Consider the following 60,084-nt stretch of genomic DNA (forward strand, 5'->3'; position numbering starts at 1 on the left):
TCTGAACTGAAACAGTGAAGCCAGTGCATACAAAGGTGTTTTTTATGCTCATGTTTCGTTTGATTAAACATAAATCTGTTGAAGTCTTTGATCAGCACATAATGTTCATTTTCATTTTCAGTTATCAATAATGAATTCAAATTATCATTAAACTTTTCCTTTGAAACATAAATTGGGAAAGCTTGTTTGTTTTCATAACCGAAGACATTTATTCGGATACTATTCTGTTTTTCAATTTTATTGAAATCATTGATTTAACAGGAAATTCAACATTAGAATAATCTAACTTATGATTTCTCTTGAGGATTAATATGCCTGATATGACACCAGCGAAAGTATTCATTCATTATCCTTATTTGTCATATTGATGAGGCCTTTCGATGAGTTTCTCAACCCTTTTGGAAGCTGGATATATGATTTCCCCTTCATCGGTCTATATTTGATAATATTCAAATAATGGTTATCAATTTTATCGATTATCCATCCAGATCCTTCAGATAGCCATTGTGCGATCTTTTTCAAAATCTCTTCCTGGGTAATTTTCAGTTGCTGATTTGAATCGATGGTGTTAGTAACAGTCTTGGCTTTACTATTGAAGTGAGCAGCTTTATGCTTCAAATAATGCTCACCACCGGCAGCATCAATTTCAACTTCAACATCATCATCATTTTGTTCATTATCAGGTACTTCTTTGATGAAAGTCATTTTCATGGACTCATAAAATTTAATTTTTTTTTATTTTTTACCAAGTGAGATTTAATGAAATGATGATTAATTGCTTGTCTAGTATTTTGCAGCTGAACCAGCGGATCACTTTTATTTTTCAAACCAATCTCATATGTTTCAACAGCATCTTTCAAAGCCAGCTTAATGGGCGTTATTTTAGTTCTCGGTGCTGGTATTGGTCTTTTAGATTTAACACGAGGTTTAGCTACTGGTTTTTCTATCTTAAACATAGCACCAATAGGTAATTCCACTATTCTTGTTCTTGGTTCTGGAACAGGTTTAATTGTTCGAGGTTTTGGAACTGGTTTATCGCTAAACTCAAGAGGTGGCGCAATTATATTTTCCTGGTAATCATGTACCATCTGCTTCACGCTTTTTCGTGGTACTGGAATAGGTTTTTTCGATCTTTGTTGATCTTTTAACAATAGATCAACTAATTGTTCTTTTGTCAATTTATTCAATTCGGATTTATTCATCTCCATTATAATATGGCTAGATAATTTTTTATTCTTATAATTTATATTTTTCATATTATTCTCATTATACTTATTCATACTATTACAGTTATATATATAGTTTTCTCTTTAAGTAATTTTTGTTTTTTGTGAAACGTGTTTTTGCTCTCAGGAGAAGCCGTTGGGTGAGGAAAAATAGATTGGAAACAGTGAATGGTGACTCCAGGATGAGCAGATGGAGAAGCATTTTTGATTCTCAGGGGGGCTGGGAGACATAAAATGAGCTCAGGAGAGGGCTTTCCATGAAGTTGCTCAGAGAGGCCTGAAAATGCACTTTTCGAAATAGGGCCTGCGTGAGCATTTTTTGGTCAGGAGAGGCCGTTGGTGGCCGTTTTTTGGTAAAGTGCGCTCGTACCGCCATCTGTTATACTACCCAGAAGAGTTATTTGCTGTTATTTGCGCTACGATAAGCCCTGTGGAAAGCTAGCTCTAGAGCACAATTGTATCAAGATTATCAGTGACAAGTCAAATTCTGTGGCTATGTTTTTGCGAGTCCAGGCAAAATTATTGAAATTAAATGTCACGTAAAGGCTACTTTTTCGCTGAAATATAGAGGTAAATAACCGATTCCACTTCTTATCATGCTCTTGTTACCATGATTGGCTAATTTAAGCCTCAGTAAAGACATAGTGAGGTCATTTAGGTGGAATCTCAGAGGTTAAGCCTGCCTAAATTAGTGCCGCGAGTCAAATGATCAATTTAAGCTGTAATTTAGCTTTGTTTGGCCCGTTGGACTCATTTGCAGCGACTTCAAAAGCTTGTATAGGCATGGTATGGATTCTATTAAGAGTACACGAGGTAGATAGCACTCTCAGTACGACATGGCCATATTTATGTACACTTTCTGACCGATTTTCCAAAAACATGCCCGCTATTTTGGTGCAAAGTCTTTAACACGGTTTTCATAAATCCAGACATATATATATATATACCTGATGTTTTGAAAACCAGGTCCGAACAGCCCAATAACAACTGGTGCCTAATAGAGTCATGTAAGCAGTGCTTACCAAGTTCCGCACTCCACACTTCATCTAGTGCAAAAAGGAAATGACACTAGAATCTCTGGGCCACCTGTGGATGAATTCAGGCTTAACTGTCATCATATCAGATAAAAGCTCCTTGCAAGCATAACTTAATGACAGCAAACTAAAGTGCCTTGAAATCTCCCCCTCCCCCCGGGGGTCAGGTACCACTCCGCACATATCAGCCCCCCCCCCTCATTACAATAGTGGAACCTTCTGCCAAGGCAATAAACCCACTCAGCTTTGGGAAATTCCGGGCACTTTAAGGGTTGTGTCACGTCGGACAGCTTAGTACATACCCAGCGCTCAGACTGACTTGAGACTATGGACACAAGTTCAAACCGACCCCACCCCCTTGGATTAAGGGCCAGGGACCCCAAAGAGGTATCCACAATTAGCCACACTCCTGTAGATGTCTCCAGACTTTCCGGTAACGGAGTCCTCCCTGGAAAATAATGTGCTACGCTAAGCTGAAATCGATACCTGCGGCATCGATTTCAGTACAGCTCGCGGAGTAAAATTAGGTATGCGTTTTTCAAAACTTCAAGGAAAAGTGCAATTGTAATGGCTCTATGTTTCCATGTCATGCATTTCCTGTAAAACAACATGTCCTTTTGCACTCAGATTAAGTCACTGTCTGAGCCCATGTAGGGTTGACCCGCCCGTCGGCTTGGAGAGGTAAGATCAGTACATTATAGTAACCCCGTTGTGCTTACAAAATTTACCTTTGGCTTCAACTTTATAACAAACCAGTTTGATTTTGACAGTGTGGCATGTTTATGATCTACAGCCCCTACCTTCATCTAGAAAAACCAGACTCAAATTGAAAATGAAAACAAGAAAATCCAAAAGACTATTAATCAAGTCAAACTGGTTGGAAAAGTTTACCAACAAAAATAACTTCACAGCACAATTGACAGACCCCTTTTTCAAAACTGCTGGTAGATATCTCTTGTGAAAATTCACTAACTCTTTTCAGTGTGAAAGTCATGCCTCTGCAACCTATTATCATTCTGGCTTTGCCTCTTTTTCCACTAAAAGGTCATATTTTGCCCTGCAAAACAGCATCTCGGTAATCGATCAAGAGCTTATTACCAGCAGTTTCTGCTCTATCTTGTCAAAATTCACCGATTCTTTTCAGTGTAAAACTCATGCCTCTGCAACCTATCATCACTCTGGTTTTTCCTCTTTTTTCATTAAAAGGTCATATTTTAGCATGCGAAACAGCCTCTCGGTAATCGATCAAGAGCTTATTACAAGCAATTTCTGCTCTAGCCACTGATATATGACGATATATACCTGATGTTTTGAAAACCAGGTCCGAACAGCCCAATAACAGCTGGTGCCTAATAGAGTCATGTAAGCAGTGCTTATCAAGTTCCGCACTCCACACTTCATCTAGTGCAAAAAGGAAATGATACTAGAATCTCTGGGCCACCTGTGGATGAATTCAGGCTTAACTGTCATCATATTAAATAAAAGCTCTTTGCCAGCATAACTTAATGACGGCAAACTAAAGTGCCTTGAAATCTCCCCCTCCCCCCGGGGGTCAGGTACCACTCCGCACATATCAGTACAAATTGATATAACAAAAAAATGTTGAAAAAAATATCGAGTGTTTAGAGTTCGAGAGTGATCGTCATCACTATAAATTTTTCTGGAATAACAGAGATGAGAAACTTTTATTAATTTACCTTGTTAAAGTGAACTCTCGACTAAGTAAAACATATTACGGAATTTCTTTCCCTTGAGTAAGTTGCACTGTAACAGTATTTACTTATTAAAATTACGTAAATCGATACAGCAGGGAATCACCCAGACCACAAGACTGAATAAAAACAATCTCGCTTCAGAACCTCTCAAAAGTTAAAGACGGCAAATAAATAGCATAATGGGCGCCCTTCTGGATATGAATATTTAATGACAGACTTATGGATAAATACTTACCACTATAAACGTTTTTGTAGACTTCTGACCTTTCTCCATCTTTTGCTTACTGCTTACTTGTACGTTCGGCTATTCTGCGAAAAACTTGTTTTGTTCTTACTATCGAGTCTCTCAAGAGGTTCCTGTTTGGTGTTTTCTGGGAGATGGAACGATAAAACTAAAAAATCCGAACAAATTTATCTCCGGCCCACCCGGACTGACGTAAAGTTACTCGCACTAGAAACCTCTATGCACTCAACAACCGCCATATTTTAGACCGCAGTGCGACTCGCGCCAGTCTACAAGTGTTAAGATTGGCTAATACGCTCGACTCATTTGCCCTAGTGGGTACTTCCCGGCAAATTTTTTCCATCGATGTTGACACTTCGTAAAACATAATTCCTATTTTTCTTCTCCTTAAATATGGAAAAATCTAATAATTCTTCCGGAGACGAGAAATATTATTCCTGTGAGCTACCAAATTTCGAGCTTAAGTTTTTTGCCGGGCCTCGAATTTAAGCGAGCAGGAGTTGAATCAGCTGGTTGAACAAAGACACTCGGTACTCGGAAACGGACCCAAAAAACAACAAACTGGTCTGTATCAAAAATGAATGCGTTCCCAGAGAGACTGCATAGCAACGAAAAAGAGTTTCTCTTGGAGTTACTCCACCCCGACCAAATGGAACACGAAACCCGTGTTAGCCACAAATTCCCGTGCTTTTGAATAAATTTAAGGCCCATGTGAAGTTTCTGTGGGAAAATATTCATTGGCACTTGTATGTAACCTATCTTGCCATTAAGGAGCAGAGAGGTCCTTCGTAAAAGTCCGCAGGGTAATGCTTAAGCACAAAAGAGGGGTTAAATGTCCACTTCTAGTTAAATTTTTGTCTTCTTGCGTGGAGCAAAGCCCGGGTAACTTTGTGTCCACGGCCGAGATTTTCGAGGCCTGCGAAAGCGCGGTTAGAGTGTGGACGGACAACGACAGTGTTAGCGGCCAAACAAAGTTTTTAACGAAGAGAAACAGTTTTAACAGAGTAAGTATTTTGCTGCGATCATTGCTTTAAAATTTGCTTCGTTTATAGGTCTGTGATTCTATGTTTCAAACAAGAGTGAAGAGAATGAAATAGATATTTTTTTGAATGAATGAATCACGTCAAAGATCAGAGTATTTAGCTATAGAAAGAAACTAATTGGGGACACTATTTGCACATTTAACGCGTTTTTTTTTTTTTTTTTTTTTACAGCAACTGAAAAACGCCATTTCGACTCACAGTCAACTTAAGGGATGGCAAGTGAGGACAGAGATGAGCAACCACGTTCGCGGATACCGAGGACTTAAACTCCGCCGCGCTCGTCGGACTCGCCCAGGATATGAATTTGGTGGGCGTGACACCCAACAACGGGTTCAAAAATACATAGCCGCAAATCCTCCACCATTACCCCCGATAGAGGTGAGTTTTATTTTACCAACCAAAGCAAAAGATTTTTCAAGGGTTTTTTTTTTTTTTTTTAACAGCGATAGCTATTTATTACATGTACCATACAAACCAAGGAGGCAATACCATATATAATTTACTTGCGAATGATATGAGATCACTTTTCCAACATAATCCGAAGTATTCCGAAGATGAATAACAACCACTGGAAGGCTTCCGAATATCACGGGAGGCCATCCGATTTTTTTCAACAAAGATTGGCCAAGTTTGCCTAAACGCAACCGAAAATTTAGAATATTTCCCAAGGTTACAGAGAAACATCCAAAGAATATCGAAAGTCATGAAAGCTATTCCGAAGATTTCTAAACGAAGCTAAGGCTGTATACGAAGTTTCCCGAGTCAAACAAGGTTTTTTTAATGTTTTTACTAACATGTTTTGTCATCTTCCTGAATATTTATCCCATTCTTTCATTTTACAGATCCATGATGTTCCCAGTGACCCCAGAGGGGCAGGTCGCTGTGCGTTTGCAAACCGCGACATCGAAAGGGGCGAAATAGTGGTAGAATATCAAGGGGAGCATGTTTCATTGGTAGAAGCGGCCACGCGCGAGGAGAAATACGCCAGGGAGGGCAAAATTTGCACTCTGATGGTCATTGAAAATGGAGGCCGCCAAATTGCGTAAGTACCTTGTTTGACGTAAGATCTTCAAAAGGCGTTTCATTAACAGAGCTATCTCAACAACCATCGCGACCCTTAGTATAATTAATGGTAACTTGAAAAATGAAACGAGTTTGATCAATTTGTCTATATGAGTCAAGACTAATTAAACCTATAGCCACGGCTGAAATACAAGTATACACGATTTAATAATGCGCATTATTTGTTTTATATTTTGTTTTTAGGATCGATCCCTACCAAGGAAACGAAGAAACCGGGCCGACTTGGGGGGCACTGATCAACCACTCTCGAAACCACGCAAATTTGAGACCCTTCGTAGCGTTAAAAAAATTCAGGAAGACCGAGAGTGTTTTTGGTTACCTTGCATGATATTCCCGAAACCGTAGAGTTCCTTTGGAACTACAACGATACGGATTGGGAATGTCATGCAGACAGTCAAACTATTCCCTCTCAAGCCCTTTAAGGCCTGGATCAAGAATTTAACGGAAAACAGCAGAACCTGAGTAGTCACGCGGGTTATGGTTATCCTGAATTGTTTTACTAAGCTGACATGTATATTTTCTTCTGCTAAAAACTAAATTGGACTCCTTTTTTACATGTCGGTGAAATCGAATTGGCATAGACTTCCACTCTTGTTGGTCAATAACGCAGGCTTTTTTTAATTACGTTTAGAATGGAGTGTACTTGATTTCGTATTAAAGAGTGGTGTAGGTTTTTGGGGGAAATTAGTGACCTTCGACCATCGCAAAACGAGGGATACGCTAATTCCAAACATTACAGGACCGAAATGGTTGACCTGCTTCTTTGTCAACCACCACCAATTCCTCAAATGTTGGGTACACTTGAAAATGTTGACGAGGTTAAGTAGGCAGAACTGCTAAATTTTGTTCCACTGACATTTTCATGAATCAACTATTTGCTATGATCCAGACCTTAATGTGCTTGAACTCTAATTAACAATTACATTATGGGCTCGAGATTTCTACGAGTTGATAGCTGATGAGGCCGTAGGCCGAATCAAATATCGCCTCTTAGTATAAATCTACTAGCGTTCTATCACGAATACCGTTCTCTGATTGGCTACGCTTCTCACTAGCTACTTTGTGATCGATAGATAATGAGTAGCGTAGTAGTGTGCCCGTGTTAACAAATTGACGGCCACTTCTTTCGAAGTGTCTGCGAGGAGGATTTCAATAAGAGATTTTTTGAAATCTCGAGCTCGTAATCTAATTGTTAAATAGAAATCGAGGGCGAGTAATCTAATTATTTTAGTAGAATTCTAACTGAAATTTCTTTCAAGTAACGGTTCTAATTATTTCTGGTCTTAGTGTTAAACTTCTCGCTTTAGGGAATTCGCGCGGACTGAATTAATTGTCAGTTTGACATTTGCAGTTGTATACGCGCGCTTATCAGTATCTTTCAAACATTTCGACCTTTTTTAATTCAAGAAACCGCACGTAAATACCCTCCTTTTAGTCTTCTCAGGAATTTTGTTTATCCATTTGTTTCTGAATGCTCTTTGAAAACTTCGTAGAATCGAGGAAACGTTGCAATGTTGTCGACCAACCAAGCTACTGCACACTAATGCATGATAGTGTGCAGTGGCTCAGCCAATCAGATTACAGCATTTTCATTAGTATAGTAGTAGAATTCTACTAAAGAATCTTAGGGTATGACTTGAACCAGAGTATTGGACTAATTTGTGACCCTTCTCTAGACCGTAATTTATAGGCCTGGTTCATGCCTTAATTTTCGTGAGTAAAAATTGTCCCCACCCCCTTCAAACAAAGTGTAACTTTATACACGTTTATATGGAAACGTTTCATTGCGTCTAACTAATTAGCAAGTGTACAAACGCATTTTCCGGATTCTGATGTAATGCCTCTCATCCTGAACTGCATCCCTTTCAATTTCTTACGAATTATTTAAATACTTAGCCACCTACTAATAGCAAAAACGAAGTTACTGTTATATAGTTGTATACTGTTATATATACTGTTTCATATAGATAATGGTGAACAGAGCGCAGTCAGGAAAAGAGTTAAACTAATTAGTAGATTTTTTTTTTATTAAAATACACGTGATAATAAACCTTGCATTTGGCTTGACTGATTTTTTTCTGACTGATCATGGCCTGCAGTGGGCCAGCTAAAACCACTAACCCAACATGAGTTATTCGTGAGCAAGAGTTATGTTTCTCTTGTCTCAAAACTTTTGACACAGAGGCAATCTCGTTCCCAAAGTCTTCGTTCCCCTCGACCAGCGGTCGGAAAACGAGAGCTCTGGAAGCAACCATTTTGAAATAACCGAATTCTGCCCATCCTTTTTTACTGCGCAGTCTGCATCTATGGCGCAGGCCTGAAATGGTTGCTCCCAGGGCTCTCATTTCCGATCGCTGGTCAAGGGGATGACCAAGACTCTGGGAACGAGATTGACACAGAGGCTAAATACCTATTATTGTTACTTATTTCGCCGGGTCCTATTTACTCGAAAGTGGAATCGAGTGGGTAAATTTCGCGAGTCTGAAATATTATCCATTTGTTATAAAAAAAGTCGTCATTGTTTATAGCTAACTAGATATTTTAGAAAATTTCAACAAATGGCAGTCCTTATTAACAAACGGGTACTCAGAATCGTAGGCAATCGCGAAAACCGCTCAAATTTAACCCAACGAAAGGAAGAAACAGTACTGAAGGTGTCAACATTATAGATAAATAATAAATCCTTCTAAAAAAATGGAATTCAATTGGAAATCATCTTCAATAAGCAATAACCAAAAACGCAATTTTTTACCCGCCATTACCGTGAAAGCTTTTGTCACTTTAAGTGTGATATGCAATCCAATTGTGTTTGGTTTCGCTGGTAGTGTGGTAAAAGTTGAATTTAAAACTCACAAGTTGGAATGATACTTCTTTTCTTTGGATCTGAATTTCTAAGTTAGCACCCTACGGACATTATACGACCAAGAAAATTACTTCATTGTGATTGGCTAAGAGCTATGGGGCGCCGTTTGTAAAAAAATTATTTAGCTTAATTTTATCATTCGTTTTCGTTATTTACTAAATAAAGTTTTGTGATATGAAAACATGTATTTATGATTTGATATAATAAATTACTATTTTAAATCATGGGTTTATGATTTGATATAATAAATCCTGATTTCAAATCATGTGTTCATGGTTTGATATAATAAATCCTGGTTTCATATCATGCGTCTATGATTTGAAATCACGACTTCATGATTTAAATTAAACTTTCACATTTGATATCAGTGAAATCATGATTTAACTTAATAAGTATGATTTAACTTAATACATAATCCGCGCGAGCGAGGACATGTGACAAGTCACATGATCATCTATTGCGCGGGAAAACACAAACATGTCGGATGAACTTTCAAGGTCAATAGCTTCTGCCGTATCCCAGGCAGTTCAAAGGGCCGTCGATGAGGCTCTATCGCGTCTTCCAAGTCAGGCAGTCACTTCAACAAGTTCAAGCTCCACCTCAAGCTCGACCTCGATCTCCACATCGAGCTCAAATTCAAATTCTCAAGAGGTACGTACATGTGCTGGCCGGCAAACAGTCATTGTGTTCCTCTGAAATCTAGTGTGTTATTTAATACTGAATATTTAGCCATTTTCAATTTTCCTGACTTACTGTATTTTTTGATGCTGGTTCCTGTGATTTGCATGTTGTTCCAGCAGCTCTATAAAAGTTGCGTTTTGAACAGAAATCCCCCGTCTTTTACACATTGTATTTTCTCACCGTTGCGTGACTTTGTTGATAGTCGCTTCAACCACCTGAAACGAAACCTTAGCTTGTCATATCGAACTTCCGGTTTCACTTTATTTAGTGTTTATTTATATGGGGAAAGCTTACAAGGTAGATCAGTAACAATTGTTTACCACCGTTTCAGGACATGGTACCTTGTTCTGTGTCAACGGCTAGTCATGGAGAGCAACCTCATTCGTTAAATGAAGGCACCAGGTGAAATATCTTTCATTAATAACACTGTTTAATGTACATGTATACGATATAAAAATGTAAGTATGAAATTGGACACTGCTGGACTCCACTTTGAAGAAATTACGTAACAAGAGGTATCTACTGAGTAACTATGGATACCGATTTCGGTTCTCACCCAGTGAACGCTTTCAGCGCTCTAAGTGTGCTTTTTGTAATCTTTTATTACAGCCATCAGAGAAGAGCTGGTAGGCCACAAAAGACAATATCCAAGGAACTCTTGGAGACTCTTCTGATGTTGAAAGTCCCCATTTCGGGAGTGGCAAGTTTTTTTGAGGTATCGCGGCCATTCGTTTACAAAGCAATTCGGGATTACGGCATAGAGTATAGAAAATTTACCGATTTATCGGATTCTCGACTGGAGGAGATAGTGGCGTCCGTTAAAGAGAATCCACGCGCTGGTGAAGTGATGCTACAGGGTCATTTACGAGCGCAGGGTTTGCATGTACAGCTATACATCAGAGTGATCCCATGGGTGCAGAGGCAAGACGAAGACCACCCATTCGTCGACGTGTCTATTCGGTTCCATGCCCAAATTATTTATGGCACATAGACGGTAATCATAAGCTAATTAGGTGGCGAATGGTTCTCCATCATGCCGTCGACGGCTTCAGTCGCCTCATTGTTTTTTCCCGCTGTTCAGCAAATAACAGGGCTGCAACCGTGCTATCTCTATACCAAGATGCAATACGACAATACGGACGTCCGTTCAGAGTCAGAACGGATCATGGGGGGGGAGGGGGGGAAATGTCGCTGTCTGGAACGACATGGTAAATGCCTGGGGCGAAGAAGCCAGACCCCTTGTCGTCGGCAGCTCCGTACATAACCAGCGCATCGAGCGCCACAATCGAGCTGTTAACGAGCAAGTGTTTAATGGATTCAAACAAGAATTTTATGACCTAGAGAGGGAGGGAATTTTGGATCCTTTAAACGAGACAGACATGTTTTGTCTACAGTACATATACCTGCCAAGAATAAACAGGAGACTGACAGAATTCACTGATGCTCATAACAATCATGCCGTGTCAACAGAGAGGAACAATTCTCCGGCTCAGTTGTTTTGGTTAAATCTCCATCTTACTGCCTTCAGAGGAGGCAGGTCTTCTGACGATGCTTGGCGTGGTATGGACGTCCGAGATTTGATGTCAAGTCAAACTCTTCCACACGTGCAAGTTCCTGATACAAGTAATCCTCTTAGCAACGGTTCTTACCTTCGACTGCAGCGTAATGTGGACCCTCTCTCCTCGGCCAGCGGCAAAGAACTATACCGCTGTGCTGTGCAAATGGTGGGAGAAATGATGCAACAACAAGACAGCAATGACTAAACGTGATTTAGATAACAATTTATTTTACTGTGCATTTTTATTCTGGGTTGTGACAGAGCAAACCCGAGGTGACCATTAGTCAAAGCTCGTAACATTAACTTCACTATAACTGAAGCTTTAAAACCAACTGCAAACCGAACGCCATCAAGGGCAAGTGTTTCTGAGACTTAGCAGGGGGTGGGAGAGGGGAAAAAGTGTCCCCTATTAATGGTTATGTCTAATGTCCCTAGTTAAAGAATTCGCGTCCCTCCCTCCCTCCCCCTCACAGCCCTCTGGGCTCAATAGCATTAAAAAGCGGCAATTTTCTATAATAAAGCTTAATTTCAGGTGCCGTAAAAACAGCTCCGCAAAACTGACACTTGTCACAAGAATGAACTCAACATAGTAAATTCATAACAGTGATACAACAATTAACTGCAATTATTACGTATATCAAAATATTATTTCAAATTTAAACGCGCACATTTCTTGTTGATTAATAAAAATAATATAACCAAAGTGTACTGTTCAAGCGTATCCAAAGCATGGGGAATTTTTAATCGCAAAATCCATCTTTCGTTTGAATTCTTCATACTCTGAATAGCAGACAGGAATCCTAATAGTATTGGCGCACGTATTGGCCATTGCAAAGGGCTCATCATCTAAGAACGTTATGGTGGTGGGTTGATCAAATCCCAGTGGTGGTGGTCTGCTTGCCCCAGTCACGAATACCAGCACTTCTTCGATGGAAGCTTCCGCGTCGTTAGCTGCAGGAAAGTGATTCATTAGAAGGGATTGTATATTGTTCGTTAATAACAGAATGGGGAAATTGTCAAGGAAACAACTTTTCCGGGGCTGGGTATTCCCCTGTGTAAGTCTTTTAGGTATGTGTCGCCCCAAAGGGTATGGGCTTTTGAACCGTTTTGGTCTGAAGACGGATATAAATTTAGACCATTATGGTCTCAACGTTCAACGGAACGAGAGCGAACTAGTGCTCACTAGTGTAACTGCAAACATATCTCTTTACTTAGGCTAAGTAAGGAGAAAGAATGCATAATTTGTAGTAATAATTTAATTTAGGTGCATTGCAACGTTGCAAGCAATTTACTATATTGTATGGTAACTTACCTTCACAGTCTTGGAGATAATCTCTCCAGTACACAATTGCCCTCTGCTGGGCTACGTAACGGTTTGACCTTGGTTCGGCATATTCGATGTGGAACAAGGCGTCCACCATAGCCGCCGTTAGGAGTTTGTCGGAGCGACACAGGCACTTTGCGAATTCTTTGGGATTTTCTTTTATTTTTTCGTATACCCCCAATGCGCACAAACCATTTATCAGTTCTTCCAAAAGGTATCGCGAACTATCCAAAAGGACGTGGCGAGAAATTATTTTTACGAAGTGGTCCTTTTCACCGGTGTTTGTTGCTTGTGTCTTGGACCCTAGCGCAAGCAAAATTTCCTGAACATGGACATCCTGTAAAACTGCGTTGAGCTCTTCTATGTCGTTTGCGGTTGCTATCTAAAAAGTGAATAGAACCAAAGCTGTTACTTAATCATAATTTCAAGAGTAATAGTGATCCTTTGCTTCAAAGAGTGCCGATTAAGTGTCACAAGTGGTGCTTTGCGGAGACAGTTCGATATTGTAGTTGTACAGCATTAGTTTACCTTTGACAGGGAGTCCGACAACCGATCGTCATGGATGTCGTTGACGTCTGCCTTAGTGAAGTCGACACCGTGTGCTATGGCGTGGTACAGAGTTGGGCTCAGGAAGCTGCCACCGGGGCCTCCGTGTACAAGTGACCAGGCCAAAATTACACCCACAAGGCGATAGTGTCCCTTTTCCCTTGCTAGAAAAATGGGTTAATTAGTTACCTTCACGCAATACATGCATATAAAGCCAAAGTAGTAGAACTACTTGTACGTTGTGATTTACCGTTTGAGTTGGGCACGAGAACGCGTCTATCTGCTGGTCCACCAAAAATCCCTGAATGTTCATTCGCGGCCTTTACCAGCAAACGATGAAATTCCCTGCGAGGTCCACTGATGTCAACGGCACCTTCGCTGTTCCCAAAATCGTCCGCGAAACAGACGGAAATGATTGCGCCTGGACTGAAACGTTTCCTCTGCAAACATCGGCAGGAATCTTCCCAGATGTGACCGTGCCTAACATTGACTATGGTTCTCCCCTCATTATTGACTCGAGCTGTTCTTAACTCCTGCAGTATTTCCTCCAGGTCTCGTCCAGGACTGCTGTCTCTGTGACGTATTGAAAGACCAGCCGTGATAATTATCACATTAATCACGAAAATAATCAACATGAAAAAAATCACCAGGCATACATAATAGCCATTTGTAGTCAAAATATCAAATGTAATATAATCACGGACCTCAGTCTCCATAATAACGACATGGTCCGTATGTTAAGAGAATTACCTTGCGCTGAGCTCCAGTGCAAGCAGTACGTCCCGTTGGTACTCCTCTTCCTCGTCACTGAGGTTTGGAAAAGGGTCGTCGTTCAGTAGTGTGACATAAGAGCTGCGTTAACACAAGCAACATTTACCAAAGTAAATCGATAGGCGCACAAAAAACTACCTCGTTTTATCGTCGCTTAACTACCTAGGAGTGTCGAAAATAGATCGATGCCCAATTGTGAGTGGCGGCAAAGAACTTCGATGATACCCATTCGCTAATTGTACAGAGATCGAACGCTGTTTCAATTTTGTAATGTTTGAATGAAGAACCACTTTCCGTGCCAGTCAGAAAAGGTTGAACAATAGAATTATTTCGGTGTATTTTTCCTTGAAAAAAAAAAACATTCAAACAGAGGAAGGGGGAGAAGCGTTGCGTGACGACCGTAATAACGGCTGTGGAGGAGACTAATTAATCTCAGGTTTGATTGGTTTTCTCTCATGGGCAAATACGAAACCCAGAAATAATTGTGCAATAATCCTACGCATTTGCGCGTGTTTGAAAATGATATATTTACCTGTAAGAACCCGGCTCACTTTGACTTGTTGTAGTGCTTGTAGTGCTTCCGCCTCCTGTGGTACTTGTTTTGTCTAAAGTACTTTCAGTACGTGCATCACTTATCGTGCTCATAGAACTTGAAGTGCTCGCAGGGCTTGCTGTGCTTGTGGTACCGGAAGTGTCCCGTGTACTTGTGGTATCTGAAATTTCCAACTGAGATGGCAAATCAGGCATACTGTCGTATATGGTAAGCTGGTATGGGTCATCCTAAAGTTGAGAAAAGGAGAAACGTGGTAAGAAACCATAGTGTTTGATATGGACATTCCAGGTATACTACTTAGTACAAGAGAGTGTTTACTGCCTTCTTTTCTATTTATTTTTGGGTTTTGTGTCAAGTATGACAGGAACATTACTGAAACTCTTTTACCTAAAATCGCCATGCTCAAAAACACAATACAATTTGTTTCCGGGTGGAGTCAAAGAAGAAAGAAGTAAGAATAGTAACCTACATTTTCACCTGGCCACATCAATGGAAGTCTCTTTGCCATTATGTATAGAGATCTCTGTGAGCACAGAGAGACAACCTCGGGAGCGTTCCATTGAAAAGAACTCGACGTTTGTGGGACTGTTAACTTTTTGGTTCCTGCCATAGTACTGAGGGAAAAGAAAAACGGTGAACAAAGCCATCAGTCAATTAGACACACATCTGACAGTTGTTAACAACACCAAACCTAGTCTGCGAACGCAGACGGATTCCCGGTCGTTGTTTCACACAACCACAGTAAATCCGTCTACTTTCGCAGGCTACACAAAACCCAGTGAGTGTGGTACCTCAAATAGATATAAGGCAATACTTCGCCCTGAGACAGGCCAAACGCAGAGGCGAAAACGCTGCTGACTTCTGCCTCTACTTGTGCAGCTTGCCATACAGAGTGTAATGCTATTTTCTCAATAAGGCCCATTTCCGCTAGTTTCGACCTTTTCTCTCCGCGAGGAATCGGAATGAGGACATTGTCGCCCAGTTCATGAGGAAGGCAGATGATGTCCTTGTTATAAATTTTCACTGGCCTCGGTGTATTACTCTTTTTTTTCGTTTAGTTGGCGGCGGCAGACATCCTGGCGCGCCACAAAAAACGGTCGGTAGTGGAGGTCGCCTCTCCAATGCTGTAGTCCTCCCATTCTACAGTAGTCTCCTCCGCGGCCGTTTTTTGGGATGTCACGCAACGCTCCCCCCAAAGAAACGGCTGCTCACATCCGAGCCACATTCTTTTCCTTTTGTGTTTGTGGTTTGTTTGCGCTCCGTTGAACAGACCAATCACATAATAGCAAAGTGTGAATGACGTAAGCTTTCGCGCGGAAGGTCTACGGTGCGAACACGCGAGGAATTTCTGGCTTTTGTTTCACGCCGCACGTCGCCAAAAATAGGCGGTGTTCGCAGGTTACGATCATGACGGACGAAAAAAATTGTAAATGAAAGTCCTAAGTACAAGTGCTTCATGTGCTCATCGCTACGTTCAGCTATGAATGAGACGATATATATTTTCTCGAAATGTCAAATTGTAAGCGTCAATCAAGGGCCAAACGCTTCCTACAGATTGTAATCAGGCCGGAAAGAGCGGCATTCAGAACTCGATGTCAACAAATCGAGCGAAGCTACTTGATTTCCTGGTTCCTTTATTAAGTTAAAATAGATATCTTCCTTCTCGACAGTAATTTTTTGAGTTGAAAGTTTCTAATAATTAACTTGAACTTTGAAGAGTCTTCAGCTTCATAGAAAGCTCGTTCAAGCGTCGCCGGTATTTTTCGGCGTCCCTAAACAAAAGCCGGAAATCTGTATGTTTATTTGTGACATCTCCCACGACGGGATACAACGATAAAAAACATTCCCTGATTGGACAAGTTTCAAAGGGCGAATTTGGCGCGAAAACGTTCTTGAAAATGTAACGGAAGCGGTGATTGGTTAATTTCGTGAAAGGAATGTTGTTCGGATGTGAGCAGCCGTTTCTTTGGGGGGAGCGTTGCGTGACATCCCAAAAAACGGCTGCGGAGGAGACTAATTCTACAGATGAACAACCAAAATGTCATTCGCCTTTTTAAACATGCAATAAAACCTTTGTTCACTTATGTGTGACGTAATTCAAAACAGCAAGAGACAGTTTCTTTAAGAGTAACCTAATATCATCGATGGTTGCTGTGAGGTTTCGTTTCAACTCGTCGAAGAGCGATAACCTGGCGACTATCAACAAAGTCACGCAACAGTGAGAAAATACAATGTGTAAAAGACGGGGGATTTCCGTTCAAAACGCAGCTTTTATAGAGCTGCTGGAACAACATGCAAATCACAGGAACCAGCATCAAAAAATACAGTAAGTCAGGAAAATTGAAAATGGCTAAATATTCAGTATTAAATAACACACTAGATTTCAGAGGAACACAATGACTGTTTGCCGGCCAGCACATGTACGTACCTCTTGAGAATTTGAATTTGAGCTCGATGTGGAGATCGAGGTCGAGCTTGAGGTGGAGCTTGAACTTGTTGAAGTGACTGCCTGACTTGGAAGACGCGATAGAGCCTCATCGACGGCCCTTTGAACTGCCTGGGATACGGCAGAAGCTATTGACCTTGAAAGTTCATCCGACATGTTTGTGTTTTCCCGCGCAATAGATGATCATGTGACTTGTCACATGTCCTCGCTCGCGCGGATTATGTATTAAGTTAAATCATACTTATTAAGTTAAATCATGATTTCACTGATATCAAATGTGAAAGTTTAATTTAAATCATGAAGTCGTGATTTCAAATCATAGACGCATGATATGAAACCAGGATTTATTATATCAAACCATGAACACATGATTTGAAATCAGGATTTATTATATCAAATCATAAACCCATGATTTAAAATAGTAATTTATTATATCAAATCATAAATACATGATTTCATATCACAAAACTTTATTTAGTAAATAACGAAAACAAATGATAAAATTAAACTAAATAATTTTTTTACAAACGGCGCCCCATAAAGAGCAGGCTAATTTGTCGTTAATTCTTAATTTGCACTGCAGTACAAATCAACGCGCGGGCGTTCGCAATTTTCTCAGTCATATAATAAATAAGTAATTGTATGAGAGCTTAAGCAATTAAGGACTTACACTACTCCTGATATTGGAAAATTCTTTCAAATCGCACTCGCCTAAAGGCTTGTGCAATTTTGAGAGAATTTTCAAATATAAGGAGTAGTGTAAATCGTATGAATGCACTCCCATTCATACGATTATCTATACTAACACTAACTTCATTCTTCTGGGGTAAATGTTTCAGTCGTCATCGTCATCCATGTCTTGATCAGAGCTTGCTGGTAATGAGGCGTAGAAACGTTTTGCAGTTTCAGATAAATATTTCTGAGCTAGCTTTATACAGTCTTACTTAACATCATCGCGAATGGGTTTCTTTTCTAGTCTCACTGGAACCAAATGTTCAGCCGCATTCAATTCCACGCCTTGCGTTTTCCTCAGAAACGAGACAATTCTCGGCTTTTCTTTCGTATCCATTGTAAACCTTATAAATGGGGTTTCCGGGTGCCAGCTTAGTTGTAAGTTCTCATCCTGATCGGTTATTTCTCCAGAACCAAAATTGATAAACGCGATCTTCCTTACTTCGAATTTCTCGCGTTCAATGTCCTCGCTTCTAGCAACGTACTTCATTATTAGAAAGCTTTTATAGTTCATAATCCAATCCAAATTCACCCAGTAACTTTTAACGTTATTTAAGCGGCTGTTTCGTAGTGTCGTTTCCCACTCCTGTGGAGTTTCAATTTTTTCTTTGGTGTTAAAGAATTGCTGAATACAGCCAAACCGTCTGTCACAAATTGAAAATGAGTGTCTCTCCAGTAGGAATTTAAGGTCTACTCTTAGAAACTCTCCCTTTCTAACAATACGGTCTAGGTAAAAAAATAAGTAGGATTCTTTAAACTGAGCCGGCGAGTTATCTGCCCACAGTATAAGGTGATGGAATTTACCGTATTTTTCCTGAAGGCTTTTCAGAAGATAGTTCAGCAGAGATATTACCTCGTTTGGACCGCTTCCTCCAATAGATTCATCACAGAAGAAACAATGAATGATGTCCTCGTTGGCACAATAGATCCCGAAAAGGTTAGTCCGTAGCTTCCTCGCGTAAAAGCCATCCTGAGAAGAAACTTTTGGTGTCCGTAAGCACTTATGGTAATCCATTTGGAGAGTTAACACCCTCGGTAACATATTTCAGGCAGGATTTATTATTTATCTTGTTGGCTTGTTGTTTATCTTGTTGGCCCGCACGCGACGTTGCGCACGTAATAACTTCGAGCATAAACTTTAGTAGCTTTTGTCGACGGTAAGTCCGCTCGGTCGGATATAGAGATTAGCTCAACCATATACCCGACTTGTGTGCTTAGAGGACAAAGGGCAAAGCTATTTAGCAACGCTGGTTACGCCGCAAAATTGCAGAAAAATGCTTTGAAATCTTACTTTCATGTACTTTTACATCAGACCAAATAAAGGAAGAGAGCAACAAAATTTTCTTTTTGATTTCTTTGGAGCAACTTTGAGAAACATTTATAGAAATTGCGGGAAACTTTTTGGGAAATCTTGAACAACTTGTGGAAAGCCCTAGCTACGCCATAGAAAACGCATATCTGTAAGAGCGCGCGCGCGACAGTGCGCGCGTAATAACTTCGGGCGTAAACGTAACTTCAGTAGCTTTTGTCGACGTAAAGTCCGTTCGGTCGGGTATAGAGATTAACTCAATCATATACCTGACTTGTGTGCTTAGACAGACCTTAGAGTGCCTATAGATTGATTTGTAACATGTTGCGTCCTACTCATCAAGTAAATGCAGAGCGCAGAGGCACAGATGATATTGATTTCCACCTACTTGTGTACAAATTTGATGCGGCAAAACCATGGCAACATTTTAAGGAAGGTCATCCCGTTGCAAGTTCAGTGGAAAGAGGGAGAAGAAAATTGAACTCTAACAAGTTAAGAAGGGTCTACCTGCCAAAGAAAAAAGCGTGGACAAGACGTAAAAATGGAGCTTTTAAAGACTTGTACCAGTTGGAATTCACATGCTGCGACAGTGGTTGTCTCTTAAAAGAAGGCTTATACAATATTAGAAGCATTGCACGACAGCAAAGAAACTTGCTATACCAGAAATGTTATAATGAACAGAACTACCTTTTGTCAAAGCTCATGGAATTGAAACTGACATTCAGTGGCGTACGGAAAATTTCGTATCATGTACCATCGCTCGGAAAAGTTTGCAAGACTGCGTTCCGGAAAGTATACGAAATTTCTAAGAGCAAAATTGAAGTTTTGCTTAAAAAGATCGACCAAGACGGGTTGTTCATAGAACCAGACAAAAGGGGACAGAAGACTCCTCGGAAACTTCTACCCGAGGCGAGAGATGCTGTCATGGACTTCATATTATCTTACGAGGCTACAGAATCACACTTTCGGAGAGCAAGAAGTGGGTGCAAGAAATATTTTGATTCTAACATTTCGATGCGCCAGATGTGGTCTGAATTCGTCCGTGAACACCCTAATTTAACGACAACCAGCTTAAAAAACAAAACTAGTGGACCTGTAATTATTTTTTCAACTTTTAGAAATATATTTAACAGGGAACTGAAAGACGTTCTAAGTTTTAGAAAGTTTAGGGTTGATACTTGTCAAGAGTGTGACAAATGTAAGAACAGGCTTGACAACCTACGATCGTTGACCAATCGATCTAGCAAGCAAGACGACGAAATTCGTGACCTGATAACTCGTCGGAGCCTACACCTTCGAGAAAGTGAGGTCAGATTTGGGTCCTTGAGATATGAAGTCACAGTTCTAGCTGAAAAAGTGTATTGAATGTAGTGAGATAGCTCGGATGAGGACGGTTTATCGGAGCTCACAAAATAAACAGGAACAAAAAAAAAACGTAGATTGTTGTATTGTTAAGTTTTTTCCCAAACATAACCAGAAACTGAAAATGTTTGAAATTTATTACAAAACCGATCGGATCTCGGTGAAAAACGGGTAAGGGCTCTTTTTATGACTGGATATGTCGTATACGAGCACACTGACAAGACTCAACATCTGAGACGTTATCAGATGTGATACTGTCAAACAAACCGCAACTCTTTAAACAATGTGTGGCCATAAATTTACTTTGACTTTTATCCAGAATGCCCAGGGGGTAATGGCCGGACGTCCATAAATTACTTACGAGTAATTAGTCAACAAGAATTGCAAGCTTGGTTAAGAGGGGATTTATTACGCAACTGAAAATGTTCAGAAAAATGCCACGATCACAAACTGGGGAGACATTGCAAACTTCAAACGCGCAATTCTGACCGGAAGCCGACTAGTCGCATACTCGCGCCTGATGTTAAACAAAACAGAAGGGAAAGAGAGTTGGAAACAAAATAAAAGGAGTGTCTCGTGTGATCAAAGCAAGTTCTTTCAGAAACGCCATTAACACTAACAAAAATCTTTAACAGTGATCGTGCGGGATCATCCTGGACACTGCCCGGTCCAATATTTAAAGAATATTGTGCCAGCAATAAAGCAATCTGATTGGCTGATTTGACTTCCTAGCCCTCTAAATTAACTTGGGGGTGAAATATAAACTAGCTATGTAACGCTTTCTCTTGGTATACATTGGAATATCCCACTTGTATTCACTTGGTATATATACCAAGAAAATACAAGTGACAATAGAGAAAGCGCTGCATAAGCGTTGCGTGGGAAAGGATACCCCTTATTCCCTCCCCGTTTACACCTGGTATGCAGGATATGAATGAATGAATGAATGAATGAATGAATGAATGAATGGTTTATTTAACGTGGATATACGCTTAGCTTGAGAGCTAGTTTACAGGTGTTCCATCTAATAACTAATGAGAACCTAACAACTAAACAACGATAATATCACAATTCATCAGGTGAAAATCACAAATTAAATACTGATTAAAACTATTCAAAACTATTATTACAATATTACCGCCGCAGTCAAAATACTATTAAAACTAATGTCACAAATTTACTAATCCCCGAAATTTAGCGATCTAATTCTGTTCACTATTTCATTGGTGCCTACTTTAATTCTAATGTCATTTGATAGTTCATTCCATATCTTGGCTCCAAAATATCTCAATGACTTGAGTCCATATATGGTAGTGTTAACTTTAGGTAAAGATAAAACATATTCTTGGCGCCTGAGATTGTACTTAAATGAGCGTAAATTAATAAGGTTCCTAATTGCCCGTGGTGCTTTGTTCGATATGCTATTATGTATTGTCAATAACATGTCTTGAATTCTTCGAGATTCCATGGAGGGTAGTCTTATCCTGTCCAAGAGATGCTGATAGGATGCATGTTTATCATTATAGACATATCTCAACGCCCTTCCGTTGACTTTTTCGATTTTTGTAGTGTTTCTTTTCCCGCAATGGTGCCAAACTTGGTGGCAGTAATAAAAATTTGGTAGTATGAACGAACGATATAACGATTCCTTGGTTTTAAGTGGTAAAATGTTTTTCAGTCTATTAAGGGCGTTTATTTGAGCACTCACTTAAGTAAGGCAAATACTCGACACAAGATCGTCAAATTTTAGCTTACTGTCAATTACAACCCCCAAGAGGTTAGTCGTTTCTGTGGTCCTAACATCAATATTACCCGATTTAAGGAGTAGCTGTTCCTCTGTTCTATTTAACAATTAGACCCGTAGCCCGCAAGCTTCGCCTCATGGGCTATTGACCCGTGGCCCTTGAGGGCGAAGGGTCTAATTGTTTTAGTATCACCCAACTAGTCGGACAGAAAAGGTAATAATAAAGTTAGCAAATGCAAGTTGAAGAAATATTTATTTGGGAATAAAACGAAAGAAAACGTCACGCTCGATGGCGCCAATTTCGCTACTCGAGGACTATTACTAATAGTCCCCTAGTAGCGTAGCCAATCAAAATGCAGGATTTGCATTAGCCCACTAGTTGGGTGATACTAAATATATATATACATGGCTTATCGTTATAAGAATATTAAAAATACTATTACAGCAGAAAAATAATGTTTTCAGTGACACTGCAGCAAAAGCAACAAAAAAGAAATACCACAATGTACAGAAAACAAAAATTAATTTTCATACCTAAAACATTCCAAAGCAAACAAAGTATGGCATTATTATCCAAAAAACTCTGGAAACACATCCATGTCTACAATAAGGGACAGAACAGAAGCAATGTCAATAATAACGACTAATAAATGGCTTATAGCACTAGCTAGCACAACGAAAAGGCCAAAAATACTCCAATATTTCTCATAAACACTACTATTAATCTACACTTAGCCAAGTCTTGCCATAATCTTAAATATTCCTCTTTTTTATTGAAATCTCATATTTTACCATGCAAAACAACCTTTCGGTTATCGATCAAGAGCTTATTACAAGCAATTTCTGCTCTAGCCACTGATACATTGACGATAATTATCTCTTGTGGAAATTCACCAACTCTTTTCAGTGTGAAAGTCATGCCTGTGCAACCTATTTTCATCCTGGCTTTGCCTCTTTTTTCACTAAAAGGTCATATTTTGCCCTGCAAAACAGCATCTCGGTAATCAATTAAGAGCTCATTACCAGCAGTTTCTGCTCTATCTTGTCAAAATTCACCGATTCTTTTCAGTGTAAAACTCATGCCTCTGCAACCTATCATCACTCTGGTTTTTCCTCTTTTTTCATTAAAAGGTCATATTTTAGCATGCGAAACAGCCTCTCGGTAATCGATCAAGAGCTTATTACAAGCAATTTCTGCTCTAGCCACTGATACATTGACGATATATACCTGATGTTTTGAAAACCAGGTCCGAACAGCCCAATAACAGCTGGTGCCTAATAGAGTCATGTAAGCAGTGCTTACCAAGTTCCGCACTCCACACTTCACCTAGTGCAAAAAGGAAATGACACTAGAATCTCTGGGCCACCTGTGGATGAATTCAGGCTTAACTGTCATCATATCAGATAAAAGCTCTTTGCCAGCATAACTTAATGACAGCAAACTAAAGTGCCTTGAAATCTCCCCCTCCCCCCGGGGGTCAGTTACCACTCCGCACATATCAGCTCCCCCCCCCCTCACGACAACAATGGAACCTTCTGCCAAGGCAATAAACCCACTCAGCTTTGGGAAATTCCGTGCACTTTAAGGATTGTGTCACGTCGGACAGCTAAGTACATACCCAGCGCTCAGACTGACTTGAGACTATGGACACAAGTTCAAACCGACCCCACCCCCCTGGATTAAGGGCCAGGGACCCCAAAGAGGTATCCACAATTAGCCACACTCCTGTAGATGTCTCCAGACTTTCCGGTAACGGAGCCCTCCCCCGGAAAATAATGTGCTACGCTAAGCTGAAATCGATACCTGCGGCATCGATTTCAGTACAGCTCGCGGAGTAAAATTAGGTATGCGTTTTTCAAAACTTCAAGGAAAAGTGCAATTGTAATGGCTCTATGTTTCAAGGTCATGCATTTTCTGTAAAACAACATGTCCTTTTGCACTCAGATTAAGTCACTGTCTGAGCCCATGTAGGGTTGACCCGCCCGTCGACTTGGAGAGGTAAGATCAGTACATTATAACAGCCCCGTTCTGCTAACAAAATTTACCTTTGGCTTCAACTTTATAACAAACCAGTTTGATTTTGACAGTGTGGCATGTTTATGATCTACAGCCCCTACCTTCATCTAGAAAAACCAAACTCAAATTGAAAATGAAAACAAGAAAATCCAAAAGACTATTAATCAAGTCAAACTGGTTTGAAAAGTTTACCAACAAAAATAACTTCACAGCACAATTGACAGACCCCTTTTTCAAAACTGCAGGTATATATATATATATGTATATATATAGTCAAACATAAACTCACAATGAAGCATCAAACGAACAAGATTTAGGTTTGGGTTTCAGACCTCTCAGCGTGACTGCGTGACATTTCTCAGAAAGACCAGATGTCATTCTCACTAAGACGGGAAGCATATCCGCGGGACTTTCCCAAGGAAATGAGTCATCATTGACCAATCATATTTTGACAAAATTACAAATATAAACTTTTCTACAAGAATTTATTATAAAGTTTACTCTAAATTTTTACTTGAAAGTTTATAAAAATGCCGGAGTCTTGGACCACAATCAAAGATCAACTCACAACATGTGAAAGGAATATGCAGACGTGTGTTGGGAAGGCCGTTTTTTTGAAAAATGGTCCAAATATATATTTTCAAATAGTGAGCGATTTTTTGATTTCTGGAGGGTTGGGAAGGTTATTTTTTTGCTTACGAGCGGACATGCTCTAAGTGCTTGAAAATAGGGTTTTCACGATTTGCAAATGGCGGGCCATTTTTTGATTTCTGGAATGGTGGGAAGGCTGTTGTTTTGTATAATGTGCTCGTAACCCCATTTCCCATACTACTTCCGACAATATATATATATATATAAACGGTTATAAAATGCCTCAAGCCAACAAAGAATGCCACTGCGTCAGGAGGATCAATGAAGATTGACAGTCCAAGCCTCACCGCAAAAATGAATTTAAAAACGTTTGATAAAGCAAGGACGGACAACTTCTGACGGTAAAAAAAGTTAAAAAGTTAAAAATTTAATAGAAAAACGTTTCGGTCTTAGACCTTCATCAGTTACAAGAGAAAAAGGACGAAAACTAAGTTTAAATACGGTTACAGTGTGGGAGATTACGTAACGAAATGAAAAATACAATATTGTGCTATTAATACATCGTGACAGCAGCCATAATCGGGGACGGAGACCGTTAGTCTTGGGATCCGCGCGCACCTATGATATGGGACAATTTTTCTATTTTTAGAACAAATTGCGCCATCCTGACGTCATATATCCGCGCGGATCCACGCACATGTCGGGGGTTCTCGTGTGGATGTTGTCACGTTGCATGATCAAATGGTGAGAGTTGAGAGATTCTCTTGCGTATCTTTCACAGCGGTGGCAGGGAATAAGACAGGGACTAAGAACCAGGGCGCTTATATGTAGTTTTATGCTCTGAGCCAACGGAAAAGGTGGGTTTTTCGGGGTCGAAAACAAGACTTCAATCTCGCGCTGGGAATGAATAATAAGATCTGCTCGCGCTAGTTGTAAGCTTACGCATATGTTTTTGTGTTTGTTCTGACTTAAGAATATAGCAAGAAAACTCTCTACTCTGGTATCGAGTTAATTTGTGAGTTTCTCGGACAATGGTTAATCATAACCAAAACCTGTTTTGATGGTTTCTTATTGTTTCTGCTTGTTTGGTGAGTTTGCAAAAGTTTTTGAAAGGAAAGTCTGACGCGTACAATTAGCTCATTTGCATAGTGCGGCTCGTGCACTTTCAAGTCCGAGTCGTTGTTTTCAATTGTCAACAAATCTTGACAAAGATTTCTTTCGTTATCTTTTCTGCTGAGATGCTGCAACAAATTTCACGAACGCAAAAAAGGCTACTAACATCATGTATGTTTCTTCAACATAAGCATAGTGAAGTTTTACACTGCGAAAATGGAAATAGACAAGGAGTTTGATAACTCGATCAACAAAATCGAAATGGTTATTCGAAGTTGATTAAAGAAAGCGTCATCGTAACTTTGCTGATTATTTCTGCTTTATTCGCATATTTTCAGCTTAGCTTTTAATATGTTCTCAAACATTTATCAAGCTTAAACATATTTAAAAACTATAGAGTTATTGTTTGAGTTCGATGTACGCTTTCAGAAAGTGCGGCGGAAGTACAATTTGTCATGTTTATTGACTGTACAAAACACGCATCGGCGGGCGCTCTCATTCATCGACAACAGAGAATTTACTGGATTTTTACACGAATAAAACTGAGCGGTATCTACGGACGTAAAGTTATTGGGCCTTAATGAAACATCAAGCGTTGCTTACAATTCAGGCGAAACTCAAACTAGCAATTATTTTGTTTTACTTTTCGGTCGCGATAGACTGGCAAATTCCTCGGAAGCGTGTGGCAAGAGGAGCTAGGAAACTATGAGGTCCTGAAGCTCTGCTATATCTAAATATATCGAGCTAGTTTTTTGTTGTGTAATGGAAAAGCTGTTAATCTTTAACATATGTGAAATTTAAAGTGGAGTAATGTGCAGCTCATGTAAAAGAAGCATCCGTCAGAACACAACTTGGTCAGCGATATATATCTAAGCTTAAAGCGGAACATACCCAAATTCGACACTGTCTTACTTCACTCAAACTGGAGCAGCTTACGACGAAAATACTTAGGCAAAATTCCAACAGACGTAAACGCGTTGAGCTGTGGGCCAAAAACATAAAAAATATCGGGAATTTCGGACGCCATTTCCCCCGCGCGACATCCGCAAAAATCCTCGCAGCATGTACGCGCGTGTGCCGCAGGCGATGGCGCAATTTGTTCTAAAAATAGAATTATTGTCCCATATCATGGGGACAACCCCAATACTAGAAATGGCGCGCGCTTACGGTCTCCGTCCCCGATTATGGCTCCTGATCGTGATTAATACAATACAGGAAGAAAATGCAAAACGAGAAATACAATGCTGTACTATAAATTGCGTCATACAGGGTGATAATTAATAGACCAAACGAAAAGAATACAATACTGTGCATAAATTACATTATAGAGCGTGATAATTGCAGAACTAGGTTAAATTCAACCTAAAAACTAAAAGAGTTAAAATAGATAAAACGGACTCTTGCAATGCGGTAAATATAACGGGAAAAATAGTTTGCAAAGATAAGCAGAAGAAACCTACGTTTACGCTGGACAAGGTTAATAACAAAATCCCAAATCGAGGCCTTTGGAGCATTAAAGGGTTGACAAACAACAAAATCCCTGGAGGGGCCCTTAAACAATAAGCTGTAATAAGATCCCAGGCAGGGCCTTTGAGCATACCTAACACCCAAAAAGCTGACAAAATCCAAGGAAGGGCCTTTGAACTGCCTTATGGCGCGAACGCATATTTACACAAGAGAAAGTTAATTATAACAAATTCTGTTTTTGGAGTGAAATTCTTTTCTTTTATTTAAGCCATGGGGAGCCAAAGAGAACAGTTGAGCACTCCAATAAGCCTCTTTCGTAATGAAAAACCTATCGATCTCGTCTGAGTCATTAGGGGCCTGCACCTGATCAATGCATTGGAATTCAAAATCATCCAAGGAGTGTGGGATTTTATTGGAATGTACTGCTACCTCACAAGTGGTTTTGTTTGTGAGCATAGCAGACTTGTGGTTACGAAACCTAACCCGAAAATCGGTGGTAGTTGATCCTATGTACTGTAAACGACATTTCTTGCAGGAAACTAAATAGATCACGTTTTTAGAATCACAAGAAAGCCTTGAATGAATGGTATATTTTCTGCCCGTTTTAAAACTTAGAAATGATTTAGATTCAACAAAGAAATTTCGACAGAGATCGCATCTATTTCTTTCACATTTAAAGCAGCCATTGTTTGGCTGAACTGTTTGTCCCTCATCGGCGGTTTTAAAACGAGATGGTGCTAATCTCGTTTTAAAACCGCCGATGAGGGACAAACAATTCAGCCAAACAATGGCTGCTTTAAATGTGAAAGAAATAGATGCGATCTCTGTCGAAATTTCTTTGTTGAATCTAAATCATTTCTAAGTTTTAAAACGGGCAGAAAATATACCATTCATTCAAGGCTTTCTTGTGATTCTAAAAACGTGATCTATTTAGTTTCCTGCAAGAAATGTCGTTTACAGTACATAGGATCAACTACCACCGATTTTCGGGTTAGGTTTCGTAACCACAAGTCTGCTATGCTCACAAACAAAACCACTTGTGAGGTAGCAGTACATTTCAATAAAATCCCACACTCCTTGGATGATTTTGAATTCCAATGCATTGATCAGGTGCAGGCCCCTAATGACTCAGACGAGATCGATAGGTTTTTCATTACGAAAGAGGCTTATTGGAGTGCTCAACTGTTCTCTTTGGCTCCCCATGGCTTAAATAAAAGAAAAGAATTTCACTCCAAAAACAGAATTTGTTATAATTAACTTTCTCTTGTGTAAATATGCGTTCGCGCCATAAGGCAGTTCAAAGGCCCTTCCTTGGATTTTGTCAGCTTTTTGGGTGTTAGGTATGCTCAAAGGCCCTGCCTGGGATCTTATTACAGCTTATTGTTTAAGGGCCCCTCCAGGGATTTTGTTGTTTGTCAACCCTTTAATGCTCCAAAGGCCTCGATTTGGGATTTTGTTATTAACCTTGTCCAGCGTAAACGTAGGTTTCTTCTGCTTATCTTTGCAAACTATTTTTCCCGTTATATTTACCGCATTGCAAGAGTCCGTTTTATCTATTTTAACTCTTTTAGTTTTTAGGTTGAATTTAACCTAGTTCTGCAATTATCACGCTCTATAATGTAATTTATGCACAGTATTGTATTCTTTTCGTTTGGTCTATTAATTATCACCCTGTATGACGCAATTTATAGTACAGCATTGTATTTCTCGTTTTGCATTTTCTTCCTGTATTGTATTAATCACGATGTATTAATAGCACAATATTGTATTTTTCATTTCGTTACGTAATCTCCCACACTGTAACCGTATTTAAACTTAGTTTTCGTCCTTTTTCTCTTGTAACTGATGAAGGTCTAAGACCGAAACGTTTTTCTATTAAATTTTTAACTTTTTAACTTTTTTTACCGTCAGAAGTTGTCCGTCCTTGCTTTATCAAACGTTTATATATATAATATATATATATATATATATATTAAATTAATTAATATTAAATATATGAGACCGCTACAGAAGACGTTTTGATGGAACCTTCCCCACCTATCTTGAACTTCAATTAAACTTCTCCCAAGGGTTGGCTAAATAGTAAATTTGTCATGACAGCACTAAGCATTTTTTCTGCCAGGTTACCGATCATTGTCTTCGACGTGTTTCCTTCACGCCCATTGACTGGAAATGCACGTGTGATAAGGCACTAAGTTTATACATTTATCATGTTTCACTTCCCATCATTTCCTCAGTGAAAAATATTGTATGTAAAGAATTTTCAACACACAGACCATCAACGCAACAATATTTAGGGCATGTTATTTTGATATCATGACACTCCATGTATACTTCATACTATTTCCTGTCCACGACTATAAGTTTACTTCTTAATTGGCTAGGACCCAGAATACAGTATCCAATTTTTGAATCACAAAACTGAAGGAAGGTGTTCTTTTTTATTGTCCAGGATGTAAATGGGTGTCTCAAAACACAGTTTAACGTGACTGATGCAGATGGCTCGTCTTGCAAAAACTGTCCAAAATGTCCTCCAGGGGAAGAACTTTCACGTGTGGAACAAGCATACCACCAAATGCTATGTTAATATGCGTCCGCAGCAAACCAGGAGTCTCGTTTTCGAGCAGTTGTGATACCTCTACCTGTACTCCTTGTTCGCCAAGCTGCTTAGAGGACCAAGTAGTACTTGAGTGCTGTGCACCTACTGGAAATATCAGATGGAGCAAACAGTGTAACAGTAAACGCAAGTATATTTCCTCTTTTTCTGGCAATGCCATCACTCTTTTGCTTTTTTGAAGTGTTGATGTGTTTGATCGTAATATTTTCATCAGCACTGATAATGCTTTATTCAAATCTGCACAGTTTGGACCATCCCTACTGTAATGACCATTTTCGGTTTATGTCCATTTCTGGTCATGTCACGTGTCGCGCGCTACTGTAGCGATTTGCATCATACACGTAAAATGGTATGTTTTTGGTGTTTCGAGTCGACATTACAGGTTGTTTTAACGCACCTTTTGGCTAGTTTATTAACTCAACACCTACCAATCTTTATACCTTACATTACGTGGTATCAAACAAATGGCTAATCATTGGTGAATAAGTTATGCAAATATTTTCCACTCCATTAGGTTTCCAAAGCAACACTACAACCCATAATAACCAACCCTAATTCAAGCTTAGAGCTTATTTGAAAAGGAAAACCCTGCAGTCGGTAAAACTGAACCCATCATTCCTCTTGGCATACATAACAACAAACCACAGCAGTGGTCCCTCAACACATTATACTGAAAAAAGGGAAAAGGACCGCAAAACAAAACTGAAACTATCTGTTGGTAGAATGTGTCATAAACCTCATGAAGACAATTTTAATTTCAAAATTGTTGAAAGTGGTAAAAGAATTCAATTACCATAGGGGGTTGGGCTGTACCTCAACAAGCCCAGGCCAGTTATCTTTTGCTGTGTTTAACAGTAGGAGGGGTGGTTACAAATGCTATTGCAAGTTTAAAGAAGTAGTATTTTTGAATGTGCTAATAATTACACTAGTTGTATTGTTTGAAGTACTAGTGTAGGTGGGAAGTGTTAGATGGAAGCTCCCTGCAGGTTACACGTATTTATATAATTATTTGTAGGGCTTTATGGATGATCAATATATTTAATACGTCTTGATAGGTATTACGACCACACATCACGATCTGTGGATTGCCTAGCCTGTTCAACTGTTGAGGCGATGACAGGGATGTGGTAGTGCATGAATGCAAAAAGAAATTGGGAGCAGCCTCCAACACGATCTGTTCCTTTCACAGCAGCGGTCACCGCTGTGACACAACCACAGCATCTGTTCATGATCAACGTGGCACCGCAGTCCCAACCAGCCCAATCAATTCCTTGGCGACTCCAAGTGACACCATTCATTTCATACATTTTATCCGTGAAGAGGATCCCACATCCACCTACCCAAAAATTTCCACACATTCGGAAGGAAGGATTCCCCTTTCTCGAAGCAGGCTCAAAAGATACCTACGTTCTTGGGGGAGTATTAGGGGGTGTTCTATTAGCCCTGTAATTTGGTTCTGACACTTACTTCCTTCGCACTAGGAAAAGATGCAGTTTCTCAAGATGTAACGGGGCATAGAAACAGGACGCCATCATCCAGCAGCGCCGGATTTCTAGCAAACTACGTTTGGGAGTTGTGTCTTTTAAAATCAAAATGTTAATTCCATTCCTTTCCTTCAAAGTTATAGCGTTTGCAAAGTCAGGAAATTTTACACACCTTTGGATACCTCAGCGTACCATCATGTGCAAAATTTCCAGACTTTGTGGAGCCATTTTTATTATTTTACAAGATAATCTGTACCATACATTTTTAATATGTTTGGCCGGGCTGAAGAGTATAATTCGTTATACGAGGGACTTTGTTATGTAGAGGTTCATTAAATCAAGATTTCAGGAGCTTCTCATCGGCTTGAAGCATAATTTATAACAAGTCATCTATCTAAAGTTGGGTGTGGCTCCACTTGTGCTTGAAAATAATTATGCTGATTGCAGCTTCCTATTTCTCAGAATGAGGTTACGATGCCTGTGAAATTACTGACAATATTATGGAAGTGATATAATTTATTTACACATTACCATATACAGCCTGTATATCATGCTATTCCTTGTAGGTTGTGATTTTTACAGTCATATAACACCATACTGTAGAGAGTCTTGTAAGAATTGAAGCCACTTTTCTTGCTTGACAATTTTTCAAGTCCCATATCAACATTACATTTTTCTTTCTTAGTCCCAAACTTGCAAAATCAATTTTAGTTTCTCTTGAATACTTGTCAACTCTACATCTAATAACACTTAGACATCTCATTGTGATTAGGAATACTTGCCATCTACTTGCTGTTATTTAAATTAATTAATTAATTAAACGACTGCAAAACATGATTTTTGAGCTTGATAGTTGAGTGCGTCAGTTTGTTATCAGAAATGTCCCTGATGATTCATACTCTAAGCTGAGTTTCTACCTTTTTAATTGATCCTGACTGATTATTTTTGCCTTGTATGTATCAAACTTGCTCTAACTCCTTGGTGCATATGTACATCTTAAAAGGCTACCCTGTTAGAATGGAGGCACAATGTACATGTGTCCCCGAGTTTCAAACTGACTGCTTTTGGGTAAAAATTTTGATGTAATTCACCATCGACTTATACGCCTCTGTTTGCTTTAGTTCTTCCTCAGTTAGGCCTTCCTCCTCTTCACTTTCCTCTGAATCCTGATTGGAAAAAAAATCAGATATCAGCAAATGAAAATACAGTACAGCCCTGCAACAAAGTACCTGGATTTTTCCAAGATAGCCTAAGCAGGTTCCTATATAAATTGTATTTAGCACAAGTTCAGGCTATTGACCACTCCATAAACTTAGAGGAATCTGGGTATGAAATTGATTCATAGGGGCTTATGGGATCGTTTGAACAGGGTGGAAGAAAAAAATGGCGCCTGCAAGGAAGTGTTGCGTGATTTATTTGTCTTGTGTCCACGTAAACATGCCGAAAGCCGCGAATTGCTGTGTACCCTGCTGCCCTAATAATTTTCAGAACAATCCTGAACTCAAGTAGTATCAAATTCCCAAAGAAATGAGGATAAGACAGCACAAGATCTTGATTGGTAATGCAATACTGAAACTGAAGTCTGTCAACACTCGTATTTGTGCAAATCACTTTGAAGGTGGAACTAAGAGAAGTAGGCACGATTTACCGTCGAAGCGAGCTATCGCAGACCGACGATAAACTGGCCTGAACTGAGCAGGGTACTGCAACATTTTGGAGTGAGGACGAACGAGAAAAGGAGGAAGCTACACAAACCGAATTTCTAGAGCATGCAAAGGTGGAGTTTGGCACACAAACAGAATTGTTTAACCTTAGATTTGACATTGAACGGTTTCAAGAAAAGGCCTCAGATGTTGCTTTTTATACAAGATTTCCCAACTCTAAAACGTTAATGCTTTGTTATGATTTGGTAAAGGATTCAGCTCGGAACATTAGCTATGGTGGCTATGAGAGGAATTTTGGTTGCCCAGCCCTTTTGCAGCCGACAAGACCAAGAGCCCTTACAACACCCCAGGAATTTATTCTTGTGCTAATGCAACTACGACTTGGTCTGTTTGAAAAGGATTTGGCTCAGAGGTTCAGAATTGCAGAGTCGACAATCTCCATCATAATTTTTTCAAACATCGATTCGGTTTCTACGACTTGAATTACAGGTGGAACTGGTTGTTGTTCAACCAAGGGATGTACAGCTGTACTACAAGAACATGTGCCAACACTTTTCAAAGAACTTTATCCCAACACAGTTTTAATTATCGACTGTACGGAGGTGCAGATGGAAAGGCCCTCAGCTCTGGATAATCAGTCTTCCTGTTACTCATCCTACAAGTCAAGGCGAACCATGAAAGTCCTTGTCAGAATCACTCCAAGTGGTGTCATTGGATTTGTCGATGAACTTTATCCTGGCAGCATCACAGACAAGGAAATCAGTTAGAGCGTGGTGATGAAGTAATGACTGATAACGGTTTTCTTATCCAAGATGAGCTTGCAGCCATTGGTGCAACCCTTACAATTCCAGCTCTTTTAACAGGAAAAAAAAAAGCAGTTTTCGAGAGAAGCAGAGAAAAACAAAAAAAGCTGCGAGCTTAAGGGTTCACGTTGAAAGATGAACGGAACAAATTCAAAATTGGCATATCCTGTCCAGACAGACCAAATACCGTCTCTCCTTCAGGCTTAGCTTCTGACATTTTTATAGCCTGAATCTCAGCCGCCTCCTCCGCTCGCTAAGTCACTCGGGGAGAGAGACGTAATGCAATTTTAATTTAGGCCTTCATTTATACAGCGGTTGTCAATCACACGCGACCTTCAGGGCAAAAGCGTCTAGACAAAACCTAAGTTTTAGGGGACGTCAATTATCTCCGCCTCCTTACCGACTGTATACAAAATTTACAAAAAAAGTCTCAAACCTTGCAGCGGTTCACCCGTAAAAATTATCATTTTACTTTAGTATGCTCGGCTACCTCACTAAATACTTGAAATTTGTAACTGAAGACGGGCGGATCGGGTTTCCCAACAGCCATTCGCATGCATGAATGACCCCGAAATCAAGCAAATCTACACGCGAACTAAATTATTTCATTTATAGATTTCAAGGAATGTTTGATGCCAATGTAGTGAGCTAGCCGTACATACCGAAAGTAAAATGATAATTCTTCCGAGTGGACTGCTGCAAGGTTTCAGACTTTTTTTTCAGGTAAATTTTGCATACGGTCGGCAAGGAGGCGGAGATGATTGACGTGCACTACTTTTTAGGTTTTGTTGAGTCGTTTTTGCGCTGAAGGTCGCGTGTGATTGATAACTGATAACCACTGTAAAGCACTGACGAAATAATAACTATACTTTCGTTTGGAAAACGGCTGTGCTGCTTTGAAAGTTCAATTGCCACGAGTGGAGCCATCTGATATATTAAGGACCTTCCATATCCCGTAGGCAAGTTTACGAATACATCGCTCCCGCTAAGAAATTCTGAAAGTGCCTTTTCTTATTGCGGATTAAGTTTTGGAACCCTAAATGTCGAGCATACATTAGAAACGGCTTTAAGTCTTGCTGTGCTAGATCACGATTTTCTTCCGCCATCTTGAGCGCGCGAATTTGGCAATAAAATTATTCTGAATTATTCGAATCGGGCGAATAAATTAACACGGCAACCAATCAGAAGCACTACCAGGTTTTTGGGTAATGAAGTCACCGGATAGCATTATCGACCAGTGCTTTCAGACGTCTCTGTCCCCGATTGACTTAGCGAGCGGAGGAGGCGGCTGAAATTCAGGCTAACATTTTTATTGTAATTGCAGCAATCACAAATTTTCTTCCTCCACTTACATGTATTTCGTGGGTACCTGAAATTTGAAAAAAATTCTGTAGTTGACAGCTGTTTTTCAAAAGCCTTTAAGCCATGCAGATTCTGGTTACAGTTGTGTTGTAGGTTTTCTATAACACTAATTACTGTCAAAGCAAGAGAGTAGAGTATATTAGGAATGTCCTGGTTTTTGAAGTCACAGTAACAAGGGTAAAATAATTCCAGTGCCCGCGCAGTTAATAAGTTGACAGTTGGCGATGTACATCGGGCGTTGTATAAACAAAAGCAAACTTCTGCTTTATGTGCGACGAAAGGTGACAGAAACAGGTCAAATCGGCTTTTGGACCTGCCTTTTACAGCAAATAAGGTTAGAACATTTCGAAATTATCAGCTCTGTGTCTATTTCAACTTAACATAGCTCACGACATGTGACGCGTGCTAAAATATATGTCTAACCCGTAAATTGAAATTAAACGACGGATGGTCAAATATCTGCATTTTTAACGTACTTTGGAAAGCTCTCGCGTCGCTCACAATCATTTGCCCAAAAATTTTTTAACAAGAATCTGTAGACTATCCTTCTGCGATTCAACCACCAGAAGCTTAATCCATTTGAAGGTTTCGCACATGGTGAAAATCAATTATTTTTACGAAGTACTTTTAAGTGAATGAAATACGTCTTCGAAATTTAATTATTTTGCACCCAACAAAAGCCGCAACATTCCCCAAAATCAACCCAGTACACAACTAAACATTGCACAAAAATATTTGAGTGTGTTAAAGACGGAAGAATGATGTGGTTTTGCATGCGAAGCTCTCAAACTTGTTTAATAAAATGGTGCGTCAAATGACGATTTTAACGGAATTTGGTCATTTGCATATTTCTTTGAAATAAAAGGATATTTTGTCAAAAAAACTATCCAGTAGTTTTTGTCATGTCCTAGCCTATTTACCGTAAAAATATGAGCGAAATCGAATTTTCGACCCTTGCCGAGTTATTTTCCATATTTATGGGTAGGGACTCTTAAGCACATCTGTAACACTTTGAGGCTGTGATCCGTTGGTTTCGATTCTCATGCTAGAGAGTTTGTTGATTGGCCCCGTGTATTTTTTTCTAATTCCACTGCTTCATTTCAAGAAAGAAATAATCTCCGCTTGACGTTTTCGCGTTCACTGCGGAGCACGTCCACCGAACGTGGCGGCATGTTTATCAGGAGTTTCAACAAGTTTTGAAATAGTCTTTCAACCTAAAGCCGAGAACAGTCAAAGAAATGAACAATGTCTTGAACAGGTTCATAAAACAAATGTAGCGAGGTACAAATTAAAGTCTGGATTGTTGTATACATACATGTAGTCATGCAAACCTTTTAATGAGATTGACTTTCTTTCCGCTTGCTTTCACTCCATGGCACAATACCTACTAGCTGAGGCACAGTGCACTCCTTGGGGTTTTCTCCAGGCAGCTTTGCTCCAGGTATGTCTTACTCGTATATAACAACCTGTTTTGAACAGCTGGTTCTCTCTACCGCCATTTTGAAATTTAGAGCATCTAACCAAACAATCCCATAAGCCCCTATGAATCAAATTCGTACCCAGATTCCTCATACCTTATGGAGTGGGCAATTAACACATAGATTCTGATTTTCTGAAGAAAAAAAAAAAAACAATATAGCTAAGAGTATTTACATGTAGTGGTTCAGCTTATTCCTCATAGAGGTATATAAAATCTCCATACCAAATTAGAGCTTATGTAAAAATGACCATTAAAAGAAGAACTATTTAAAGCATTGACCTCAAGAATTTTGAAGTCCTACACTGCAGTTGGAGTGATAAGGCACTTATGGCTCCAAAGAGGATTCTCAATGTTGACTTATTTTATTTGCCCAAGTGTACAGAATGTTTTTCATAGATTTTAGAAAATAAGAACCTGTTTCAACTTCTAGGCTAACCAGGTTCCTATATAGAGAGGGCTTAACTGGCAAATTATGGCCAAACAGGTTCTTAAAATCCAGGTTCTTAGTTGCGGGGTTTTACTGTATTCCACATAACCTAGCCTGTAAGCAGGTTCTCGTAAGGGCTGCAGCACAAGCGGTTTTTCCATGAGACACTGCCCATAAACCAACAGAGCTGCCACTGAGCTGGACAGTACTTTATATTAATGACATTAACCGTACTGCACAATTGCTTCTCATGGTCATGGACACTAATAAAACCCATTTAGATAAATAATATACCAGCTACATGTATATATTAAGCAGAAACATCCTGTTGTATGGCCGATTGTCCTGCAAAGGTGTTTAACTTCTAAGTTTGTGATGTCAATAAATTATTACTGTACCAATCAAAAGCTACTGAGCAGTACTCCAATGTTGTACCCTTTGGTACATGTAGGTAAGAAACCATAACCGAATACAATTTGCGCACATGCCACAATTCTACTTGTTTTCGTGAGTCAATGGATGTGAAAGCGCTGAAGCAGGCCTCTTATACATAATGCTCTTTGTTAGATCAGTGTGGAGAGGTTTTCAAGTTTGCTATGAAATAATATCAATAACAATAACATTGTTTATTAAAACTCATGTTGTCAAAATCTGAAATCTGACCCAAACAAAGAAAATCCAAGGCTGCTGCCTAACGGGCGCCCGGCTGCCTGAGGCGCCTAAGTGTACGAGTGCGGGCGACTACAGTTTTGTTCAAAGAGCCTGAGTGGGCGCCTAAACATGGAGTTTTCATTCCCATCTAATCTGTCTGATGACAAAAAATCATTCACACAATAAATTAAACGGGAAACAACAGCTACTCTTGCCCTGTTTTGCTTTTTTCACGAGAAATGTGGGCCACAACACGAGAACAAAGTCTCTTGCCGCTCACAAAACAGCCGAAAACAGCCATATTTGAAAATCACCCTATAATGCATTGCAAGCTCAGTATTGAATAAATGTACATCACGTATGCCAATGAATTACGTCTCTGTTGATGCCTTACTGATTCCAGTTGCAAAATAACTACTTTCATTGATAACAACTATTTTTGGAATTGGAGTGATGATGCTACTGACATTATATTTACTATTGAACACAGATAAATGTGTCTCAATTCTTGGGCTTTTTTTTGTCCGATACTTACTTGTACTGAACGAATTTCTTTAATTCCTGAAAGGATATTTGCGACTTAAAAGTTGAAATATTCAACTAACTAGCCAGCAAAAAGAAAACATCATTGCAATTCTTTTTACATACTAGGGTTTGATATTTTAAAATGTCAAACAAATTGTCATGAATCTGCCTGATATATGAGAACATATTTTCTCCAAAGAAGCAGCCAATGTAATGCAACAATCAGCTGCCTCAAAATCACCTTTAGTTTATACTCATGTCCCAAGCCCGAGATAGGAAAGCACATTTCAGTGAGGCAAAATTCAAACCCCCCAAATGCCTCTTTCATTTTTCTTTGTTTTTATGTGCAGCTTGGATTTTCATGATTGGTACAATGTATTTTGTTTTGCTAAAATAGAATTGCAAAACTCAAAAACAGAAGCAGCAATATAAATGTTTGCAAAAAAAGCTGTAGCTTTGCACGGATACACCAATTATTGAATTTATTTGACCATAAATAGTATTCTTTCAGTCATGGCCTGATCACTCACTCAGTCCGATTGATATCAAAGCTTATAATCCATCAAATATCTTTGCTCCTGCAAGATCGGTCTAAACACGTCATGTGACCGAATATCCAAGAATATTCTCCTGCGCGAAAAATATATGAAGGATAATAAACACAATAGCCTCCATTTGACTTTGAAAATATGCTCGGACATTTGTCCTTGGACATTATCTGTTCCTTTAAGTTCACAGTTTTCCTCGAGCTACACTCTCGGAAAAGTGTTCGTTTCTCGGAACAGATAATGTGAGCAGACAAACACCCGAACATATCGTCAGGCCAAATGGAGGCTATTGTTTATATATCAGTGTCTCATGAAAAATCTCTGCCTCTGGACCCCTCCCCTAGATTTCTACAACTCACTCTACCCCAACCCCCCACCTCCCCGTCTTCCCCAACCTCCCCGACCCCCTGGACTGACCAAGGCAAATTTTATCCTGGGCTCCTTAAAAATTTCCTTAGGCAACAGCCTTGTAGTTAGCTTGTCGCCCTCTTGGACCTCAATTTGTACATCGAGTAATGACTCCAGAGCAGATTCTAGTCTCAATGGCCGCAAGCCGTCACGAAAAGATTTAAAAAATATGAGCCTTCTTGATGCAAAAATTTACAAGGCAAAGTAAGTTGGAGTCCTGTATGTTTTATTTTATTAATTATATGTATTAAACTTGACTGTCTGCATTCAAGAAATAAGCACTCTTCAGTTTATAAGAAATGCAGGTAAAGAATAGAACCGTGTTATAAATGTTGGCAGAAATATCTCAACATTTTTGCTTTCAACTCATTGGGAAGAACAGCAGTAATAAACATGACACATGAACAACACATTGGACCAAATTAAAATTATGAAGCTTAAGAAGCTTCTTCGTACAGTACGTAACCTGTTCTTCGTGCGTACGGTTTGATATGGGAACATTCAGATTCTCCAAAATCACCTCAAGAGGTTGGCTGACAGTGTGATAAGCTTCTTAAAATAAAGTTAAGTAATTGCCCCAAAATTAACAGAGGATTTTACTGCAACTACTGAAAACTTAATTATAATAAAAACAAGAAAAGGTAGTTCTGTATTTCATTCTTTAGTTCTTTTACTGCAAGTGTCTATTAAAATTTATCACTGGTTGTTAATACTCAAGAAGTGATGAAAGAAATGACAAGAGCAACATACTGAAATTTAATTTTTGTTTCGTTTTGTTTTTTGTTTTTTGTTTTTTGTTTTTCATTAAAAGGAGGCGCACTGTTCAAGAGCATGCAGTACAAAAATGGCCTGGAAATGACATACCAATATTTCGAAAAAATCAAACAGCTTTAAAGGAACTCAATGCTTTGGTAGATGAACTATCTGAAACATGTTCATATGCCCCTGCAGGCTTGGGTAAGATTGGAATTCGGCAGTACATCCTTGACACGCTCAATGAACGAAGGAGGAGGGTTCACAGTGGCCACGATTTTGATATGGTACCCACTGAACTCCATTTGTGTTTATAAACATAACCTCTATTGAATTCCTTGATAATCAATAAATTCTCCCTTTTTCCAACTTGGCACTGACATAAGTTTAACTCTCTTTAGGGAGATCTTCGAACAAAGAATGCAAAATCCAAAACATTGGAAGAAAAATGTGCGATCAGCTGCGAGAGTAGTGTTACTGAGTATAATCATGACAAGCCAAAAGGTGGATTGGCCTATAAAGAAAAGGTGTGTTTATTATAAGCCTAATATAGGCACTTAATGAATTTCATTTGTGTTAATAACCATAACCTTAATGGTATTCCATGATTGTTAATTAATTCTCTCTTTTTCCCACTTTCATTCACATAAGGGAGATGGTCAAGCAAGGAATACAAAATCCAAAGCATTGGAAGAAAAATGTGCAGGTAGCCGTGAGAGTTGTCTTAAAAAGTACAGTCATGAGCCAAAAGGTGAAGTGGCCTGCAAAAGAAAGGTGTGTTTATTATAAGGTTAATATTTTAAATTGTCTATCTCCAGTGCTGATAGGTTTCTTCTTTGAAAATCAAAATACTTGATAAGTGAAATCGTAGCTTGATAATAACAATGTTAAGGACATTTTCATTCTTGGCAGGCTCTGAAGCAAACAAATGAAAGATTGCCTGATCTCAATCCGTTTGCAAATATTTGTCCATGCTTAGCATGATTTAGTATTTACATCAGATCAAGGTTCATATGCTTGAAAAAAACTGAGAATAAATATCATATCAAACTAAAAAAATCAGCATCATCAGCTAGTCTTGATCACTGAGGGTTGTGTAGTTTCAGAAAATATCCATACCCACATGTGCCCAAGGGAAGGTTATTGGATTTCAGGGGGTAGATGAGGGACTCCAGCATAAAAACCTTTGGGGCATATGGTTATTTTCTGGAGCCTCATTCCCCAAACCAATATAAGGTAACAAACTAATAGAAACTAATGAAAGAACACTCATATGAAGTATGAAGTTGCAAAACTTATTTGGCATGAAAAAATAAAATGGTCTGTCTCTTGGCACGATTTTATTCCTAGGGTGATGCTCAGGAGGCAAAGACCAAATTATTAAAGGTGGCAAAAGAAGGCAGAAATATGGCCATTGCCAATGTTGTTCAAGACAAAGGAGCCTGTAAAGAAAAGGTGTGTACTTATCAAAGGTGACTTGCATTGATGCAGATCAAAAGTAACCAGTATATCACCTGATCAGAGACAAAAGTCAGTTTTAATTATTAAATCTGTCTTAGGAATTGATCGAAAGTGATGACAACAGTGTGTATGATGGAGACAATGATGAGTCAGAAGCAAAAATTTACAAAGATAAAGGTGAGTTCAGACTTATGGTTGGTTTCCATAAGACAACACTCCCACTGCTTAATTAATCAATATGCTTTTTACTTGCACACGACCACACAGCACAAGTAGCATGAGAATTCTGTTATTACATCTTTTATGACTAAACAACAATAATTTATTATTAAATATATGAAAAACTTTGCACTTAGCAAAAAGAAATGGTTGGCAGCACAATGATTGTACTTTTAGGTGTCATAAGTTGTTAATACGTGTAGCAAATGCTCAATTTTCTCACTAAAACTTTTCTTTTTTTGTAACAGATAATAAAACTGCAGCTACAGGAAATGCTATTTTAGCTTTGACTGCCAGTGTGATCATTGCTGTAGCTTTTAATGCTATAAGTACAAAATTCATTTCAAGATCACAGCTGGTATCAGCAACCAAAACCCTGAAGCTGAAAATCAAGCCCTCTTTACCGAAGGATGATTACTTTGTGCCTGTGGCCACAGCTCTTATGGAGCAAGGTCTTGTAAAAGTGAACAGATCTACAAGTGAAGGGCCAAACAATATTAATAGAGATGATATTGTAATGTTGAAGTCTTTCTAAGTAAGACACAGAGTGTTAACAGTTAGTTGGGTCAGTTATGGAAGCCTTGGTATTGAGATGCAAATAAATGTTGAGTTACAATTTGCAAACAATGTATTCCTCTAGTCTGAGAATTAAAGCAGAGTCTAGCTAAAATCAAATCCTGATAACTCATGGTAAAAGTACGAAAACCATAATGTAATTCAGGTATTTCCCATTTATAGCAACAATGGTTATAACAAATAAACCATCAAGTATTCCATGTATTTCCCATTCATAATATTAATGGTATTATCACAATAACCATCATGTAATTCAGGTATTTTCCATTTACAACATTAATGGTATAATAACAATAACCATCATGTATTGAAGGCATTTCCCATTCAAACCATAAATGGTATTTCAACAATAACCATAAAGTATTTAGGCATTTCCCATTACCAGAGAGGTCGCTTTTCAACATGGAAATAAGGCAATAACCATGGTGTTAACTAAAATTCCATTAATGGAAAAAACATTTTTCTCACAATTTTGCATAAAGTGTAATCCACTCATTTCCCATTACTGTTAAATAGATTCCCATTAATGGAAATAACAAGAAACCATTGATGGCAATTATTCGCCTTTACCATTAATGGGAATTCACAATGGTAAAAGTACTTTTTCCCATCTTCAAAACCATTAATGGGTTTTTGAATTTTTTTCCCTGTGAAAACCTGAATGATATACTACTATTACAGCTAACAAGCCAATGAAAACTCCAACTGTATTATGCAATGATCCAGTTTTAAATCAAACTGATTGTATATATGGCTTACCAAATTTAAATAAGACAGATCCATACATCGCATCAATGTATGGTCAACAATGTTAATTAACAAAAATAGCGCAGAAATCATTGTCTAAATCTCCAAATAATTATAATAAGCTTACTTTTCGAACAATGTGATTATGATTTCTAAATACAGTAAACAAATGCAAATCAACTCTAATATGGCAATTTCTTTCACTTTTGAATATCTAATTTAGACAAAGAGAAAAGGTCACAGTTCATATTCAAACTGAGGCGAAGAAGTGTACTTACTCAAAAGGGCAAAAATATATTCTGCAAATCGACGGCTTTACAGTCAACTGATCGTTGAATGACCTCTTCCATGACTTACATTTGTAAACAAGTAATTCCACTAATTTCATCCACAACGTAAAGCGATGAAATATCACCAATGGAGACATTTTAAACTTCTGACCGTTCAAAGCAATGAATATTGGCTTTTAAAAGTACAACTGCTCCTGCAGAACCTACACCGGACACATGCCAAGTCTGTCGTAACTTTCGCGAGGAACTTTACTCCCATTGCCCGATTTGTCGACTTGCATGAACACCTGAAAGCGAAACAACAATTGCAAATGGGTTTTGTTATTTGTACTTAATTACGAAGCTAGATTTTCGACACGTAAAAGAAATGATAACATGCAGAACTCAAGACCAAGCTCAAAATGAAAAACGACTTACCTTTAAAACTAAAAGCAGGGGAAACTAGAACCTGGTATGATGAAATGGCTGCTTTCTGAAGTTTTGAAGCTTACGTAACTTAGCTGAGCGTAGACTGGAATCCTATCCTCGACAACAGTAAACCACGTCACAAGTGCTCTGTTCACCGTGACAAATCCAGGAATAGATATCTTGGACCATGACATAGCGTGGTTTACGCTTCACGTAAGCCACACAAAAAAGAATTGCAGCCAAATTTCAGTTGAGTCTTATAGCCAGTATACCAACCAACAATGTCTTAGCACTACTGTGACTGCCCAATTTTAGCAATGATACATGTAAATGAGATAAAGAAGACACAGAACTGTGTTCAGTCACCTTCAAGTGTTGCAGTGGACAACAGTGATAATCCAAAAGGATTGACAATAATGCTCAAGGTCATGGATATTATGGTACTGTAGGTAGCTTACAAACCATACCTCAACGCTACTCTTTCTTATCACAGGCCTTCGTTGTCTTCCACCGTAGATTTTCTTTAACTCTTCCTAGGAAAAAAGTAAATGTAGGAATGAATTTCTTAAATTTTGAACACTTCTATCAGGGCTGTGTGTAGCAGAGCCTGGTGAACGTCCCTCGTGACATACTTTTGACTTAAAGTGCCACTAAATCCCCCAAATTTTTTTCGCTAATATCAATTTCTTTTTTCACCTGATCACCACTGCGCAAAATTATTGTTGCACATGTAGCTAATTTCGTTAATTTTGTATGAATTTTCAAAGTTTCTAAATTTGCCCTTTTCCATGTTCACGACCAAGGAATAGCAGAGAATGGGACAAGTTGGCTTCTGGTGTCATTTTGGGAATAACAATATTTTGTTTCTGAGAAGAATATATGCTAACATGCGATAGTGTGTATCAAAATTGTTGCAGAATGCAAGGAAGAGATGTTGTTGGAGGCTGTAGCAATACAGGATGCGTGGAATAGACTATTCCTATACATTCAATACCCCTATTTGATGAAACTTGACCAGAAACGAGAAAAAGACCAAAGAAGTGGGCTGATCTGTGAGAGGAGCCATCAAGGATTTCTTCAATCTCGGGTTAGCAACCTCTGTAAAAACCTAGAGATTTTCATGGCCTGTATATTCTTCTCTATCTCTAGTGGAAAGCTTGAAATTGTCAAGATACTGCATAAGACATCAATTTGGGATAAGCTAGAAGCCATCTGATTATTTTGAGCGCAAACGATCCTCCAAATCCTAGACGACACTATAGGTGAGGAAATTACACGGTAAATTAACAAATCGCGTTTTTTGTACTCGAAATAGAGACTTTTCTAAACGAAGGGTAAACGAAACCTTTGTTCTTTAACGAGGCGAATAGGATTGTTGAGGCTGCTAACTGTAACTAGCTATGTATTTGTGGATTTCACAATCCGGCCGTGTTTCTCAATGGGTGTATGTAAAATGCGGAACCCACCTGGAATCTACCAGAACCTGCTGGAACAACCCAGAATCCCCAAGAACTGCCCCTGAACTAGCTGAGACCCCCCAGAACCTACCCAGAACCCACCCGGAACCTTGACAAAAAACCAAAATGATAAAAATCAAATAAAAATAATACAAATAATACAAATCAAATAATAAAAATCAAATAAAAATATTAAAAATAAGTAGTTTTCACCTTAAATATACTTTAACAGGATGGCACAGGACTAATGGAGTGTTTGCCATGCCAAAGGTCAAAGTACAAAGTATTTTTTACGACTCAAAACCATGTACGTTGCGCAAGTCAGCGACACAGCTTCCACATTTTTTTAATGCGACCATGGGTGAGGCGAAAGAGACTATTACCATAGAAGATGATTCTGGAGATGACGATACTGAAGAACTATATCAGTCAGTTTTCATCAAAACCGAGGAAACGTATCCTAATGCCAGGTAACATTTCCTTCGTACAAACAGAAATTTGACTTTTTCCCAAGTTACGTAAGCTTAAAAGCTGATCGCTTTCGTAGAAATCTGCTCACGAGTTTACACAGTTTCGTTTCATTTCAACAAGACAAGCTAATCGAAAACCTTTCCTTGCCAGAAACAAGTCCAGAAAAGAAGAGGTAAGCGCAGGTTCATTAACTTTTCGTAGAGGCATAACGAATTACATTAAAAAAACAACCAGAACTAAATGAAGTCACTCAGGAATTGTTTTTTCCAAGGTAATTTGTTTTCATTAAATAATGGTAAAACTGCCTTATGTTTATGTTGAACTGGGTCAGGGTGTGTGTGCATATTATAAACTAATTGCGATTTTTAGGCGGCTGGTTGGGGATAAAATATAACCTTAAGCTTATACTGTAGCGGGCTGAGTCGCGAAGCCGTGTCAAAATTGCACTTAGTTTTGTATCACGACTCAACTATTCTGTTTTAAAACCAAGGGACAATGAACACAATATTGTTGTTCATTGAGCTGTAAACTCTTACTACTGCTGAAGAGCTTTACATGAATACCGAACACACAATAGGCCTTATCGCAGTTTCCGATGCCATCTACAGTATGTAGATGGCAGGGTACCTAGCCAGTAGGGTACATAGGCAAAGTGGTCAGAAATCACAGTTCTTGTGTGGGAAACCGATGACAAATAACTTTTTCAAAAACTAAATTCTGCAGAATTTGTGAATTGCAACGTTAAGATACTGGGTAGAAGATTGTATTCACCAAGTTTGAGGGATGTAGCTTGGCTAGAAGACACTCAGTTGAATTTTCTCAATTTTCCATACATTTGTTTGTAAATTTGGCTGGGTAGATGCGGTTCACTGGAAAACAAAATCGTAGACAAATATATAGGAAATTAAAAATTAACCGGAGCTCCTTCTAGCCCAGCTACGTCCTTCATATTTGGCTAATACAATCTGCTACTTAGTATGGTATAATTTGTGATTCATACGTTCTGCAAAATCAATATCTTAAAAAGGTTATTTGCCATCGGATTTGCATACAAACACTGTAATTTCTGACCACTTTACCTACCCGCCAAGATAGCATAGAAAACTGTGATAAGGCTTATTACAGTTTTTGTTTAGCCGGCTTAAACCCGTAACTTTTCTCACAGAGACCGACAGAGGTAAAAGACTGAAAAAATATTACAGAAAAGTTGAGTTTGATGCATACATGAGCAACCCAATTCAATGTAGCAATGTCCATGTCAATCCCAGGCCTGAAAAGTCTTTCTTTTTGAGTGACTTTGTTTAGATCTGGTTGTTTTTTAAATGCAAATTGCTATGCCTCTATGAAAAGTTAATGAACCTACGCTTACCTCTTCTTTTCTGGACTTGTTTCCAGCAAGGAAAGGATTTCAATTAGCTCGTCATGATCGTTCCCTTCAGTCTTTACAGCACTGTTGAAGAGAAACGAAACTGCATAAACTCGTGAGCAGATTTTTATGAAAGCAATCAGCTTTTAAGCTTACATAACTCGGGAAACAGTCAAATTTCTGTTTGTACAAAGGAAATGTGACCTGGCAATAGGACATGTTTCCTCGGTTTTGAGGAAAACCAACTGATATAGTTCTTCAGTATCGTCATCTTCAGGTTCATCTTCTATGGTGATAGTCTCTTTTGCCTCACTCATGGTCATATTAAAAAAAATGTGGAAGCTCTCTCGCTGACTTGCACAATGCACATGGTTTCAAGTCGTAAAAAATACTTTGTCCTTTGACCTTTGGCATGGCAAACACTCCGTTAGTCACGTGCCGTCCTGTTCAAGTATTTTAAAGGTGAAAACTACTCACCGGTATTTTTATTATTTTCATTTCATTTTTATTATTTTTATTTGATTTGTATTATTTTTATTATTTTTATTTCATTTTTATCATTTTGTTTTTCTGTCAAGGTTCCACGTGGGTCCCAGGTGGTTCCGTGGGGTTCTGGCTAGTTCCGGGGCGGTTCCGGGTTGTTCCAGCAGGTTCCGGTAGGTTCCAGTAGATTCCGGGTGGGTTTCTTGTTTTGCATACACCCTTTCTCAAAGGCCATTCTGAATACACAGTTGTTTTGTTCTTTGAGCCCTGTCTTTGAGGAAAGAATTATATCTAAATTACAAACTTAGAATGGATCAAGCATTTATAAATATTTGACGAAAGTGAGACAAACGATTAAGATTTGACTCTATAACTACTGACGGAGATTGTCATGCTAATAGAAGAACACGCTTGTCAGTCAACCGAAATGCAAACTAATAAGTCGAGGACTCCCAGGTTATTAGCATACATAAAATGGACATTTCATTCAAAAGAACAGTGAAGTAGAAATGTATTCATTTAACTGATACTATACTGAACCTCTTTTCAAGATCTTGTCGAAGGATTTTCCATCATAATGATCTTAGTACTAAATATGCAAATTTGTGTAGCTTGTGTTCACACACAGTATTATGCATATGCTACGGTTGGTCGACAATAACAAAGCGAAAAATTACCTCACCTTCAAATATTGTTTGCCGATATCTCTGCTTATCTCTTATGTTAAAACTATTTTTAATCATTGATCTGGAAAAGTAGGCAGGAGTGGCCTACAACTGCATCGCATTTTAACTTGTATTTCGGGGGAAATCAATGTTTGAATCAACAAATGTTTCGACACTCCAAAATCTGCACATTCCGTAATGTCAAATATCCAACTCTTTGTGTTCATTGACATCTTTATAACTCTTAAGAGCTCTTCAGTCATTATTTGTACTTTTATAACCCAAATGGACCAGCAAATTGTCGATCCCGGCCTAAATATAACTATACAACGCAGCGATCTTGACTGGCGACCTGCAATTCGAAATGGAAATACCCTTGAAGTTCAGTCCAAAGTCTCTTGAGTGTTTTAGTGTGGTTCCAGAAGTGATGTCACTACTGTAGCCTGACTCAGATCCCACTTTGCACGTTCGTGAAAACAGAAATTACATATTTAAACGCCTGTGGAAATGCAGGGATTTTATCAATCGAGAGAATTTTTTGCTGAAGTAATCCAGGAAACTAGTAAGGGTTAGTGGCACTTCAAGGTGACCAGGAATTATTAGTTTTTGCACCAAACATATATGCTGGGCACCATGGATTTCAAGGGTTTTGAGATTTTGGGTGACCAGCCACTTTTCATAGAGGACAGCTTTCACTCCTGTCGTAAATAAGCTGGCTGGCCATTCTGATCAGTAATGATGCAAATAAAAGTTTGATGCCTTTTTCAACATACGTTTGGATTAAAAATTCAAGTCAACCAATGAAGTTAAAAATTGTTAAGTAATCCTAATAGACTGGCTTTCCAGGAAAAGGGGTGAATATTGCTCTTTGGCCTTAAAATCTACAATCCCTACAAACTTCCGCTACTTTGACATACAGTGTTCTCACCAGGATTTTGCCTTGGGGAGTCCCAGGACCCCCTCCGCTGAGAAATAGGGGCCCTGTAAGAACATTAGGGGGACAAAGTTACTCGCGGTCCAATGGTGGTCCTTCATCTGAAATCACCATTACGATGTCCAACCTCTCTGTTTGTAGCCTGTTTCCCTGACATCGTTTCTTCGTCAGCAAAAACCATGCGGTATGAATAACCAGAGCCCACACTCCAAAGGGTCTGTTACATGAAGTACCTACCTGATCCAATATGGTGGACGAGGTGTTTACAATTTGATAATGATGCATACCCCAATCTTTGGACATACAGAAGTTGGTGATGGTCTCAGAATCAGCCGCTGTCTTCCAAAATTTTCTATAGCTTTTTTACACTGAAATTTCTGATGCTTATTTTTCTGCACCATATATTTCTTCAAGTGAGAAAACAAGCCTTTGTTTGCTTTCCTTTCAAAAGAAATAATGAAAAAGTTGGTCTTTGCACCGTGTTCTCTACTTGTAGTCCTTTGTTTTAAAATTTCGGTATTCACATGACTGTACAACAAAAATTTTTCTCGTACTGCTCTAGAAAAGCAAAGTATACCTTATTCACGTAGTACTCAGTAGTACTCAAAACTACATGTCGACACTCCGTGAGCATAAACTGGGTTGCCTCTTCCTGTTCCTTAGCAATTTTTTTCCAGTTCTGAGTATAAGAATTTGAAGTATTCGAACACATGTAATACCTGTTGTCGAGTTAAATAAATGAGGCTGAGTTTCGTATAAACGGGCTCATTTTCATAACTGGCCTAGGTTGCTTTTATATACCCTTTAACTCCTGACATCATCATACATATTCTCAAAGAACTAAGCAAACATTTTCTGTCGTTAAAAGTTATGACTACCTATTAATCATCTGCCAGAAAGCACACATGGAAATACAAACTTGCTAAACATGTCTGTCATCTTTATGAAAACTGCTCGCATATCAAACTTCAACCCACATATGCAAATTAGTTAAGCTCAAAAATTACACAACACAATGATCCACAAAGACAGAAAAATCTCACAAAAACCTTTTCCAGCCAAAACTTTAATAGGTACAAACAACTTCATATTTGCTATTAGAGGAAAAAAAATTCCTGTTTGTGCAAACAGGCAACACACTGGGTGTAAAAAACCATACGCAACGCCTAAATAAATTTCTCACTGGAGTTTAGGATCAAACCCTTTTCTGAAGAAATTTTTCCTTGAATAATAAAGCATTAAATAGACAACAAGCTTTCTTTTAAATAATTCTTGACTAACAAGAAAATTACTCACATTTCCAATTATTTTTCTACATGAAGACTGTATAGATCAGAGTTCAGAACAAATGAATAAAATAGCCAGACAACAGAGATCTGACTTAAATAAACACAGATGCATTCAAGGTGTTTGATTCCTTCTCCGAGTTTGTTAAACCCATATCTAACCAGACAAAGTTACCAAAACATTTGCCATTTGGTTTCAGTGTTGTACATAACAGCACAGTTAGTAAAATGTTAGAAATAGAGATCACTTTGATATCTTACAGCTCGACGGGCAAAAGATGCAATTGTTGTCAAAGTCCATTATTCATTGCTTTTAAGATTCCGGATATTCATTTTTCACAGCTTGTGTTGTTTATCAAATTGACTTTGCATTGTTGAACTCCATTTAAGAAATAGAAAACATCTACCATGTTTCTATTGAGTTATAGAAACACGAGTGGAAGTTTGTGAGAATGAGAAATGCTGTGGGGACACGAACTGTAGGCGAGTGTTTCCACAAATTTTTCGAGTTCTCCCAAACTTTCACTCCTGTTTGTATAACTCAATAGAAACACGGAGAACATGTTTTCTTTTCCTTTTACAAAACACTGCGACAAAAAAAGGAAAACAACTTGTTAACAGCTTCTGTTAGTTCTTTGTTTCTATCGAGTTATAGAAACACAATTTTTAACCAGTCAGCATGCGTATTTTCTTAGGACTGTTTTCTAAAAGGGTATATTATCAAAGATCCAATAAAACACCAGATGTTGCATTACACTGAGTTCACTGCCATTACAGGTTAATCTCATATTCTCCTGTCGCTACTGGATAAAATCTACGTCTTTCTACTAACCCCTGAAACCTTTGCTTTTGTTGTGTTTACTTACATGAAGGAAGTGCAATGCAAGTGCAAGGCATCTATAAATTTTTTGGCGGTAATTATGCTCCCGTCCGCGTTTCCCTTGAGCTTCAGTGTTCAGCCTTGTTTTGCTTATATTTGCACTTTTACCTCTCATTATTGCAGGGTTTTTTCCCAAATTTTTGTCCACCAGTACCATTTCATCATTTCGTCATTTCACTATCGCGTCATTTGATTGTTTGGCTATTTCGCCACTTGTGTTTTAAACATGCCCTAACAATGACACAACTTCTGGTCTTACCTGAGACCGTCGTGGAAATTCAAAGGAAGTTTCGTTCGTACGTGTTGGATTGTAATCAGATAACGTGTTTTCCTTTGCAGGCTGAAAGAAATCCAGTGACAACATTCAATAAAAAGAAACTCTACCCTTACCAAAAACAGAGCACGTAAGAGAGTCAAACTTTGTTTAGCACTGTGCAGCGCTGTAGGCTAAACTACAGGATACTGGGCCACTTCTAAAGAATTATTACACAAGTAGCTCGGGGACTCGGTAGTCAACTGGGAGAAGTAATACACGACTGGCTCGGCAGCTCGATGGTTCGGCGGCTCGGTACTGTAGTCAAGTAGACCAACTATAACTCGAGTGACTCGAGAGCTCGGTAGTCAAATGGTGCAGTAGAGCAAGTATTTATATCTTCTACGTATCGGTTAAAATTTTAACCTCGCTTCAAAAGTCCTTACAACAACTGCATTCGTTTAAACGTGTCAAAAATCGTCTCCACTCAAAGCAGAGGATGATGGCCTTTCAGCTTAGTTCTTACCTCCTCATGGACAGGTTCACCGTTTGTAAAATACTCGACTTTGCACTTCTTTGTTACATGTGAAAAATGACCCGATGCCATCTCAGAATCTTTTCGGAACGGGATTTCCTTCCTTTTTATCGGAGAACAAGCCATCTTTCGCCACCCGTTGCTTCGCTAAGGTTTTTGAATAACCCATAATAACCCGAATCCTAACCATTTTTCAAGCGTCATCATCCAAGTTTGGATTACAACGTAATTGTGACGCAAACAGGGGCAGGGCAGGGTTGTGCCTCAATCCTACCGCTTAGAAGGACAACCGAGGAGTACTGGGAGCGAGTTTCCGAATCGAGCGGTCATCGGAAATTGTCGGCTATTCCAATATGGCGGACTATACCAATCACATAAATATGCGAATTGCCAGTGGTAAAACTATGTTGATCAACAAGACAAGTACGTTTTTATTCACCTGACAAGTTAAGAATAATGTGTAGAGAGTAAAGCAGTGAGTTGTTCGGCAAATGCTGTATATTTCTTTAGATCTCTTCCCGTCTTGTTCGTAAACCGTAAATTTGTACGCCGGCTAACACATTGCACTGTAGACGTCTTTGACTTATAATAGGCAAAAGCGTTTTTAAATACGTCGTTCCTTCAGGACGAATTTTTTTATCGATTCGGCGGATCCCCGAATTCAAACTCTCTTTGCCTTGTCCCTCTGGCCGGTAGGACCTTGGAAATACTACCGCCCAGAGGGACAGCTTGCGTGTAAGGTAATTGGACTTAAGTCCAGGCACATTTTTATTTGTAGAATAGTTTGATACATTGCTCTTTAGCCTTGCACTACACTAGATTATCACTCTACAGTAATCTTTCAGTTTTCTGTGATCTTGTCTCTCTGGCCGATAGGATCTTGAAAATACTACCGGCCAGAGGGACAGCTTGTGTACAAGGTAATTGGACTTAAGTCCATGCTCAGTTTTATATGTAGAATAGTTTGATATATTGCTCGTAAGTTTTATACTAGACTAGAATCATTCTACAGTTGAATCTTTTCAGTTTTCTGTGATTTTGTCCCTCTGGCTGGTAGGATCTTGAAAATACTACCAGCCAGAGGGACAGCTTGTGTATAAGGTAACTGGACTCAAGTCGATGCACAGTTTTATTTGTAGAATGGTTTGATACATAGCTCTTTAGTCTTACACTACACTAGATTATCACTCTACAGTAATATTTTCAGTTTTCTGTGATCTTGTCCCTCTAGCCGGTAGGATCTTGCCAAAGTCTCCCTATTTCTATTTCTCTATGAGAGTCTCTGAGGATGTCAATTATCAAACTGTTTGGTCATATGCCACGTAAAAAGCTTAACTTTTCAGCGACTGTCTTAACGCAGGGCTTGAAAGGGAAAATTTCGTAAATTCAGACTTCATTAAGGGAACGTTTTGCCAGAAGCTGAGCACATGCCCCACCGTTTGCCAGCTGTGTGTACTGAGTAGGATTTTCTGTCATTTTTCAGGTTTATTTTAACATATTACCCATCATCAAAGTCCTGCTCCAAAAAATAACAAAAATACACTAAGAAAAGATAATTAAAAGCAAAAGCATACTGAACTTGACTATATTATTGTATGATCGATAGCATGCCGTGCAAAAAGTGTCAAGGTGTGACTGCTAATCTGTGCAAGAGTTCTATTATAAAAACACTTTCATGTACTTACTTGAAGATCGAGATTCTTCTAAAGAGGAAAGGTGATCAGCCACTCTCAACAGAGTGGCTCTAACGTCACTCAAACTAGATACAGTACATATATATTGTTGCTTTGGGATTATCAGTCTCTTTCTCTTCGGTGAGTGCTTTTAAAACACCCAGTAAAAACTTGATTCACGGCATGGAAGCTTATGTCTCAGATCGAAATTTGAGGACGATTTTTAAGTTAGCTTAAGTTCTAGTCCTCTGTAAAAGTAATTAAATCACTTATTCAAATCCACGCCATCAGAGGGAATCTTCCATTAAAGCTGCCCTAAGTTAATGTCCTGTTTAAGGACCTTTCCCTTTGAAAATCGTGGGGGTGTTCTTTGAGGCAACACAGGTCCCATTTATATGGTCTCGGGTACCCGAGATAACCCTCCCCTAGAGGCAACTTTATTAATTGTTTGTATGTGAAAATGTAGCCCCTGTAGGCCAATTGAGTAAAAAGTTGACCCTGTATGATTATTCATAACTCTTATTGAATAATCAAAAGTGCAAATATCCATCTTTGTTTAAGTTTCCCTCAGTTAATTTCCTCTTCTGTGATATAAATTGCTGCTTTATATCTTAAATCTAGGCATGACATGACACTCGCCATGCCGAGAGTTGTTCCAGTTGGGCAAGCCAAAGTGTTTATGTATACTCAAAGAAAACTTGTTGGTTACTTTACCTGCCAAGGCAAGTCAACTTGCCCACCTGAATTGTCTTGCCCTCAAGTCTGGTTTGTGATCCTCGTGTAAACGGTTGATTGAATTAATTTTGCAAAGAAATTGGTGAAAAGTTAGCTCCGCCAGGGTAACTCTGGGGAAGGGTTGTCTCAGGTACACAAGAGCCATTCTATTTTATTTCCATTTTCCCTCTTACTCTTCCAACTAATCATGCAAAATATACTTTCCAAAATCTTTATGGGTACAGGTGTTTGAGAGTATCATCTTTATCACTACTGTGGAACTTACCTCACTTTACGGCCATGCACCCCCGTTAACACAGCCACCCCATTATTATGGCCACTCTTTTCTGGCTCAAACAAAAGCACAGTCAGTCATTTTCTTATTTATTAATTACATGTGTATACAGTCAGATTTTTCTGGCCTGTTGGTGACCAGATTAACAGAGTTCTGGTACATTGTAGGAGAAATGCAATTTACAGTAAGCATCAGGCATCATTTTGATAGTGAAGTCCCATGCATACATGTAACTCTTGATTATTTTCAGATTTTATCTTTATTATGCCATTAAGGCAATAATATTTTGATTCCTACTCCAGTGAGGGGGAGGGGGGGGGGGGGGGACTCTCTTATATGGGCTGTATATAGCTATGTGCGGTCCCAAAGGGTATGGTTATTAAGCTGTTTTGGTCATAAATACACTAGGGTAAGGCTTTTGCCCTCTAGTCTTTAATTTGGTATGTTTTTCAGAATAAGCTACTTCAATTTTCATCATAAACAAAAGTCCTTCAAATGTAATGTTTAGGGCAACTGTAGCAGTCACAACAGTCATAAATGGGGTAAGGAAAATCGCAGATTTTGGTCATAAATAGGTACTTAAGGGTTTTGTGAAGCGGGCCGCACTGATGCCCACCCAATTTTTCAGGGATGTACCAAACACATTTTCTTTGCAGTTACTACAGTCTTACTTCAGTAAATCAAAATAGTACTTGCTGCCCGGTACTTTATAAAAGTATAACCCCTCCAGAAGCCTTCACAAAGTACATGTAATATCAGGTGCTAACAATTGCTTTTTTGCGGCTGATTAAAATTTTGTATCAAATTGTACTGAATTGGTGCAGATTTAATATACGTTATATTTTGTCACATTTAGTTCACTTATTGTAAGACTACTCAGCAGCAACTAGTGCCTCTTGTATGACCACGCAGTAACAGTATATTGCAAAAAACAAAACAAAACAAAAACATGTATATGTATTACTATTCTGCCTGGAAGAGTGTGTAGAGAGAGCACACAGTGCAGTGCCCTACAGTATGTCTTTTATTAGGTATAATAATCTTAAGTTTAGAAGACTCATATTGATCTTTTAGAAATCACAAAAAAGTTGATATCTTGACATTTCTCCTTTAGCTGTATCACTTCATAACAAATTAGCAGTTTGGTATGTTGTAGCATAGAACTTTAATTAATTAAGTTATTGCACCGGTATCACAGAGGTCATGGGTTAGAATCCAGTTCACACCTAATTTTTTTTTTCAGACTATAAGTTCACCTTTGCTTAAGTTGTGTATAGTTTCAATGATCAGTCGTGTCTTCATAAGTTAATCAATGTATATATGTCCCACTGACTTATACTGTTGATCTTAAAGTTTGTTTATTTGTTTTATTGTGTGGTTCTAGAAAATGTCCATACCCACCCCAACAAGATTATTGGGAATTCCAAGGATGGGGAGGGTCTTGAAAGCCAAACTTTTTAAAGAAAAGTTTGAATCAAAATTGGAATTTCCATAGGGATGGGATGGGGAGATCTCTGTTTAATAAATACGTAAATAATATGTACAGACTCATTTATCTAATGTGAAGACTGAGCAACATGTCCCGTCCCACAATTTGCCAAGGTGTAGCATCCTTGTTATCAATTTCAAGTACCAAATTAAAGAAGATCAGCATGTTAGAGGGGAGAGGGGAATATTTCAAAATATCATAAATTAAAAGTATATATATTTTCCAAACTCAGTCATGTTAGTTTTGTTAATGTCTCATGAATACCTGTAAGGAGATAGTAATACATTCTTGTAAATATTCTGGGAGTCTCCCACATACCATTTAGATCATCCAGTCCCCCAGGAAAGTTATGAGATTTATTGTCCGAGTAAACTACTGGACCATGGGCTCCAGTGGGGACAGTGCTATTATGATCCAATTTGCAGATGTGCTGCATAATGTGAGCTTAGTACTTTTGTTACCATGGCAACAGACTGCATTTCAGACCTCCCCTGATATTCTAGGCTTTAATTTCTGACCACCTTTGCAGTTCCATTTTGATATTTGCCAATGGTGCTTCATCTGATCCAGCAAGCCTATCAAATAGTAAGGTCGAGGTCATGGCCTTGATTAATGTTTTTCGAGCTGAAAATCACCGTATTATTGAAATTGGGTTAGAGGGGACTGAAAAAGATTGAGTTGCCAATTGGGAACATATTTTTTATAGCCATAAATTTTATAAGTGTGTTGCCTGTAGAACTATAAGACTACCAAGTTTCAATGATCTCTGCTGTATATTTGGTCAACACTTCATGTAATATTGGGTTGGGTGTATGACATCATCAGTCCTGTCATTTGCTTATATTTTACACATTTTAAACTTAAATATCTCAAGGACTAATGCAGATATTTGCAAAGGTAAACAGCATTTGTAATCTATTGTGGAATTCTATGTGATACTCCTAAAACTCTGAATCAAAGGGATAAAAATTTGATGATAGTAGCATGCCAAATCATTGAGTTGAATTAATTATGCTGCTGACATTTACATGTACTGTAAGGTGTTGAAGAGGATTTTGGAGGGGAATTTGGTGTGTTTATTGAATTGCCAGAGGTTGGTTGGTTGGTTTTGTTATTGCTTTTGTCATTATCTTCCATGTATTTTTTCTTTTAAAGCAGAGTGGTTGGTAGCAAAAGCAAAACTGGCAATATCTGCACTAAACTGTTTCTAAAGTCATGTTTTTAGGTTTTTGTGGTCAATCTATTAGTAGCTGCACCATCTTAAATAACTATAGAAAAGATGTGATATTAATTATGTAAGATAAACTTTGGTATTGTTCATACTTTGGTATTGTTCATACCAAAATTATAGCAATTTTCTGGTTAAATGTTTGCCTCTGCTTTAATTTGATTAAACTACTGGTCAGGAGTTAATTTTTTAACCGAATTTAATTCTGTGAAAATTAGGGAAGTGGGAATCTGAGAGCAATAATAAATCTGCCACCATTGCTTTCATGGCTGAGTGGAGATGAATCTAAGTCAGAACTAAATTAGAAAAAAAATTACTGATTTAATGTGATTATGGAAATATTGGAGGGTTGAAATGGGATGCTGGCTGAGGGAGAGTAGGAATAGGGGGATGAGGGGGGTGGGTGGTGTGCTTGTGAATTTTAAGAACCTCTCTGAAAGCAAACATCTTGCTAATTATTAAGGTGGTAAATGAGCAAATGCCAACTTACGGTGAGCCATTGAAACAATGACGTAATTTAGGTTTGTCTTTTCTCAGGTGGTTACCTCCTGTCGTATAAACCCCGCGAAGGCATACAATGCTCATTTAGATGATGCAACCTGATTTTCCCACATTTAGCATACACATAAGAGTATCAGTGGACCTGTACAAGTGTGATTTCTCTACTGATAATGGGAATTATGATAAAGATACAAAGCCACTCTGGTGTGATTTATTTCATTATTCCTTAACAGTAAAGTGAACCAGTTAAACCAAAGGTTGCATTCTGTAAGGTCAGGATTACAAAAATTAAAAAGCAAATTTCACTACATCAATTTTATTAATTTATAAGTAATCCTCTTTGCAAAATATATTTGATATGTTGTTGTTCTGGTAAGAATATAATTTGGAATTTTTTTATGGGAAATGTTTCCATGTAAAAATGTCAGTAGCTCAGAATATGATGCAACTATAATAATTCTTCTTTCTGTGGTGTTTTCTTTTGTGGTAAATTGTGAAAACAAATTATGTTGACCTAGAACATGTACATGTAAGTTTAAAAAAATATACAATTAGCACTAGCTCTTCTAAAAAAGTAGTTTGTTAATGTTGTTGTTTCTCCCTGTTCATTTTTTCCTTGAACATTTTTTTTTCCAAATAAACAGTTTGTTGAAAACACAGTGTAACATAAAAGCTAGCCATAAAAATGATGTTTTGTTGTCTCTGAGATCATTTTCAAAAAAAAAAAGTGATTTTTATATAAAATTTGAATTTTTCTTTTTTTTTTGGGGGGGGGGAACCTTTTCAGAAATTCCCTACAAAGATCACAAGGTACAAGGGAAGGGGCAAAAATAAAAGTTTAAGTGTTAAAAGGTATGTTTTCATTATCAGTTTGGGTCTCTCTGTGAAGCTGCAAAGTATGGTTATTTATAGTTGAAGATAATGTTATACCCAATTTAATTCAAAAGACAAATGGAAACTTGCATTGACACTCACTCAGTCCCTTGGCACTTTTGTTTCTTAAAAAGTGCCTTTTTCCACAGAACAATAATTTGAACATCTTTGTCACACAAGGGGGGGGGGTGGGGGGGGGAAGGGGTATTCTACAAAGCTTTAAATGGGGAGGCTCCATCTCAAGGTCCATTACCCCTTACCCTTTTGTAGAAAAGGCATCTCTTTTCTACAACTTTCATTGCAAAAGGGTACATGCACCCCTTTAACAAACCTATTTAAGAATACTGCATCCCTTTTCTATTCCCTTGGAAAGAAGTCAATAAACAATATTACAGAATCTCTTCATTCTGGCTGAGGAGAGTAAATGAGAGCTCTTCAACAACATTTTAGAACCAGAAGAATAGAAATCCCTAAATGACAGATTTCCCTACCCTTTCATACACCTCAACTTGTGAAATCCCTATCATTTTATAATGACATGTATACCTGAAGCCTGAAAAAGGTACCCATCTTGAGCTGGGCTTCCCCATATAGGTCATTACAGGGAGTCTTCCCACACACACAAGTCAGGAACTCTTGACAAGTAGTGATGAAGCCGGCCCATGACCCGAAATTTTGAACACCGTTTTTATTTATTAGTATTTAAATTGAGTTATTGCTTTATCGAATTTCGTTATCAGAACAGTCTAGGGGCACCAAAAAGTGGTATTTTCCAGTGCTCAAAGTTAAGCACTCAAAGACGGTGCCTACTAAATACAAAGGCTTTTGCATCAGGTTAGGACCATGCGGAAAAAGTAGATATTTTCAAGGGCTGTTGGAATCCACAACGAAAAGCGGGGTAGCCACGCATTTTTTCGAGATAATTAGCCTTGAATCTCAACAAAAATGCTGACATCTGCATTTTTGTGAAAAAAGAAGAAAAGAATATTTCCTGAGAGATTTCCTTAGAATTCGCCTTTGCATACAGAAAAGCAAACACATTAAGACCTTAAATCTGCATGGTAAATGGTAACATAAAAACCATTTTTGATATGTTTTTAATAACAAAATCGTTGCAACAAAGCTCTTAGCGTCTC

The 60,084-nt window shown here is 38.6% G+C and overlaps 2 protein-coding genes and 1 pseudogene across 2 annotated transcripts; 1 reads left to right on the forward strand and 2 right to left on the reverse strand.

Annotated features, from left to right (window-relative positions):
* Positions 1-10,299: 10,299 nt before the first annotated feature.
* Positions 10,300-11,672, forward strand: LOC145469991 (uncharacterized; annotated as a pseudogene).
* A 643-nt stretch (positions 11,673-12,315) lies between these two features.
* On the reverse strand, positions 12,316-16,105 carry LOC145470147 (G2/M phase-specific E3 ubiquitin-protein ligase-like). The gene is made up of 7 exons (XM_081453986.1): positions 15,433-16,105; positions 15,111-15,255; positions 14,621-14,868; positions 14,068-14,169; positions 13,568-13,890; positions 13,300-13,481; positions 12,316-13,153 (listed from the first exon to the last, which is right to left on the reverse strand). Exons 1-7 carry the CDS (start codon positions 15,561-15,563, stop codon positions 12,659-12,661), a joined length of 1,626 nt encoding a protein of 541 aa, XP_081310112.1. The 5' UTR covers positions 15,564-16,105; the 3' UTR covers positions 12,316-12,658.
* A 15,916-nt stretch (positions 16,106-32,021) lies between these two features.
* On the reverse strand, positions 32,022-52,366 carry LOC145469161 (uncharacterized). The gene is made up of 4 exons (XM_081452863.1): positions 52,167-52,366; positions 51,647-51,727; positions 44,313-44,378; positions 32,022-32,689 (listed from the first exon to the last, which is right to left on the reverse strand). Exons 1-4 carry the CDS (start codon positions 52,299-52,301, stop codon positions 32,573-32,575), a joined length of 399 nt encoding a protein of 132 aa, XP_081308989.1. The 5' UTR covers positions 52,302-52,366; the 3' UTR covers positions 32,022-32,572.
* Positions 52,367-60,084: the final 7,718 nt, after the last annotated feature.

The sequence above is a fragment of the Orbicella franksi genome, chromosome 15 (assembly GCF_964199315.1).
Source record: "Orbicella franksi chromosome 15, jaOrbFran1.1, whole genome shotgun sequence".
NCBI lineage: Eukaryota > Metazoa > Cnidaria > Anthozoa > Scleractinia > Merulinidae > Orbicella > Orbicella franksi.

Coding starts and splice junctions, on each gene's coding strand:
- LOC145469161 (XM_081452863.1), bottom strand. CDS start 52,301: ATGGCTTGTTCTCCGATAAAAAGGAAGGAAATCCCGTTCCGAAAAGAT. Junction 44,379..51,646: donor AATTTCCACGACGGTCTCAG/GTAAGACCAGAA, acceptor CTTTTTTCCTAG/GAAGAGTTAAAGAAAATCTA. Junction 32,690..44,312: donor TAAGAAAGAGTAGCGTTGAG/GTATGGTTTGTA, acceptor TTTTCCAATCAG/GATTCAGAGGAAAGTGAAGA.
- LOC145470147 (XM_081453986.1), bottom strand. CDS start 15,563: ATGGGCCTTATTGAGAAAATAGCATTACACTCTGTATGGCAAGCTGCA. Junction 15,256..15,432: donor TTGCCTTATATCTATTTGAG/GTACCACACTCA, acceptor CTTTTCCCTCAG/TACTATGGCAGGAACCAAAA. Junction 13,891..14,067: donor GCACTGGAGCTCAGCGCAAG/GTAATTCTCTTA, acceptor AATACGTCACAG/AGACAGCAGTCCTGGACGAG.